General features: G+C 39.4%; 1 protein-coding gene across 1 annotated transcript; it reads right to left on the bottom strand.

Annotated features, from left to right (window-relative positions):
- Positions 1–8060: 8060 nt before the first annotated feature.
- On the bottom strand, positions 8061–43320 carry LOC149256636 (uncharacterized). The gene is made up of 3 exons (XM_089455423.1): positions 42693–43320; positions 9292–9360; positions 8061–8180 (listed from the first exon to the last, which is right to left on the bottom strand). Exons 1-3 carry the CDS (start codon positions 43194–43196, stop codon positions 8061–8063), a joined length of 693 nt encoding a protein of 230 aa, XP_089311549.1. The 5' UTR covers positions 43197–43320.
- Positions 43321–67320: the final 24000 nt, after the last annotated feature.

The following is a 67320-nucleotide window of genomic DNA, read 5'->3' as shown; positions in this document are numbered from 1 at the left end:
GTCAGAAAAGATATAATCCAAACTTCATCATAATGAACAGCAAGAATGGAACCATAATGATAGTCATCTATTATTGATAATCAACAAAGAAGAATACAACCATAGTTCTGACGTCGAATCCTCCTTTAGCTGGTGATCAGCTACATATGTCTTGCAAAGCTTGTTGGGATTGGGAACTAAGCCTCTCTCTCTTTGATTATGAATGCAAAGAAGACTCTTACAGCAATCTCTCAGACTTCTGATAGTATAATTCTCCCTATACTCCAAACTAGCTTGTCAAATGCAACAGACAAGCTTTTATAGATGGAGGAGGAGGAAGAGATACAATGAATCCAGACATCCATGGGATTAGCATTTCCTCGAAAACTATTATGGATAGAGATACGATGAATCTCGACATCCATGAGATTGGCATTATCCTTGAAAAGCCACTGAGTCGAAAGGAAAAAATTTTCGGGCGTGCGTTTGTTAAAAAGCTTTCCAAACTTGGTTGGCGCTGGTAAGACTCCGAGACAGAGCGCCAACTGGCGTGCCCTCTTTGGAGAAATTTCCCCCATTGGCGCGGTGATACACTGTGGATTCCGCGCTAATGGAAAAAGAGGAGACTTTTTAAGGATATTTCAGCAGGAGATGTCTTCAAGGCAATGAAGTCCATACTTAGGGAACATAATGCAAGTGTTTTCAAGTTATGTCACTACTTCTCACAGGTCCCGGAATCATCCCCAAAGTATGGGAAAGGGGTAACAGGGATTGACAAATGGTGACAAATTACTGTGTAACAACATATATCTAGGATTTCATAATCATGCACAAGCATATCAATATCCATTAGGTAAGCCCAAGACACAAATATCAATACATATTAAAGTTAGACATATAAAGATCTTGATTAGGCTAGGGTTTTGATCAGACAGACAAACATACACGCAGGATTCATTCCCAGGAGCTTACTCTCGATACATAAGGGTTTTACTCATAAACCCTAGTTTACCAAGACCTCAAGGTCTAGGAACACATTACCATCCAACCCTAAAGAACTAGGGTTTCCATAATAATACTAAAACTCCAAACATGACATTACCATCAAAACCCCAAATATCAAAAGAATAGTATTTTTCTAGATTTCATCAGTAACCCTAAGTAGACTAGGGTTTTTCACATTAGTATTGACATATCCTTAGGTTAGGGTTTTTCAGAGAACCTTTTAGGGTTCCACAAACATGATGTTTTTAATGAGGGTAGATTCAATCTAATGATTAATTACCCAAACAAGAATCTTTATGATTCAAAGGTCCTAGACATAACACTTGTTAGTAATGTCAAGCACATTTAAATGAATCTAAGTTGCACGAAACACCGAAACGTTTTGGAGTTTCCAAAATGGGTATGTTTAGAAACGTCACCTCCCAAAAATGGAAATGTTGGTCAAAACGTCATATATATATATATATAAGTGAATAACGCATTATCTTGCAAGAAAAAAGGGAATAAGACACATAGATGATAATTTAGAAGGAAAAACAAGTTTATATTAACTCTAATAGATGATTACATGATGGCCGAGTTTCAACTGAGTCTCAGCCAAGTTTCGGAGTTTTAGGTACTGGTACGGCCCGAAATGTCAGGTTCCTTCAAGTTTCGTGCAACATAGAAATGAATATACCTCTATCACGAAGAAAACAAAATTTATGATCTAAAACATACCTTTGAGTTGGTTTCTAGACAAACCTTATAGGACATCAATTTCAATGCTTTGTCTTGTGAGATCTTCTCCATAGCCCTTGAGCATATCAACAAGCTTTTCCTAAACAAGGAAAATATAAAAGGAAATGTTATTAGCATCTAGATAAGAAAAAGGAAAACCAAATATAAAAGATAATACGAGTAAGATACTTATCTTTGGAAAATTGGTGAGGGATCCCTCTTAATCCAATCTCGAGGTATACCTATAACTTTAAAAAAACAATTCAACAATGTTTTTCCAAAGCATGTTAAACCTATAAGTACTAAAAATCAAAATACAAAACAATTCAAAAACTTAGAGTAGAGGGACTTAGTAGTATAAGTCCTTTATTTTCGATTCTTTGGTTTTGTTCTTCTTTGGAGATCCTTCTTCGGCAACATTTGCTTGATCCCTATTTCTCTTTCTATTCCTCGGATTCTCAAGACAATCACTTCTATAGTGACCCATCTTGTGACAATTGTAGCATTTGATTTTGGATAGGTCTACCTTCCTTCTAGGCCCTTTAGACTTCTTGAAGGTTCCTTTGTTCTTGTGATGAGCGGAATAGGCATTTGAAACTTTCTCCTCTTCATTCTCTTTGTTGCTTACTAATGAAATTCTGACTTCTTCTTGACTACATGCATTCCATAATTGTTTGAATGTAGGAGTTTCCTTCCAACTATTGAGACCTAATGAAAAGGCACTCCAAGATGTTGGTAATCCTAGAAGTGCAATGATTACAAGCTCCTTTTCAGGTACTATCTCATCGATTGCCTAGAGTTCATCTCTTATTCTAGTTATTCTTACAAAGAAGGATGAAACAAAGTCTTCCTTTGTCACCTTTATAGTTCTTAGTTCATTCTTAAGACTTGCTACTTGACTAAGATTCTTGATTGTGAATAATTTGGATAATGCCTCATATATCTCTTGAGCAAAACCAATGTTGGATATATATGGGATAAGGTTATCCTTTATTCTATCCACCATTAGTTTCATGGCCAATATCTTTGTTTCTCTAAACTTTGCCTTTTCTGTATCACTTGACTCATTTGTAGGCTTCTTTACTTTTCCTTTGACTAGATCGAAGACTTTATTCTTCTCGAGGATGAGATCTATCCTCTTTTTCCATGCCCTGTAATTGGATGCTCCTTCTAATTTGTTTTCTCCCTTCATTGAGTTAGACATTGTTCTTGAAGGTGGTAGGCTTGACTTCTTATATGATCATTTTACTTGATAACTCTTTATTCGATCTTCTTAAAACTCCTTATTCTCCTTTTAATAGATCTTCAAGCTGCCTTTTTCCTTCTTCTTCACCTTAGCTCTAAAACCATGTTATAAAATCAGAAAGGCAAAAAGATTTTATTTATGTTGATAATTACTTGTGATATTCTTATGTTCCTTTTAACTTTCTTTTGTTCTTCTTTTACTTTAGTTCATCAAGCAATTACCAAAACAATAACATGAAGATCATAGACACCAGATGTAGGCAGGCAGCCAAGGAAAAACCCCTATCTAGGTGAAAACTTAGTCAACAACTCTTCCTTTAATAGTTCACGAGATAATCCAAGACTTCTTGACCTAGACACACACTTCCTCCAATCACCAAGTGAGCCTTTCCTTTCTTCTGCAAATGATAACCTTCCAGTAACTTCGACCTAGCACTTTGATCTTCAACTTCCCCAACAACAAAACTTCGACCTAGCAGAAAACTTTGACCCAGCAGAAACTTCGACCCAGCAGAATCTTCGACCCAGTAGAAACTTCGACCCAATAAAATCTTCGACCCAGTAGAAACTTGAACCCAACAGTAACTTCGACCTAGCAGAATCTTCGACCTAATAGAAACTTCAAACCAACAGTAACTTTGACCCAACAAAATCCAGAATTTCGACCTTCTGAGCAATAGAATTTTGACCCAGTAAATCCACATGTGTGAGAGAGAGACAACCCATAAAACTTCAATTTTTCCTTTTCCAAAAAATCTCCTCCTTCTGCAACTTTGCACTTTTTTTGCTTCCTCTTCTTGGATATCAAACTTGTCTGAGAGTATCTTCCAAATGAATCGAACTGCTTGTATATATACCCTTTTCCGAAGTTCAAATTACCCTCATGTAGGTCAACTTAGTGTGGAGGTGACAAATGAATTATTTCACCCAATATTAATTATTTTTACATGATTCAAAAGCCCAAGAAGGATCTCTTTAAATGGACAATGATCTAATGACTCAAGACGACCTAGAAGTCCTCAATGGGGACTTTGACCTAAAACATGATGACCCAAGCATGAAACCCATGCTTTAACAAGTCATAATAATAATAATAATTTCTTTTCTTCTTTTTTTCTTTCTTTTGATAAATACATTTCATTATGACTCAAATACAATTATGAAGACCAAACTTAGTTACATTCTTCAACAAGTTTGAGTCAAAACCATGTTCTTCGTGCTTTTAAGTTTTCTAGGTCTTTCTAAGACAAAGAATAATATTGGTCATGTGTCATAGTCCCATTTGGACTCATTGTAATAACAAAAGATATTTATTTTATCAAGAAAGCCATTTTGTATCCCAAGACCAAGTCGGCCTAAGAGAAGATCAAGTTGGCCTAAGGGAGAGCTATTCTGTTGTAAAATGTAACTAGGTTCGGTCTTCATAATGACATGTAATTATGATCTTTGTAATTGATGAAAAGAAGAGAATAAAATTATTTTTGTAATGCCTTGCTTCATGGGTTTCATGAGCAAGAGATTTTATTTGTTAGTGGCTCCCATTGAGAGCCTTAGGATTTATCATTAGAGTCATAGAATTAATGTTATGTATGAAGAGCTCTTCTTGAGCATGTATAAATTATATATAAGTCTATATAGCCCTCCAACGATGAGCACACAATCCTCTCTAACATGTTGGCTTCAAAGAGCAGCAACTAACTCATGTCGGCTTCTTGTTATGGAGACACACCGGTTCATATACTCATGTCAGCTTTTATATGACGGACATACCACTATAAATAGCAACCTCGGCCCAATTCACAAAGAAAGAAAATTCGAACATCACTCTCTGAGTTTTTCGAATGAATGTGATAGAAGACAAGTTCAGGTTATCTCTAATTCGCATAACCAATTCAATGAAGGCTAGAATTCGGTGAAGGCTACAGTTTAGTGAGAAGTAAGGGAATTTGGATCACTCTAAGATTCAAGTCACAGTGACAGCGAAGAGGTGCCAAGTTAGGATGTCAAGTTCGGATAGAAAAGGAAAGGACTGCGAAGAAGAAAGGAGGGGACAGTAAGGATGATCTCAGTCAATAGAAGCTCGGATCTCTTTCTGAGTTTCGAATGGATGCATCACAGTGACAAGAAGAGAAGCAACCTCAAATCACAGTGTCAAGGGTTCATTACTGTGACAAGAAAGAAAGGTCTTGATGAAGGGCAGTGACTTTGACTCGGTGTCACTACTGAAGAAGAAAGTTCGGTTTCCTTGACAAACACAGTGATCACAATTGGGTGTCATCACATATGGTGCGAAATCTGAAGTAGAAGGAACCAAGGAAGAGTAAATGAGAAGATGGAAGAGGACTTGTGTCTTGGTCTTGGAGAGGCTACTAGGTCAAGGGTCTTGGTCTTGGTATTTGTCAATTGGAATCTCTATAAGAAGAATTTGTGCGGGTTTTCCTCTTAAAGAGTGAGAGATTTTGGCCCTGGCTCATAGCCTACATGATGTGCCTCTTGTCTATTTATGTTTATGCATTGGTTATTGTTTGATGAAGTAGAACACTAATAATCTAACAAGAAGAAGATCATAATCTAAAGAAGTAAAAAGCATTCACAAGCAGCCACTAATGAACAAGAAATCATTTAATGCTAATGCCCTAGATTTCTCAACATATTCGACCCCTCAAGAAGGTTATAAATACAAGGAGCTCAACCTCATTTGAGTCACTCATCCAAGACAAGTTTGATCTGCAATAGCGAAGGAGAAGAAGAGCTAGAACAACGAGGAAAGGAAGGAAGAATTAAAGTTTCTTGGGCTAAATCTCTCTCTTTGTCCAGACGTGCGAAGTTACGGTTTCTGTGAAGCTGCAGTTGCAAGAGGTCAAAATTGCAAGGTTGGAATTCTAAGGAGTAGTTGTTGGGCCAAATTTTTAGGATGAAGTTGCAGTAGGTCGAAGATTGGAAGCTACCATAGAGAAGATCTTGCTAGGGGCTGACTTAGTGCTTGGTAGGGTTGTTGGCTTTGGTCTTTGGGTCTTGAAAGTCTCTTTGTAAGCGGATTCTATATAAGAAGACAAGCATTTTTCTAGGTTTTCCCCTTGGAGGGGTTTTGCCTTGGCTTAGAGCCTATATCTTATGTACTATGTCTTGTTGTGATCTTCGTTGTTTTGATAATTGTTTGATGAACAAAATCTAATAAAGTAATAAAAAGGCCAACACACATCACAAGTAATTATCAAGTTAAAGGAAAATCTCTATAACATCTAAGTCTCCTGATTTTCCAACAATCCTTTGCCTACAAAAATGACTAGCAAGAACTTGACTCACCTGGGTCGTTCCATTAGCCTTCAGTTCTCACACAAGCCTTATTTTACCCTTGTCGTAGCACCATTTCTTTCCTACTACAGGCTTTTGGCTGTGCATCGTCTGCTCCTTTAGACAACATCCAACAATTGGTCTTTATTGTTCAACCCTCAGTCACATAACAAACCGTTGTCAAACCCTTCTTTTGCCCTCGGCCCTCCTCCTTTTCTAGGCCAAGCTAACCTCGGCTAGGTCTATTCCTGCTGATCTAGGTTGTGGCTTCCCTTGGTCTACTCCCTATCTGGTTGTTCTCAGCCTCACTTAAGCCTTCCAGATTTCCTAGGCCTGTGGCCCCTTCACAACAGCCCACAGTCACCCTTATCTTAGCCTCGGCCCCTTCACAACAGCCCACGACCACCCTTATCTAAGCCTCAGCCCCTTCAAAACAGACTCATTTGGCCTCTTAACAAAGATGTGCAGCTACAACATCCATAACACACAACTTGGTTCGTTGCTTAGCTAGGCCTGCGGCCTTCTATGGCACATTCTAAACCCTACATCCAACCCTAATACACCATGACAAACCTTTTTCTAGCCTTAGCCAAGCCTTCTTCGACAGTTATTTACTTAAGCCAACCTCAACCCTCCACAAACAAACCTTTGAGGCTTGCCTACTCGACCCTTCTAGCTAACAAGGCTGAATTGGGTTCCTTGTCAAATGGACTTCAGCCTCCCTCCTAGTTGGTTGTGGCTTGCTAGTCCACTCGGCCCTCTTAAGACAGATCACACTTCTTGTTGCCTGCGGCTAGGGCAAACCAGCCCTTCCTAACTCGGCCTCCTACTAGCTATCCTTGCTGCAGCTATCCTCCAAGGTTTGTGGCTCTTCTAGGGCTCTCATTCTCCACACACGTAGTCCATCTCATTGTGTGATTAGGCCTCTCCTTTGGCCTATATTTATAGCTCTTGTCTAAGTGTCTTGGGGGTCTTCTTTGTCCTTCAAGAAACCCTCACTTTACCACTCAATAACAAATTAGAATATAATATTAATTTCTATGGGTACCAAGCCCATTGCTTTGGGTCCAAAACCCCAACCCTTGAGTATCTTACCCACAAGTTCACTTTTTGTGGGTTTTCATCTCTCAAAAATTCCTTCCAAGCTACCCAAATTTCAACAAATTCATGCTATTTGGTGGGTAACATGATTACAGATATATGTAATATAATGCTCTGTGATAAATACAATGATGCACTACACACTTTTATATAGAATTAGATCTAGGTTGATAAGGCCTAACGCCAAAATATATGATCACTCGAGTCACACATTAATAATACATGATAGTGACGTGAATGATATTAATAACATTAATGACCCATTGAGTCAAGATTATTTTTTAAACACTAACAATGTGCATGCATGTTTAACCCTGCATGTCAATATAAATTGTGTATTTGTTAACAATATTAGATAGTATTGAAAATGCATGTCAAATAAACATGCAAATAGGATTCAGTTGAATAGTCTCAGACCACCAACTAGATACATATATCAAGATATAAAATCATCCTATCATAGTGCTTGGGACATTCAATATAAATGTATAATTCAAATATGGCAGCATCCCTATAGCAAGTCATATTTGTGAGGAAATCATATTGATCATGTTGCTTTCTTATGCTTGTTTGTCTTCTTTCTCATTCGAGAGAATGTGTGGCAGGGGGTTGAAAGAAAGAAACATGTGGAAAGAAATGACATTTCATATAAAATCTAAAATACAATTTGAAAGACATGCCACACAAAGAAAAACATGAGCAAAACACTCTCCTTTTTATCTTACCAAAACAAGTTTTGTTGTCCTCAATTCCACACTCTGCTTGGAGCCTGTACTGGCTACTAAAACACCATCGATAAAGATAGATGCCCCTGTTGTGATCAAGCCAGACTCAACCTGTTACAATAACACAGAAAAATGGCACCTTATATGAATGCTTTGACATTTCCAACCAAAGTCAATCTTTGTCTCCCTACTGCAGCAACCTACAATAATATGAGAAGGCCAAGGGAGAGATCCACTGGCAGAGGTTACTACTATATTCACATACAATAAGAATATGAAAATAAAGAGATTCTGGCCACCTTAGATAAAAGCATAAAGATGCATAATAACTAACCACTGTAAAGACTTAAGATACAGAAGAGTCTCGGAGTGGGACAAAAGGGGGTACATATATTATAAATAGCAACAATAGAAGGTGTCCAAAGACATGCTGTGAAAACTTCTTGTTTGTAACACCACATTTCTAAGGGTGAATTTTGCTTTTCAAAACAATACAAAGATCCAGAAAAGTTAACATAGAACTGATTAATAGATTAATTGATGAATCTAAAACATGCAAGATAATTTTTGACCAATACTCTGCTTCATTGATGTTAAAGCATTTGCACATTTATCACATATTACTCTTGATGTATTTAACAGTTAATAAGATCATGAATTTATTACAGAAAATATCCATAGTCCATGGCAAGGAAAGCCTTTTGCACCCCAACCGATCTTGGCCATGGTTCACAAGTTTGTAGTTTCTTCCATAACTCGAGTCAAAAACATTTTTCAAGTTTGCACCTTCAACCAATCTGGCCAAGTATCTTTTCAGCACTGGGTCGCTAAAATTTCGCAGAGAACTATTACGGTATAGAACTAATTGGATAAAGTATATCACTGACTCCAAAGTTATATCTAATTACCCCAGAATACAATCTGATGGAGTAACAACCTCGGAAATGCTTAAACAAAAAGAACATCATGGATTGTAAGACTGAGTCAGTCAAATGTCAATTACTTCGACCTGCCAAGAAAGGAATTATATAGGTAATGAAAAAACATTTTTATATAATACACTCATAAATAAGTGAACTAGAAACGGAAACACTATTTCCAAATATATAATAATAGCCATCTAGATAGAGCCATAGTTAACACAGCTCAGGAAAATGAAAAGCACACAACCTCTAGGGAAGAGCATTATTTAAGTTTTATCAAGCAAGAAAAGAAAAAATACCTTGTCATATCCCTCAATATCAGAACCCATCACACACTGCAAATTTGAGAGACAGGACCCATCATTTACCTGAAAAAAGGCCACAATTTAGCAACAAAAGACCAAGGAAACGGGTCTCTTATTTAAAAAATAGAGAAATTCGAAATCCAACTTGATCCCAGATAAGAGAAAAGGACTCAAACATAAAATCAAGAGCACATCATTAGAGATATACAACATTTTTCTAAATGATATTTTAAATTGTTTAGGGGAAGCATCAATAACTCAGCTTTATATTGACTATTGCCAATATATATGTTATATTTCAGTACTTTGCAAATAAATGCTGAATAAACAGATTTTAGATTCAATTACACTGTTCCTACAAACTACTTCAGCACATTTCAAACAATCTTGGTTTTAATTGTAAGTGATTCCAGCTAGAATTCTTTTTCAAAAGCTACAACGATGTTATGGGCATGCGAGATAAAATATGCTTGCACAAGATGTACAGAATATATTTGAAAATTGCATAAACAATTAAACAATGCTTAAGGAGACATTGCAATTGAATAATGTGATGTCCTTAAATTAGTTGAAGAGGTAGGTCATGATCTTGGGAGTCAATTGACAATAGTTGATAATTTAATATAGTCTGCTATATTATATTACATGTGTAGTCATGCAAGTTTGGCAGCTATCTGCCGTAGATTGGATCACTGAACCATGTATCTGCCCAGAAGATGCACACTGTTTAACAAATTTGGTGATTGAGAGTTTTGCCCTATAGTTTAGGTCCTTTGCCCAATGTTGATTTTCAAATGACCATAATTTCTCATCCAGGAGGGAGTTTTTAAGAGTGTGATATACCCCATTGGAAAGGTCATGGCGAGGATTATCCAACCATACTATCCATAGGCTCATTAGGACATCATAACCTCGTCAAAAACTCAATAAACTTGAAACCTCTTTGGCATCATTTGATTCATGAATGACATTGTTGCTTCCTTAGGCATTACCTTTGACATTTTGGAATTTATTTCAGATAAATATTTTATGGGTTTTGTTTAAATTTTTGAAATAAAATAGATCAGAGCTGGTATAACAAATCTAACAGATCCTCATCATGCCTTTTAGTGGCCACATTCGAGTCTTTGCCACACGCCAAAACACATTCATATTCACAAACTATAGAAGCAAACAGATTCAATGCACTACATATCTCCAAAAGCACTCCAACTTACATTACTCTTGTTACCCACCACTTCGTGGGTGATATCCCCAAGAGAATTTTTTCTCCGTGATGAGCCTCAGTTGGCAGCCTCCTACTAGCTCATTGTGCCATTTCTCTGCCACCTGAGCCAGCCATGTGGTCCCTCGCCCACCTGTATTGATCGTATGTTTGAAGGTGGGCCTCCCGAATATAAAGGTATGTCTTGTCATTTGGTAATTGAGTATTGGGTTTACTTATCATGGATAGTTTTGTGTATGGATTGACAGGGGGATTTGGCGGAAAGGGTGGGCTTAGTTTGTGCTCTTGTCCCCTTGATCTCTTTTGGTTGCTACCCTTGGATTTTAGTCCTGTGGGATCTCCTTTATTAACAATTTGGTTTTAGGCTCATACTACTTGGGAAACCCTGACTTTGGGTGCGTGGTCCCTGTGAAAATTTCTAAATCTAACAAATAAAAAATCCTACTCCAGTAAACTGATTTGCATTACCTACTTGCGTTCTTCATTTTAACAAGATATTTTCAGAATTATTCAGAAAATATTAATGCAAATGCACTGCAGCCTACACCAATATACAGATCAAGTACTGAAAAATAAATGAGACAACCACACAAAGGACACACTTATTTTTGGACTAAACATCCCCAGAAAAACCCAATGCGGGAAAACCGGTGCAACAGATATGAGGATTTTATTATTAAGCAGATTTTTTAATACAACTAGGGTGCCAAATCTGGCTCACCCAACAAAGAATAAACCCAGCAGAAGTACCTCTATCCAGAGATAAAGATTTTGGTTGATCCAGCGACTGGATGAAAAACACCACAAGTGACTATGTTGTCCCCAGTGTTGTGCAGCGATGGTTGCTCCCAACTTTGCGCTAGAACTGCGTCACCTCCTCTAGGAACTGCGTCACCCTCCCAGTGAGCCTTCCCGGCTCAGAAATCAATCTACTAAACTGATGCCCAATCTGCCTCACAGAAACCCCAACATTGCATCTGTGTCACTGTGTCAGCCCTCCAACCTCTGTGTCACCCTCATGGAGTTACATTGTCTCTCCCTGGTGCTGTGTTGCCTCTCTGTTATGTATTCTCGACCTTGGACGGAAGTCCCACTATCGAACTACCCCTCTCTGCACTAGAAGCTTACTCTGAAATTCTCAGCAAACCACACCCCAGAATTTCGATCTAGCTCAAGTGTTGCTCTCACTATGTGTATCCTCCAACTGACCCCAAGCCTTCCTTTATACTTTTCCTGTTGAGAAATAAATGGTCGTGATCTACTCTCTAATCAACGGCTAAGATTAAATTAGACTTGATCCTCGTCACTTAGAAGCTTCTCACCAATATTTACATTAGTTCACTTTAATTATATTAATTTCCTAAGTTTTAACTTAGGCACCATTAAAAATAATTAATTATTTGAATAATATGCACTCTGGGTGGAATTTCTCCAAACGATTTATGGGTCTTGGAGATCTCGTGTGTTCTAGCCCCTCCACAAAATTTCGGAGCTAGAGCACATATGATGCTACCCAAAAATCAACACTCCCTCTTAGCGAGGAATGTGCTCTAGTAATACTTCCCAGCAGAAGTATCACATTGATCCATGGCATCGGTCCTCTGCACTGCTGATGCTCGGCCTGCTACCCTTCATCCACTGCGTTGTTGCAATCTATACTGCTGCCCATGACACTGCCATTGTCACTATTGCATCCGTACTGCAACTCCCTCTCAATATGTTGCATCATGTTGCCCATAGCACTGCCACTGCTAATTGTTGCACTGCAACTCAGTTGTTGAGAAGTAAGCAACTGAAATGCCACCCAAAAGCTGACATGTTGGTCAATCTAGATGCCCTTTGACATTGAAGCTACCTCTACTGCTAATTCGTGTTGCCCCTCTGATGCTACTGCATTGTTGTTGTATCTGCTTTGTGCCTTCCGCACTGCTACAACACTCCACTACGCTGGTTCAGACTTTGGCGCTCTAGCTTTGCCACTGTTGCTCCATCATCCCTCGCACCCACTAACTCCCGTCATTCTGCTACCGTCATTAAGGGCTCCCGTAGCCATATGTAATCCAAGAGTTTGGGCACCTCAAGGATCCTGCCCTTTTATGTAGTCCTCTCGACTGTAGCTCAATATCGCCCCACCTCTTCTCTAGAGGTGCATGAGCACTCATGGCGCAATCATCATTGTCCTCTTTGTCAGCTTGCGCTAGAGCAGCCTTCGAGTCAGACTTCTCTTCTTTGCCCTTCTTCCGAGGGCACTACGTGGTGAAATGACCCATTTCTCCACATCTGAAGCATCTAACTTTGGATATGTCCTCCTTTCATTTTTGTTGTCCTACTAATGCGAGAGTCGCGTCTTCCTCTTCCTCCTTCTTGATTCTGACCCCTTTGTTGTTGCTTCCTACCTTGGTCCATCGTTTGATCTCTTCCTGTCGAAGAGCTACCCACATCTCCTCCCAACTGGGAAGAGAAGCCTTGCCCAAGATGCTTTGGACAAAGGTTTCCTAGTCTTCAATGACTGCATTCAGGGCAGTCTTGACCATAAATTCAACATCTGGTGTAGCCCCCACGGAAGTTAGCTAGTCACAAATCCTTTGCAACCTGAGAAGGAAGGGATCGATTTCTTCTCCCTTCTACATCTGAAACTATCTCCGCTGACTCTCAAGCAACATCTTCCGCTGAACGGAAGTTCCCTCGTACAATGTGGTCAAGGCCTCCCACATTTCCCATGTTGTGTCTTTCTCAGCAATATGTGGGATCGCATGATTCTTAACTCCGTCCAAGATCATGCACTTTGCTTTTTCTTGAGCCTCCTCGTAATTCTTGAGAGGATCAGTATCAAGTGGAACAGCAACCGTCCTCAAGGCATAATCCTTGATGCAATTTTTATCCAAAACTACTAGGATCCTGGCCTTCCAGATGATGAAGTTGGATGCTCCATCCAACCTGTCCTGATCCCTCAGTCCGTTGACGGCCATCTCCGCTCAAAAGAATGTAGAACTGGTTCTCTTCTCCCTCTTTCCTTGCTGCCCCAGCAAAACTCGGAGCAGGATTTCTTTGGCGCTAGAAATCCTCTAAGGAACAAGCACCCTCTGAATTTCGATTTCCTTCATGGAAATCCTTCTGCCAACTACTGTCGAACCACCCTTCTCATCTCTCTTTGTTGTTGCTTAGCACTAGATCTAGATTTCTTGGCAAGAAATCTTCTAAGGAACTGATTCCCTCTACTTTGCTTCTGCCCCACTAGGTATTGTTCTGCACCAACAGAATCAGCACCCCACCAGCAACTCCAGATGAAATCTGTGCTGCACCTCTAGCCACGACAACCGAAAAAACGAGACTCAACAATCTCTGTGCTGGCCCAGTAACCACTGTGCTGCCCTCTACAACAACAACGGCACCCAATTAGGCTGACGCAGGCTCTGCGTGAGCCTCCCTTGGTGACTGCGTCACCCCTCCTCTGCTCTCTTGGCCTAAAATTCCATTGTCTCTCGAGACAGTTGTCTTCATGCACAGATTTTTCCTCTGTCCTTTCGTTGACGTCTTCAGTCCTCCTTGATCTGCAATCGCTCTAATACCATGTGAAAATTTATGAATCTAACAAATCAGAAATCCTACTGCAGTAAACTAATTTGCATTACCTACATGTGTTCTTCATTTTAACAAGTTATTTTCATAATTATACAAAAAATATTAATGCAAATACACTGCAGCCTACACCAATATACAGATCAAGTACTGAAAAATAAATGAGACAACCACACAAAGGACACATATTTTTGGACTAAACGTCCCTGAAAAACCCAATGTGGGAAAATCGGTGCAGCAGATATGAGGGTTTTATTATTAAGCAGATTTTTGAATACAACTAGGGTGCCAAATCCGGCTCACCCAACAGAGAATAAACCTAGCAAAAGTACCTCTATCCGCAGACACATATTTTGGCGAATCTAGCAACTGGATGAACAAACGCCATGAGTGACTGGGATGTCCCTAGTGTTGTGCAGCAATGGTTGCTCCCGGCACTGCACTAGAACTACGTCACCTCCTCTAGGAGCTACGTCACCCTCCCAGTAATTCTTCCCGAATCAAAAATCGATATGTTGAACTGATCCCCGATCTGCCTCACAGAAACCCCAGCGCTACCTCTGTGTGACTACGTCAGCCCTCCAGCGTCTGCGTCACCCTCCTGGAGCTGCGTTGTCTCTCCCTGGTGTTGTGCTACCTGTCTGTTATGTATTGTCGGCCTTGGACGAAAGTCCCACTGTCGAACTGCCCCTCTCTACACTAGAAGCTTACTCCAAAATTCTCAGCAAACCACACCCCAGAATTTCGATCTAGCTCAAGTGTCGCACTCACTGTGTGTATCCTCCAACTGAACCCAAGCCTTCCTTTATACTTTTCCTGTTGAGAAATCAACGGCAGTGATCTACTCTCTAATCAACGGCTAAGATTAAATTAGACTTGATCCTCATCACTTAGAAGCTTCTCACCCATATTTAAATTAATTCACTTTAATTATTTTAATTTCCTAAGTTTTAACTTAGGCACCATTAAAAATAATTAATTATTTGAATAATATGCACTCTGGGTGGAATTTCTCCAAACGATTTCTGGGTCTTGGAGACCTCATGTATTCTAGCCCCTCCACAAAATTTCGGAGCTAGAGCACATCCGGTGCTAACCAAAAATCAACAATCTCGTTCCTTTACCCGCATATATTACTCCCTTTCCACTCGCTATACCCCATTCATCATTTCTCCCACCTGGGTCCACATTTCCATTCTGGGTCCACATAGGGCTAGCCTCCCTATTCCCTTGCCCCCACCTTGGGTCAGGCCTGGAATGATGCCCCGAAGGTTGAAGCAGTTAAAAGATAAAGGCATAATTGACCACATTTAACAGGAAATTGTACCACAACATGCAAAAGATGGCCGGGACAAAATAATTAGCACGTGGGCAAAAGCCAATGCATCAGCTCTACCCTAATCCATGGCCATCACCCTAGTCCATAGGTCCTAGATGAGTCTCCTTGATCATTCAAAAACCCATGATTGTCCCAACACCTGGAGGGCAATAAACCGCCCTACCTAAAAGGGGTAATCACTACCATATCTTACACATAATGCTCTTTTCCTTTGAGCCCCGAGCAGTGAATTAAAGAAAATTCATAAAAGGCAAAAGGCATATAAAGAAGGGTGGAAAAATCAAGGCCAGGGCACCTCATGTACCACGATTGCTCCCTCCTACACATTACATACCCAGGTATGGGCTTCCCCTTATCTAGCTACCCCTATGCCCCAATATATCGCCCAGGATTGCCCCTCTCATTCCCTACTCCATTCCACTTATTTATCACTTGCTACCTCCATTAGAGGTATGTAGCTTGGGCACACTATCCCCTTTAAGGGCTGAAACCACCTAATAAGGTACTCGGTTAACCCCCTTTGGAGCTTGGAGACACTAGCACATGCCAAAGCCCACCACAGAAAGGCATGCCATTATGAAGTACCCACTTTGTTATCCATGATTTGTAAACTCTTTTACCCGCTTATTTTAATGACTGGTTGTACTAGAAGCCTAGGGAACGCATTGGATCTTATGCAGGATTTCAGGTGGTTTCCATTTGGGTTTAGTCTCCCTATACGGGATCTTAACCCAGAGGTCTACATTGGCACATATAGGGTCTGCATAGAGAGCCATTGGCCTCCACAGTAGCAGACAACACTCCATGGATCTTCATCGATGCTCAGAGACTACTAGCGATCTACTTTTGGGATGATGGTGATATGCTTGGTACATTATGCCCAGCAGGCCCCCATAGGAGCCCCACACTCTTGGCAGGTGTCACAAGACTTGTACGACGACATGGCAGCATTCATTCCACCACTCAAACCCTTTCAGAGGATCTACAGGCATCTCTGATTCATATGGAGACCCATGGAGTCGTTTATGTGCCCTCAGACCCACTGGGAGCACCACAGGTCTACTACTTGGAGAATAAGGGGTCACCCCCTTGTCCATCGTATTGTGAGGAATTTATTCCTCAGTGCACTTCAAGATATTATTAGGCTAATGGAGGGCCCCATGACATGTACATATTATTATTTGGCCCCTAGTGAGGCTTACTTTTCCACTTGTGAGCTAGTTTGGTGGGCTTGTCAACAATAGGGGTTTTATTTGCACATTATTTTATCATTAGGGGCTAATGTAGGCCCATAGGCTGATTCGAACTCCTTAGGAGGCTATATATTAATGTTAGATACATTCATTTGGATCATCACTTGACTTGGGATCTCTCTAATCATAGAGAACTTGGCATTTTTTTCCTTGGAGGATATTTTTTTGAGATGGATGAATTTTGACGTATGGATTTGGGCTATTTTTCTTGCCTTGGAGTTTTGTCTTGCAAACAAAATGTTGGTTTGACATATTCCAGAACATTGTAAGTAAATTTTGACGTCGTTATTCGTGTTGTTGCTTACTGCAAAAATTAGGGTTAGTTGTTGCATAATTGAAATGTGGAATTAAGCATGTTTTAGTTAATGTAATGTATGGGCTAATGTTATATGAATGAAATGTCTTAGAGATTATTTGTCTCGATAAGCTTTGCATAATTTGCTTTGAAGTATAAATGCTTGAAGGTCACGTTTCTTTTCTTTCTCTCAACATTGGATGACGCTGACTTTTTGGGCCTCCTTGATCAAGAAACCGAGTTCTTACTCATCATCTTCCTTGACTCCATATCCCCAAGTGAATTAGGCACTAATCCCTCAAAAAGGGTGATCATTTTAACCCTCTTTTTAGCCTTTTCCCCTTTTTCCCTAAGTCTAGCCCCATTAAATCACCTAGGGCATCAATTTCCCGGGAATTGACCCAAGGAAAAATTTTGATCTTCTACAGGCTACTGTGCAGGTGGGTCCCCTCCCTCTCCTCCAAATTTGAGGCAATTCTAAAGGTGGAATCTCTGGGAATTCCAAGCCCTACCTCTAAGATCGAATTTTGCCTAGGCATCCCCAAGGCTAGACCTCGACACGATCAACTCAACCTTTTGAATTAAATATTATTGTTTGGTCCTTTCCTTTCACCTTGTCCAGGATAGGGACATCATTGGTTGCTACATTCTATCCCCAAACCTGGAATGGGTCCACTTGGCCCCGTGTGGTCCCACTTCTCAATAAAGATTATTTTTCAAAGACCATTTGGGAATCCAAGTTTCCCAAGGATTATAGGGATTGAGAACCTCGTCTATAAGCCTATTCCTTATCCCTTAACCCTCCAATCCTCACCCCTTACCCCGGGAGGACCAAGTCCCTTACTTAAAGAGCAAGCAAGTTCCATTCTTCACTCCATCCTTGGGAAAGGGTTTCCAAGGTCACTTTCCACCTATCCATTGACATATACTTTACAAGTGATCCCTACACTATTAGGACTCCTCTCATCGGTAAAAGTCTGTAAAGGGCAAGGAGACTTCGTTGTGGTGACAATGGGTTAAGCCTCCACCATTGCCCTTAACCTAGCAATTGCCCTCTTAGGAACTCCTTTTAGGTCCCCTGCTGGTTTGAGTGGCAACAACTCCCATGTGACCAAATCTACAAGATGCCTCTCTTGGCCTATAAGGTCAATTTTAGCTTCAACTCTAACTCTGCCTCCATTTGTGGCTCATTTTACATGGATTACAAAGACAGGGTTGTTTATCTCCCACGACTATAGTGATTCTCACACATGTAGGGTTCAACCTCAATTTTCCAAGCCACAAGCTAGAACAAATAACCTTCCACTAGCTAACATGGTCTCTACTTCAAATCCTCACTACAAAAAACCTAGATTTTCCATGGGGTCCAAAATGGCTTTCACCAAACATTTGTAACTTGATTCCACTTGATTCCCTCAACACCCAACATGAAAATTTACTAGCGTACAACTCTTGAACCTATGTAAAATGCTCGAACATACAATCAACATGACTCTCAATAATGAAACTTGTCCATACCTATGATCTGTCATTCTACTAGATCATTATCCTCTAAGCATGCATCCTTTCTATAAAGCACAATGAAATTACCCAAGACCTAGGCACACACATCAATGCCAAGAACGCATTAACCCGATCTTCGACAATCCTTCATCATTTGGGCATTGGTCTAATCCATGGAAACTTCGACCAGGAGACAAGATCAATAACAAACCCACAAGCACCATGCTTTTGTGCAAGAGCAATAGGAACCACAGCATTCAATGTCAACATCACAACTTTCCAAAGCTTCGTGGAACCTAGAATATGCAACAAACTTCACATTGATTCCAGTTCCAAGGCGCTCCAAAATCATCTCCTTGGGTTCTCTCAAAACAAAATCATCGAGTGGATCCCCCTAACAGATCAATGCCTTTTAGCCCTTCATAGCCCATGTATTGCTCTAGAATTTCCAGCGACACTTTGCTCTTTAGCTATCAAGATTTAGATCTTATATTATATATACTTTTGAGTTTTATTATATAGGTGGACCTTGAAATTTGACAATGCATTAATACTCTTGTATTTAGCAATCAAATTAACCTTTTGTGATCATTTGTTGAGAATTAATAAATTTATCTTCTCTTATCTTATCTACATAAATCTAGTCACTTAGTAGATATATGCTCCATGTGACCATCCAGTTGTTGATTTGTGTAGCTTGGGAGGTACTCCAAGCCCTAGGGTTCAGGGTTTGGAGGGCAAAGCGCCACAAGGGTCACTTGTGGGCTTGGAACCCAAGGATGGGGTTTTGCACCCAATCATGTTTGGGGCAATTCCGGAAGCACATTTCTACATGTGATGGCATGAGACAATAGAGGGCAGAAAGGAGAATCCAACGCTTCGAGAATCGTCGAATTCCGAGTTGTAGAAGTGGAGAAATGAATTTTTGAAGTTGACAAATAATTATTGGTATTCAAGTCATGTAGGCTTGAAGTAAAATTGTCCAATAGATGTGTCTCTTCATGAATTCGTGGAGCCCCTTTATTGGTGTATAAATAAAGGGTGAATTGGAGTCATTAAGGCATCCATCCATGCAACGTTTTCTCTAGACAAGGATTCGGTGGAGAAGGGAGATCTCTTGCCCTAGCCGCAACACAAAGGAGGCAGAACAGTGAGGTATAGGAAGTTTGTTTCAGGGTTAAGACAGGGTCCAAAGTGTTGTGATGAAGGCCGAGGGTGTTGGCTATTAGGCCGAGTTCTTAAGGGACAAAACGTTGTTGTTTGGAGGATTGTTTGGGCACTGTTTTGAGGCTGGTTGCTACAGGAGGGTTGTTGTGCTAGGCCGCAGGCCATAGCACTACAGTTGGGCTTGCGTAGGAGGTGATCAAGGGTTGACACCTATCCCAAGTTGCAACGTAGCTTAGGAGGGGTTCTACTAAGGTGTGTCATAGGGTCGCAGCCCTTAAAGGGACTGTTTGCTGACTGTTGGGTGGATTTAGGGCTGTAGCAAGTGCCCTAACCAAGACTGTCACAAACAACGAAGTGCAAACATATTTACAACAGTGTTTTGGACGAGCATTGGGTCATGCATTGACCAGTTTGGATTAGTTTGATTGTGCAGCCTGTTGGTGCCGTATGCAGGAATATCCTAGGAGCAGAACCGATAGTGAGGTATTGGGTGCCATTGGTCTGATGGAGGGTAGCATGTTGGGTAGCCCTAGACTAGCAGTCTTGAAGTGACAAAGATAGTTGAAGATTGGGTTGCATCCTTATGAGTAGCTCTTTAATGGACAAAAGAGGCTACTAGAAGGTAGATTGAAGCTCGGGAATTGGCCAACCTAAAGAGTAGATTGATGAGCTCGTGTACATGCAGCAGAAGTGACATGCAGTTGTGTTATGCGGTAGCCCTTCTGGAGTCTCGATGTGTAGTGGCCTTGATAGACTAAGGCACAACTAGTGAGCAATACGGAAGCAAAGGACCGGCAGGACGATATATGACATCGAGTTTGACATTGTATCTTGTATACCATAGATGGTTGCATTAGATGGTTGCATTATTCAAATTTGGTTTAATATAATGAAGATTGGTGATTGTACAATTTTGTTAAAAAGTGTGTATATTTGTGCATATGTGATTTGTTGCTTTATATTTCTGTTGTGCAAAGTAGTTTATGATTGAGATTCTTGTCTTGGTAGCGTCAGTGATTTTAAGACTCTAACCTAGACCCAAGGTCGTGGAAATTCAACATGGTATCAGAGCATGTCTGAGCTACTTTGGAAGTAAGTAAATCAGAGTTGTGCACAGTGAAGTACAATGTGAGAGGGAGTTGGTCACATTGTAAGTGACGGGCTCACTACAATGTCAAAGTTGTAGGCAGGTCTCCGGTATGAGGACAGATTAGAATGGTTGTATACCATAGATGGTTGCATTATTCAAATTTGGTTTAATATAATGAAGATTGGTGATTGTACAATTTTGTTAAAAAGTGTGTATATTTGTGCATATGTGATTTGTTGCTTTATATTTCTGTTGTGCAAAGTAGTTTATGATTGAGATTCTTGTCTTGGTAGCGTCAGTGATTTTAAGACTCTAACCTAGACCCAAGGTCGTGGAAATTCAACATGGTATCAGAGCATGTCTGAGCTACTTTGGAAGTAAGTAAATCAGAGTTGTGCACAGTGAAGTACAATGTGAGAGGGAGTTGGTCACATTGTAAGTGACGGGCTCACTACAATGTCAAAGTTGTAGGCAGGTCTCTGGTATGAGGACAGATTAGAAGCGTTGTCCAACTATAGTCCTTGGAAGGAAAGGATCAAGTTGGTCTTGCAGGTCAACCGGATCTGGTAGTTCGCCGAAAAAGGGATCAAGAAGCCAATCGACCCTATGGAGTTGGAAATATATGAAGATTTGGATATGAGGGTGAGATTGATCATCCTAGATGGTGTGAAGGATGCCCTCATACCTCCTTTGTCCTGGAAGAACAATGCACATGAGATGTGGATGTCTCTTCAGAATTTGTTCCAGAATAAGAACAAGAATCGGGTACTGGTATTGGAGGATAAGTTGAAGTCCACCAAGATGATAAAGGGTGAAAGCGTGACCTCATATCTGACGAGATTGTCTCAGGTCAAATATGAGCTTGCTGCCATCAGTGTGACTATCTCAGATGGAGATATGGTAAGGATTGCCTTGAAAGGGTTCACTAAGGAATGGAAGCCCTTCATCAAAGGGATCGTTGCCAGGGAGAAGCTGTCAGACTGGGATAGGCTATGGGATGAGTTCATTCAAGAAGAGTTGCAAGACAAGGATCTTCATCCAAAGAAGAAGTCTTTCGATGATAACGTGGCACTTGCAGTGCGAATGAAGGGTAAGCAAAAGGAGTACTTGAGTAAAGTCAAGAGTTTCAACTATGGCGAGATGGGTCATTATTTGTCAAGATGTTCGATGAAGAAGAAGGGAGATGATGAGAAGAGGAAAGGAAAGCAGCTTGTCGATGTTGCCACTTTAGCTGAGATAGATGATCTCACGGAGAGATTGGAAGAGGAGGACTTTGCTATGATTTCTCATTTCTCACAGGTTACTATCAATGAGGATGGATGGTACGTGGACAGTGGTGTGACGAAGCATATGACAGGGTCACGGGAGGTTTTTGAGACTCTACTTGAATGGGACTCGAAGTTGCACATAGTGTTGGGTGACAAGAGTTAGTTGGGATCCAAGGATCGGGAGTTGTGCCATTCAGGATGGAGACAAGACGTGTGATGCAGGTCTAGGATGTACTATTTGTACCAGGACTCAGATATAGCGTGATTTCCGTCTCGATGATCAAGAGGAAGGGGTTTGAGGTCCTGTTCCAAGATGGGAAGGCAAGACTCAGGCCCAGAGGTTCTAAGTTCGATGGGATTGTACTCGGAGTTAGAGAGCATCGTCTCTACAGGTTCATGGGCAAGCTTGTATATCATGGAAAGAAGCAGGTGGAGCAGGTGCAAGTTCTAGAGAAGCAGGAGCTGGTGCAGGTACAGGTGTAGGCTTCAGAGGAGCAGATACAAGTTCCCAAGAAGAAGGTACACCTTCTCGAGAAGGTCCAGGTTCCAGAGACAAGGAGGGAGTCTAGTTCAAGAGGGAGCTTGCAGATTCAAAGGGAGACTCTACAATCAAAGAAGAGCGTGTGGTCAGTAGGGAGCAATAGTGCTCCTACACAATTGCCAAGAAGGCATCATGGAGAGAGTGGAAGACGCTACAGGATAAGAATAAGAAGCGGGGTGCTTCCAACAATGACAGCGACACTTTCGAGAAGGGCGTAGTTCACCATACATGGATTGCTACGATTGTGAGCGCCAGGAGTTAGGCAAGTGTTGAGAGCAGTGATGATGATGATGAGATACTTCCTAGTCTTGGAAGTACCTCCCTCGCTAAGAGGGAGTGTTGATTTTTGTAGCTTGGGAGGTAATCCAAGCCCTAGGGTTCAGGGTTTAGAGGGAAAAGCGCCACAAGGGTCACTTGTGGGCTTGGAACCCAAGGATGGGGTTTTGCACCCAATCGTGTTTGGGGCAATTCCAGAAGCACATTTCTACATGTGATGGCATGAGACGATAGAGGGCAAAAAGGAGAATCCAACGCTTTGAGAATCGTCGAAATCTGAGTTGTAGAAGTGGAGAAATGAAATTTTTAAGTTGACAAATAATTATTGGTATTCAAGTCATGTAGGCTTGAAGTAAAATTGTCCAATAGATGTGTCTCTTCATGAATTCATGAAACCCCTTTATTGGTGTATAAATAAAGGGTGAATTGGAGTCATTAAGGCATCCATCCATGCAAAATTTTCTCTAGACAAGGATTCGCTGGAGAAGGGAGATCTCTTGCCCTAGCTACAACACAATAGAGGCAGAACAACGAGGTATAGGAAGTATGTTTTAGGGTTAAGACAGGGTCCGAAGTGCTGTGATGAAGGCCAAGGGTGTTGGTTGTTAGGCCAAGTTCTGAAGGGACAAAACGTTGTTTGGAGGATTGTTTGGGCACCATTTTGAGGCCAGTTGCTACAGGAGGATGGTTGTGCTAGGCCACAAGTCATAGCACTAGAGCTAGGCTTGCGTAGGAGGTGATCAAGGGTTGACACCTATCCCAGGTTGCAGCGTAGCTAAGGAGGGGTTCTACTAAGGTGTGTCGCAACCCTTAAAGGAACTGTTTGTTGATTGTTGGGTGGATTTAGGGCTGCAGCAAGTGCCCTAACCAAGACAATCACAAACAACAAAGTGCAAACATATTTACAGCAGTGTTTTGGAGGAGCATGGGGTCATGCATTGACCAATTTGGATCAGTTTGATTGTGCGACTTGTTGGTGTCGTGTGGAGGACTTTCCGAGGAGGCGAAGAGTCCATCCTAGGAGCAGAACCAACAGTGAAGTATTGGGTGTCATTGGTCTGGTGGAGGGCAGCGTGTTGGCTACCCAAAGTAGCCCTAGACTAGCTATCTTGAAGTGATGAAGATAGCTGAATATTGGGTGAAGTTTGTAGCCTTATGAATAGCTCTTTGGTGGACAAAAGAGGCTATTAGAAGGAAGATTGAAGCTCGGGAATTGGCCAACCTAAAGAGTAGATTGATGAGCCTGTGTACATGCAGCAAAGGTGACATGCAGCAGTGTTAGGTGGCAGCCCTCCTGGAGTCTCAATGTGTAGTGGCCTTGATGGACTAAGGCACAACTAGTGAGCAGTACGGAAGCGAAGGACCGGCAGGACAAGATACGACATCAAGTTTGTACCATAGACTGTTGTATTATTCAGATTTGGTTTAATATAATGAAGATTGGTGATTGTACAATTTTGTTAAAAAGTGTGTATATTTTTGCATATGTGATTTACTGCTTTATATTTCCACTGTGCAAAGTAGTTTATGGTTGAGATTCTTGGTTTGGTAGTGTCAGTGATTTTAAGACTCTAACTTAGACCTAAGGTCGTGGAAATTCAACACCAGCCACAGTTTACACCCAATCACATGGATTTCTCTCACAACGATTTTTATGTACCAAATACTTAAAATAGAATAATAAACCAAATCACGTACAATGTACACAAGATGTGAACGTGAAGCACCACTCCAAAAGTGATTATACAGATGAGTGACACAATGTCTCCTTAAAGAATAGAAAAACCTCTTCCAAATACCCCAAAGCATTCATATATCCAAATCATATATTTATGTCCCAATCATGACCTTGACCTTTCTATATGCCTATTCTCACTCATTGCATTTGTGGGCCCTTTAATAGGTCAGCCCCTATTTACGTATATGTTTACACCATTACATATACATTTAACCTCATATATGCCCCCATTGGGGTCTAATACCACATGTTATGTACCAAACCCTCAAAATAGCATTATAAACTAGAGTACACACAACACAAGATGTGAACATGGAGCACCACTCCAAAAGTGATAATAGAGATAAATTATACAGTAACTCCTTTAAGAATAGTCAATTGGGTTTAGCCTGGGTGGTTGGGAGGAATAGTTATTACCTTCCCTGCTGAGGTTCAAATCCCATAAAGTGTCATGTTAATCTCTTGGAAAGAGTAATCAATGTGGTGCACTTAAATGAGTATATAATGCGGTGTTGGCATGGTACCAACAACCTCACTAATACCTTCAAGCTGAGAGAGAAACAGATTTCTTTCCCTAGACAATCCGCAATGCCCAATTTTTTTCCTCTAGAAAACTCCTTTACGAATAAGAGAACGTCCTCTAAATAACCCAATAAATGGATATCTAGAAATCATATTTTCATGTCCCAATAATGACTATAATGAGCTTTGTATATACTATATATACATTCCCACTTATTGCATGTGTGGGCCTTTTATTAGGTTACCCCTTATTACATTACATTACCCCATTACATATACATTTAACCTCATACATGCCCCCACTGGGATTATATCAACTATTACATGGACTAGCATCCACCACCTTCCCATCAAAGTCAACTCTAAATACAAGCAATGAGATTCTTCAAACAAGTACACACACAAACCTCGAGACACTACTTTGTAAGTCGATCACAAAGAACAATCGAACACCCTTAGCATCACCCACCTTTCTTGCACTTCCTCTCAAGCTAAGCTTCTCAACCTTGTTCACATTAATACTTCCATGTTAGGTTAGATCAATCAAAGGGATCCAATTTTTATCAAGATGTGTCATGTGCCCATTCTAGATGGACCTTTCTTGACCTTGACTTCATTTTTTGACACTACACCATGCCTCACACACAAAAAAACCTCCTCTCTCATCTACATAAAGCAATTTATCTAGCCCTGACTTCTAAGGAGCACTCTCCTCAAGGACAACAAGCTTCTTTGTCTACCACATGCCATGTTATAGGCAACAATGTCCATGCTTAGAACCCAAATGAAAACCAATTAATGCTTAAACACATCCACCCCCAAACCAAGGCATGTGATTTAACTAGAAATCAATCACGTTATAGATTAAATGCCCACACACACAGCGATCATCGTGATCACACTTCTCGTCATGTCTCATGGCCTCAAACCACTCTCGCAATAGAATCTAGGTCAACCTACCTCTAATTCCATGTTGGAATCCTACATAGAGAGATACAAATTGAACAACAAGCACAAACTAAACATCAATGGCTACCCTACAAACCCTTAACCAATTAAACTAGCATCGAAGATATATTTATAACTTTCTCAGTCTAGCCAAGTTACCCACTTCAAGCATTGTACAATGGACAAAAAAAGCCACTTAAATAGGCTTCCTTCACATGAATACCATGGATTAAAATTGTGTGCCACCATATACCACCTACGATAAAACCATCCTTGACCAAGTCAAGATTAACCCTCCCTTGACATTGTACATTTGTTTAAAAAGGTCTACAAATCACTCCTAAGCTACTTGTAAAATTGTGTATAACCAATAATGGTCACCAATTTGACAAGATGGTCTTGCTCTTATCATGGGCATTGAAATCTCATCATACACTTTGTTGAGCACAAAGTTCATATTATACATATATCAATGTTTATAATTGATATGACAATGTTCAATAACCCTAACAATGTACAAGCCTTTTAGTCCCCTCACCCTCAACCATTAGAACTAGAAGGCTTTAACATCCTTTCTTTCGCACACACATCACAGATCTCCACTCTTTGGCCCTCTTACTATATCACTGCATTTCCACTATCTTATCTTTTTACTAGACTACTGGTTGCATCAAGGGTAGTAAGTTGCACCTACAACCCAATATGATAAAGAAGTTGTCAAGTTTACCACATGGGTAACTGTTAATTTTAGGCCACAATGGTATGTTCTATGCTTTAGAGCAATTTTACTTCAATTTCTTTAGAGCCCAATATCAATATCCAGTTTAGCAATCGCATAACATGATAGTAAAATGCAGATAGAACATAAACATAAACATAAATAGTAGAAGACAAGCCAAGACAAGAGGACAAAAGATGTGGCACCAGCCAGGGACAAACCCCAATGTGGGGAAACCCTTGATCAATTATTCTTATAGTCTTCAATAGTTCAACAGAGAGAGTTAGTACAATTTACAAATCTGATAATTTATAACAACAGCAAAAGAGCCCTCACCAGAAAAGTCAACGTTGGTCAACGGGGCAGATTTGACCCTCAAAAAATTGGTCAACTTTAGTCAACTTCGGCCTCTAAACAACAAGATGAATCAGTGCTCAAAATAGCCCGAAACCAGCCCAGTCAAAATATGGTCAAACAGTGAACCTGCAGTCAGCCCTAACTGCAGTCAACGCTGGTCAAAGTCAACGGATTGCCTCGATCTCTGTGCCCATAAATGCGACATGTTGGGACAGAATTTCTCCACCAAAAATCACAATCAAAGAGGTCAACGTTGTTGGTCAGCGCTTGGTCAAATTGTCCAAGAATTTCGGTCAACGCAGTCAACATTCAAAACAGAAAATTCATCCTTTCCTTCGCACGTGTGGAGAGAGATGCTGCCCCGAAATGTGTACTCAATCAATGAGGAGAGAGAGAGATGTGTGAAGATGAGTGTGTCCAAATGAGACCAAGGCATCATGTATTTATAGTCAAACGTTGAGGATAAATAGACATGATTGTTGGGCTTTTGAGCCTACATGAGTTTGTTGGCCGACCTTGACAATTTGTCCATAATCAAGATAAATTCATAACTTCATTTGTACATGTCGAAATCAGATGATCTCTAAATCAATTCTATACCTCTCGGAGAGAGGAAGCCAAGAGAAATATCAGTTGTCATAAATAAGATGACCCATGTGGAGTTTGGCCCTAGTTGCCAATTTTAACATTCCCTCTCAACTAGGGAGAACTCCATCTGCTAATCCATCTGCCAATTTGTACTATCTCTACCATCAATGCACTGCTTTCCACTGCTCTACTCTACTCTGAAGAAGAAGAAGAAGTGATCGAGAATGAATCATACCATTCTCTATTGACCCGAAGTCAGTCCCAATCAAAAGAGAGTGTCTCATACCACTCTTACTAACCTGAAGTCAGTTCCAATCAAAAGAGAGTGTCTCATACCACTCTTACTGACCCGGAGTCAGTTCCCATTGATCCCAGATCAATATCGGTCATCCTAGCATAAGGAGTATGGTAGTACACAATGCGTCCATCGGTAGTACTATGGCCCCTATCCTCATTTCCCTCCTCATTGGCCAGATGAGAGGTACTTCCCGTGAATCCCAGATTGCATGGGTAGGATGTCTCAGCAGGAGAAGGATGAACCACTCATCCTGCCTACATGTCGCCAAGCCGTATCACAAGGGAAGGATGAACCGCTCACCTTGTACACAACAAACCACTAGGGGAAGGTTGAACCACTCACCCTATGGTTGCTCACCGCTCCAAGAAGTACCCCAAGCCCCCCGAAGCTCCTAGTCGTTCTTGGAAGGCCAAGAATTTGACCTTCCCCAAGGGCTTTGTTAGAATATTAGCGACCTGCTCATCAGTCCCAATGTGATGGACCCTTATTGCTCCTCGTTGTACCATATCCCGGATAAAGTGGTACCTAATATCTATATGCTTGGAGCGATCATGAGACACAGGATTCTCTGATAATCGGATCCCACCTGGTTGTCACAAAAGATCACGGTGGTATCCAACACGTGTACAAACAACTCACTGAAGAGCTTCCTCAACCAGACAACTTCCCAGGAGGCCATACTAGCAGCCATGTATTCGGCCTCAGCGGTGCTCAAGGCATTCGATTTCTGCTTCTTGCTTATCCAGGATATTGAAGCAGAACCCAAAGAAAAACAGCATCCAGAAGTGCTCTTGCAATCCACCACACTACCAGCCCAATCAGCGTCAGAATAACCATGCAGCCTCACATATCCAACAGTGTATCTCAGTCCATTAATGATTGTGCCCCAAAGATATCTCAGAAGATTCTTGGAGGCAATCTAATGTATATGATGAGGCTCAACCCTGTATTGGCTCAATGTGTTAACTGCAAAACATATGTCCGGACGGGAGTTCACCAAGAACATTAGTGCTCCTATGAGTTGACGATACTCAAAAGCATTTCCCAATTTAGGTCCAGCAGCACTACCACATAACTTCTTAAAGTTAAGTTCCATCGAAGTAGTCACAGGCTTGCAGTCCACCATCCCAAATCTTTCCAATATCTTCACAACATATTTTCCTTAAGAGAGGAAAATTTCACCTGGCTTTTGCCAGACCTCCAACCCTAGGAAGTAGTGCATCGGTCCTAGATCTTTCATCTCAAATTTAGAATCCAACTCCCTCTTACATTTGTGAATGAGAGGGTCTACACCTGTCAGAAAGAGATTGTCCACATAAAGTACCAGAATGAGAGGTTTATCATTTTCAACCTTAAAGTAAAGTTTCAAATCAGCTTCACTTCTAGTGAATCACAGCTTCATCAAATAGTTATCGATCCTCTCAAACCAAGCCCCGCGTGCTTGCTTCAACCCATAGAGAGCTTTCTTCAACCTGCATACATGAGATTCTCGATCATGAACCTCAAACCCCTCGGGCTGTTCCACATAGACTTCCTCTTTGATTGAACCATGAAAGAAGGTGGTCTTGACATCCATTTGATGTAGCTTCCATCCTTGCGAGGCAACAAGGGCTATGATCGAGAGGATGGTGGTGTATCGAGCAACAGGTGCAAATATCTCATTGTAATCTACACCTTTCTTTTGAGAGAAGCCTTGAGCAACAATGCGAGCCTTGAACTTTTCTGCACTTCCATCAGCTCCATGCTTGATTTTTAGAGCCACTTAGAGGTGGCAATCGATTTGTCCTAGGGTCTAGGGATCACATCCCAGACATCATTCTTCATAATTGACTTGTATTCTTCATTCATAGCATCCTTCCATACTTGTTGCTTCACGGCTCCTTCGAATGATGAAGGCTCATTTTGAATGATAGTGCACATGGCAGTCAAATATCCTTGATACATGTTTGGCGTCTTGCTTTCACGGAAAGTCCCCCTTGGTGCAATGTGCCTCTCAGCATCTTCGAGAGTCTCCCTAAGCCATGAGTGTCTCCTTTTGGACGAGGAGGGCTCGTGAGGAGGAGGATCAATAGGATCCATAGGTTCATCAACATCAAGCATCATTTTGTCCTCTTTTTCACCCTGATTTCTGGTGTCAGCTTCTTTGTCCTTTCTTAGAATAGGAAGGTTGTTGATCTTCCTGAGGACCATAGCTTCGTCAAAGGTGACATCATGACTTATCTCAACTTCCTTTTGACAAGCCACATAAATTCTATATCCCTTAGAATTTTCACTATATCCCACAAAGATTCCTTTCTTCCCAGATGCACCCAATTTGCTTATTTTCTCTTTCGGCACATGAAAATATATAGGGCTTCCAAAAATTCTAAAATGAGAGACATTGAGTTTATTACCAATGAACATTTCTTCAGGAGTCTTGGAGTCCAATGCTTGATGAGGGCATTGGTTTTGAACATACACGGCAATATTGGCAACTTCAGCCCATAGAAACTTCAGAAGGCCTTGATCATGAAGCATGGCACGAACAGCTTCTACAATCGAACGATTCTTCCTTTCAACCACACCATTCTGCTTGGGAGTGTATAGCATTGTAGTTTGCCTCTTAATGCCAGATTCTCTAAAATAATCTTGGAATTCATTGGATTCGTACTCAGCCCCATTATCAGTCCTCAATATCTTGATTTTCTTCTCGAATTGGTTTTCGATCAAGGCTTTGAAGTGTCGGAACCAGGTGAACACTTCATCCTTCTTCTTCAAGAAGTAGATCCAGGTCTTGCGAGAATAATCATCCACAAAGGTGAGATAATATAAGTATCCTCCTAAGGAGTTTACAGGCATCATACCATATATGTCGAAGTGGATCAATTGCAATATGTTTGTGGTCTTACTATCACGTGAGGGGAATGGTCCCCTTGTAAGTTTTCCTTCAGCACATCCCAGACATACACCTTCATGCTCTACTTTGAACTCGGGCATACCTATCACCATCTGTCTCACATCGAGTAGGGCCTTATAATGAAGATGGGCAAACCTCCGGTGCCATAGTTCAGATTGTAGAGATGTGTCGCAAGACATGGCTCCCAATGGACTTCCTCCAACTTTATATAAAGTGTCAACCCTAAACCCAAGAGTAAAAGCATCTTTAAAATTTCTTTTCAAAACATGTACCTTTCCATCGATAAATGCCACCTTGAATCCTTTATATTCCATTATTGAAATGGACACCAAGTTCTTCTTGAGATCGGGTACATATAGTACTTCTTGCAAATGAATAGTGTTACCTTGATTCAATTGAAGGGTAACATTCCCTACTCCCTTCACAGGATAGGTGGCATCGTCTCCAAGGATGATCTCCAAGTTTGTCTCCTTTTCTATCAGATTAGAGAGGGCTTCCTTGTATCCGGTGAAGTGCCTTGAGGCACCACTATCAATCAGCGAATTTCCCAAAGTTTCCGGAGGAGAGGCTGTGGAGAGGGCCGATATAAGATAGTACTCTTTTTGCTTATTGTTAACAATATTTGATTCTTCATACCTGGAGTTCCTTGATTTCTTGGAGGGTCGACCATTTCCTTGATGTCCCGCATTCCTTTTTCCTTTGCCATTGGACCTGCCATTCCTTTGATCGTTGTTGTTGTTGTTGAAGTTGCCCCTAGAGTTGTTATGATAGTCATCATCTCAAGGTGTATCCCTTGTATTAGAACACTCCCTTGCATAGTGGCCAAACTTATTGCAAACAAAGCACATGCCCTTCTTTCCTCCCTTAGATCCAGGGTTTCCATGGAAATGACCTTTAGACCCTGCATTATTCCTCCTTTTGGCATGAGCGGAGAATGCAGTGGGGTTGCTTCTATTAGAAGGCATTTCTTGCTCCACCATTCTTGTTTCTTCTTGAATCTTGACATCAATTCTTCAAACCCTCGAATCCGATCATTGTTGAGTATAGTGGTTCTAAACACATACCACTCAGCTGGGAGTCCTCCAAGGATGGTGAGAGTAAGTTCCCTGTTAGGAATGACTTCTCCAATCGAGAGTAGATCATTCTTGATCTCAGTAATCCTCAAGAAATAGGATTGAATGTCCTTGTCCTTGCCCTTCTTAATATTCTTCAACTTATTCTTGAGAAATAGAATTTGATTAGCATTACTAACCTTGAACATGCCGACCAACCTGTCGTATATCTCCTTGGAGGTCTTCAATTCAATAATATAGGCCACCAAATGCTCGTCAATGGAATCCCTGATAATCTTCTTCACTTTAATTTTAGCCTTATTGTACTTGGTCTTCGCAGCAGCCGGTGCATTTGAAAGAGGTTCAGGGATTTTACCATGCACATAATCCATCACTTCCTTCTCTTCCAAGGTCAAATCAAGAGATATCTTCCATCCATGATAGTCAGATTTATCATGGAGCTTGTATTCAGCCAGGAAGTAGGATGAGGAACCCATTGAGTCTTTTTTCCTTGTCCAACTATCTTTGGTGATTGATCTTTCACTCTTGCTTGGGCTTTGTCTTCACCTCAGGTCTGATACCATGTTAATTTTAGGCAAGAATGGTATGTTCTATATGCTTTAGAGCAATTTTACTTCAATTTCTTTAGAACCCAATATCCATATCCAGTTTAGCAATCACATCAACATGATAGTAAAATGCAGATAGAACATAAACATAAATAGTAGAAGACAAGCCAAGACAAGAGGACACAAGATGTGGCACCAGCTAGGGACAAACCCCAATGTGGGGAAACCCTTGATCAATTCTTCTTATAGTCTTCAATACTTCAGCAGAGAGAGTTAATACAATTTACAAATATGATAATTTATAACAGCAGCAAAAGAGATCTAACCAAAAAAGTCAACGCTGGTCAATAGGGCAGATTTGACCCTCAGCAAATTGGTCAACTTCAATCAACTTAGGCCTCCAAACAACAAGATGAATCAGCCCGAAATCAGCCCAGTCAAAATCTAGTCAAATAGTGAACCTGCGGTCAGCCCTAACTGCACTCAACGCTGGTCAAAGTCAACGAATTGCCTCGATTTTTGTGCCCAAAAATGTGCCCTGTTGGGATAGAATTTCTCCACCAAAAATCGTAGTCAAAGAGGTCAACGCTTGGTCAAACTGTCCCAAAATTTCGATCAATGTCCAAAACAGAAAATTCGTTCGCCTTTCCTTCGCATGTGTGGAGAGAGATGTTGCCCAGAAATGTGTACCCAATCAATGAGAAGAGAGAGAGATGTGTCAAGATGAGTGTGTCCAAATGAGGCTAAAGCATCATGTATTTATAGTTAAACGTTGTGGATGAATAGACATGATTGTTGGGCTTCTGACCCTACATGAATTTGTTGGCTGACCTTGACAATTTGTCCATAATCAAAATAAATTCATAACTTCATTTGTACATGTCGGAATCAGATGATCTCTAGATCAATCCTATACCTCTCAGAGAGAGGAATTCAAGAAAAATATGAGTTGTCATAAATAAGATGACCCATGTGGAGTTTGGCCCTAGTTGCCAATTTTAACAGTAACACTTCATGTCGGCTTTAAAAAATATATAATAAAGTCAATATTAAAATTATATCTTAGTCAAAAATAGAAACAAACAACAATAAAATTATCTCTATACATATGAAAGAGAGAGATTTGAAGCCCCGAGGGTTAGCAACTTGGCTCAATTGGTTGAGTTCCCATTGCTAAAGTACCGTGCCATTGCGAGGTCACTGGGTCAATTCTCCTCGACACCCTCGGAGTTAGGCTCTACTAGTTTGGCCAAGGGGGTGTGATCCATTCAGGTTCATCTACCAAATTTTTTCTCGAAAATAAAAAATTAAAATAAGTAAAAGAGGGAGAGAAAGATTTGATATGTAAACCTGATTTAAAAATTTCTATAAAGATGTTAGAAATCCACACACCCCGGGCTTGGTATATGCCTTAGCTAGGAAACATAAACACACTGAAGATGCCTAGCTTTAAAACAATTTGCACGGCGGAAATATAACAGCAATTAGAACAATGATAGTACACAAGAATTAATGTCCAAAACTTGTTCTTTATTAGTCCTTTAATAAAAATCCCACAGGGCTCTCGTACTAGGGATCATGGCCCTTTAGAATTCATAATACAATGCCAAAATACAAGCCAATCCTTTGACCAATAACCCAGGGCCGAGGCCTTATCCCTTTGACTCTCATCTACCCAAAAAATATAATAAGTATGCAACTGTACTTTTTGTTGCTATCCTTGGTAAGCGGTCCTTCTACAGTCCTTTGTACAGTTGTCAACAATAGCACTACTGCAACCCTTTCCTTAGGCCATTACTGTTAATTTTAGGTATGTTCTATTTTATTTCAATTTTCACAGTTAGCTCAATATCTTTTCCAGATTAGCAATCACATCAGCATTAAAGTAAATTGCAGATAGAACATAAACGTAGATCGCAGAAGAAAAGCCAAGACAAGAGGACACAAGATGTGGCACTAGCCAAGGACAAACCCCAATGTGGGGAAACCCTTGATCAATTCTTCTTATATGTTCTTCAATAGTTCAGCAAAGAGAGAGAGAGATAGTACATTTACAACAGAAGTCAACACTTTGACTTATCTAAATAAGAACATAGATCATATCTAAGAAGATAATACATGAGATGGCTGAACTCAGTTGAAGACAAGTTGCTTCAACTGATTCTCCAAGGTGATTCCTTCACATATCATTGTGTTGCATCTCGTCATCATGTTGCACCTCACCCTGTTGCACCCATCATCACTATGTTGGACCTCATGACCATGTTGCACACATCATATTGTTGCACCTTATGCTGCCACTGTTGTCCCATGTGCCATTGTTGCACCATGCTAACACAATTGTTCCATGTGCCATTGTTGCACCATGCTAGCCACTGCTGTCCCATTTGCTTGCTCCACCAAGCATCATAGCCTTATTGTCCCATTTGCTTGCTCCACCAAGCATCATAGCCTTGTTGTCCCATTTGTATTGTTGTTGTCCCATCACAGCTTGTTATCCCAATTGTGCCATCATTGCACTATGCCATTGCTGCTAACATTGTTGTCCCACTATTGTTGCTATTCCATGTTTGCCATACTGTTGTCCATGGGCAGAGTTCTGGTCACTGGTTAGGGCATCCTCCTGTAACCTACAGCAGCCCAATGATCATGCCAAAACCCACCTTAAATTATGCGGCCTTCCTTTCTTTGCAAGGTAAGTGACCTCGCTGTTTGAGGAGGCACCTACAGCTCCATGTGTAGGGTTGTTTGACCCCCAAAACAACACTCACAGGCCTGCGGCTTAAGATCCCTTACTCGGCCTATCTCAGGGAGGATTCTCCTTGGTTTTCTAGCCCAAAACAGCCTTCTATGAGGGCGGCCTTCACACAAACCTTGTTGTCTCTTCAAACAATCCTCAAGGAGCAAATCCGAGCTCCTTTCCTTTGCGGCCAGCATCAAGGTAACCTTATTGTCCCCTTTCCTTTGATGAAGTAGTCTCGGTATTGTGGCCTTCTAGCCCAACGCCTCAGCCCTCCTAACAGCAGCTCTGTCATCCTAAAAATGACCCTGAAACAGTCCTTCTTTAACACGTTGTTCCTGCCTCCATATGTTGTGGCTAGGGCATGTCATAACCCTCCTTGACTGCAGCTAGGTAGCTACGTCTAGGGCTGGTTATAACCCTCCTTCTTGACTGCGTCCTCTAGGTTACTAGGGTTGTGCTAGGACTGTGTCTAGGGCCTATTTAGGACAACGTCTAGGGCTTGTGTAGGACAGCGTTAGGGCTGCTTTAGGACTGTGGCTAGGGCTTGTTAAGGCCTCCTCCATAGCTGCGTTAAACTTCTTCCATGAGCTCCTTTAGGTCAACGTAGATCCCTTCCATAGCTTTGTTGACCTGTCTTCTTTGTTGCGGCTAGGGCAGCCTCCTTTCCTCCAACGTCTAGGGCTTCTTCCTCCTAGATGTCTCTCACACTAAAACCCAAGAAAAGTGGAGAGAAATCAAGTGAGAAGTGTGTGCGAAATGACTCTCAAGTCATCTCCTTTTATACTAAAACATTGAGCACATGTGGGGGTTATTTGGTCGCTGGCCGACCTTGACGAATTGTCTTATAACACAAATAAATTCATAACTCCATGAATACTTATCGGAATCGGATGATCTTTAGATCAATCCTACACCTCTCGATGAGAGGGATCCAAGAAAAATATCAGCTGCCATAAATAAGATGACCCACATTAAGTTTGGCCCTAGTTGCCAATTTTAACACTCCCTCTCAACTAGGGAGAACTCCATCCGATGATCCATCTGTCCGGCTGTACTATCTCTACCATCAGTGCCCTGCACTACTCTGCTCTGCTGAACCATGAAGAAGAAGAATTGATCGAGAATGTCTCATACCATTCTCTACGGACCCGAAGTCAGTTCCATATGAAGAGAGTGTGTCATACCACTCTTACTGATCCCATATCAATTCCAAGAGAGTGAGTTATATCACTCTTACTGACCCGAAGTCAGTTTCATTGATCCCAGATCAATATCACAAGAGAGTGTCTCAAACCACTCATATTGATCCCTGGACAGTTTCATTGATCCCAGATCAATGGAGATCATCCTAGCATAGGGAGTACTGTAGATACAACGATGCGTCCATCGATAGTACTACAATGGTCCCTAACCCCATTTCCCAACTCATTAGCCAGATGAGAGGTACTTCCCATGAGTCCCAGACTGCATGGGTAGGATGCCTCGACAGGAAAACCACTCATCCTGTCCCTAAGTCGCCACGGGGTATCACAGGGGAAGGTTGAACCATTCACCCTGTACACAGTGCACCATTAGGGGAGGGTGAGTTGCCCTATGGTTGCTTGTTGCTCCAAGAAATACCCCAAGCCCCCCAGAGCTCCTAGAGCTCAATGCATGCATCATGCAAGACCCTCATAAGAGGGTCTCTCAACAACTCCAAGTCGTTCAGGAAAGTCACAAATTTGACCTTTCCCCGGGGCTTCGACAGAATGTCTACGACCTGTACATCAGTCTCAATGCGATGGAGCCTCCTCGCTCATCGATGTACCATATCCCAGATAAGGTAGTATTTGATGTCTATATGCTGGAGAAATCATAGAATACGAGATTCCTCAACAATCAAATCCCCCCTGGTTGACACAGAAGATCACGGTGGTATCCATCATGTGTACAAACAACTCACTAAAGAGCTTCTGCAACCAGGCAACTTCACACGAGGTCATACTCGTAGCTATGTATTCGGTCTCAGTGGTGCTCAAAGCAATCGTCTTATGCTTCCTGCTCATCCAGGATATCGAGCAGAACCCAAAGAGAATCAGCACTCATAAGTGCTCTTGAGATCCTCCACACTACCTGCTCTGTCAACATTTGAATAATCATGCAGCTTCACATTTCCGGCAGTGTATCTCAATCCATGAGAGATTGTGCCCCGAAGATATCTCAGAAGATTCTTGGCACCAATCCAATGAGGCTCAACCAAATATGAGCCCAACATGCTAACTGCAAAACATATATCCGGACGGAAGTTCACCAAGAACATCAAAGCGAATGAGTTTATGAAACTCAGAGGCATTTCCCAAATCTGGTCCGACATCACTACCACATAACTTTTGAAAGTTAAGCTCCATCGAGGTAGTCACGGGCTTGCAATTCACCATTCCAAATCCAGAATCCAACTCCCTCTTACTTCTGCAAATGAGAGGGTCTGCACCTATCAAAAAGAGGCCGTCCTCATAAGGTGCCAGTATGAGAGGTCTATCATCCACAACCTTCAAGCAATGGTTTGGATCGGCTTCACTCCTAGTGAATCTCAACTTCATCAGACAGTGACCAATCCTCTCAAACTAAACTCGGGGTGTTTTGCCTCAAGCCATAAAGGACTTTCTTCCACCTGCATACATGAGATTCTCGATTATGAATCTCAAACCCCTCGGGTTGTTCCAAACCTATGGACCTGCTACATGAGCGGAATGGTCCCCTTGTAGGATTTTCCTTCGGTACATCTCGGAGATGTACCTTCTTGCTCTTCTTGAATTCAGGCATCCCTGACACTATCTGACTCACATCGGGTAGGGACCCACAATAAGCAGACCTCCGGTGCTATAGATGAGATGTGTCAACTGACATGGTCCCCAATGGACCATCCTGCAACTTGATACAAATTGCGAACCCTGAACCCATGAGTAAAAGCATCTTTGAAAATTCTATTTTCAAACACGTACCTTTCCATCGACGAATGCCACCCTGAAACCTTTGACTTCCATTGCCGAAATGGACACCAGGTTCTTCCTGCGATCAGGTTAATAAAAGAGATTCTGTAAATGAATCGAGTTACCCTCATCCAACCTCATCCAATTGAGGGTAACATTCCCTACACCCTTTCTGTGATAGGTGGCATCGATTCCAAGTATAATCCCACGATTGTTTCCATCTCTACCAAATTAGAGAGAGCACCCTTCTATCCGATGAAGTGCCTTGAAGCACTACAATCAATAAGCCAGATTCCCAAAGAGTCTAAAGGAGAGGGCCAATACAAGACAACACTTCTTTATCTTATCAGAAACAACATTTGATTCTTCATACTTGGGGTTCCTTCCTTTCCTGAAGAGTCGGTCATTTCCTTGATGACCTACATTACATGTCATTCCTCTGATCATTGAAGATGTCCCTGTAATGATTGTTATCATCATCAAGTGATGTGTCCCTACCATTCGGACACTCCTTTGCATAATGGTTGAACTTGTTACAAACAAGGCATTTGCCTTTCCTTCCACCCTTAGATCCGGACTTCCCATTGAAGTGATCTTTAGGTAGGCCATCAGAAGCTTCCACTGCACCATTCTGATAATATTCTCTGCTTCAATTTCACCCTCGGTGAATTTGAAGAGGGATAAGGAATCCATTGATCCTTTTGTCCTTTCCCAACTGTCTTCGGTGATTTCTCTTTTACTCTTGCTTGGGGTTTGTCTTCACCTCAGCTCTGATACCATGTTAATTTTAGGTATGTTCTATGCTTAGAGCAATTTATTTCAAATTTCATAGTTAGCTCAATATCTTTTCCAGATTAGCAATCACATCAGCATTAAAGTAAATTGCAGATAGAACATAAACATAGATCGCAAAAGATAAGCCAAGACATGAGGACACAAGATGTGGCGCTAGCCAAGGACAAACCCCAATGTGGGGAAACCCTTGATCAATTCTCCTTATATGTTCTTCAATAGTTCAGCAGAGAGAGCAAGAGAGATAGTACATTTACAACAGAAGTCAACACTTTGACTTATCTAAATAAGCGCATAGATCATCTCTAAGAAGATGATACATGAGATGGCTGAACTCAGTTGAAGACATGTTGCTTCAACTGATTCTCCAAGGTGACTCCTTCACCTATCATTGTGTCGCATCTCGTCATCATGCTGCACCTGATCGTGCTGCACCCATCATCACTATGTTGGAACTCATGACCATGTTGCACACATCATACTGTTGAACCTTATGCTGCCATTGTTGTCCCATGTGCCATTGTTGCACCATGCTACCACAGTTGTTCCATGTGCCATTGTTGCACCATGCTAGCCACTGTTGTCCCATTTGCTTGCTCCATCAAGCATCATAGCTTTGCTGTCCCATTTGTATTGTCGTTGTCCCATCACAGCTTGTTATCCCAATTGTGCCATCATTGCACTATGCCATTGTTGCTAGCACTGTTGTCCCACTGTTGTTGCTATTCCATGTTTGCCATACTGTTGTGCATGGGCAGAGTTCTGGTCATGGGTTAGGGCATCCTCTTGTATCCTACAGCAGCCCAATGATCATGCCAAAACCCACCTTAAATTATGTGGCCTTTCTTTCTTTGTAAGATAAGTGACCTCGTTGTTTGAGGAGGGACCTATAACTCCATGTGTAGGGTTGTTGACCCACAAAACAAAACTCACAGGCCTGCAGCTTAAGATCCCTTACTCAGCCTATCTCAGGGAGGATTCTCCTTGCTTTTCTAGCCCAGAACAGCCTTCTATGAGGGCGGCCTACACACAGACCTTGCTGCCTCTTCAAACAGTCCTCAAGGAGCAAATCCGAGCTCCTTTCCTTTGCGGCCAACAACAAGGTAACTTCGCTATGCCATCAGTCACAAAGGTGACCTTATCGTCCCCTCTCCTTTGCTGAAGTAGTCTCGGTATTGCGGCCTTCTAGCCTAGCTTCTTGGCCCTCCTAACAGCAACTCTGTCATCCTAAAAATGACCCTAAAACAGTCCTCCTTTAACACGTTTCTGCCTCCATATGCTGCAGCTAGGGCATGGCATAACCCTCCTTGACTGCATCTAGGTAGTTGCATCTAGGGCTGGTTATAACCCTCCTTCTTGACTGCATCCCCTAGGTTACTAGGGTTGTGCTAGGACTGCGTCTAGGGCTTGTTTAGGACAGTGTCTAGGGCTTGTTTTGGACAGCGTTAGGGCTACTTTAGGATTGCGGCTAGGGCTTGTTAAGGCCTCCTCCATAGCTGCGTTAAACTTCTTCCATGAGCTCCTTTAGGTCAACGTAGATCCCTTCCATAGCTTCGCTGGCCTGTCTTCTTTGTTGCGGCTAGGGCAGCCTCCTTTCCTCCAACGTCTAGGGCTTCTTCCTCCTAGATTTCTCTCACACTAAAACCCAAAACAAGTGGAGAGAAATCAAGAGAGAAGTGTGTGAAATGACTCTCAAGTCATCTCCTTTTATACTAAAACGTTGAGCACATGTGGGGGTTATTTGGTTGCTGGCCGACCTTGACGAATTGTCTTATAACACAAATAAATTCATAACTCCATGAATACTTATCGGAATCGGATGATCTTTAGATCAATCTTACACCTCTCAATGAGAGGGATCCAAGAAAAATATCAACTACCATAAATAAGATGACCCACATGGAGTTTTCCTTTGACCAATAACCCAAGGCCAAGGCCTTATCCCTTTGACTCTCATCTGCCCAAAAAATACAATAAGTATACAATTGTACTTGTTGTTGCTATCCTTGGTAATCGGTCCTTCTACACTCCTTTGTTACAGTTGTCAACAATAATACTACTGCAACCCTTTCCTTTAGGCCATTATCAATCCTTCTGCAATCTCTGTTACATAACCCTACTCCTTGCTTTCCATAGCCAACAGCATATTGCTTGCACAAGGCCTACTCACCCTCGACCTGTCCCATAGCCTTCAACCTTCCTGTCCACACCAGGCCCCTCTTTTATGTCTATAGCAGGCCCGGCAGCCTACTGCCCTGCAGGTAGACTCCTTAACTTAGCCTCCTTTGCTCACAGAACTCCTTGTTGTGACTTATAGCCTTTACTCAGCCTCTCTCTAGCTTGTTGTGGCTCTTTTAGAGCTATTTTTTTCCTTACACAAGTGTATGCCTTTCCACACCTCATGACCTAGCCTATCCTTTGGCTACTTATAGTTGTCCATAGGTCACTTAGGGAACCCGTTGGTCCATTAAGGTGTTGCCAACTCAACCTTATCATTAAATTAGCATATTAAATTGCTTCCTTGGGTTCCAAGCCTACCCACTTTGGGTGCCTCACCCACAAACTTGTCTTTCTGTGGGTTTTCTCCTCACAAGCCTAGCACCAAGGGCTTGTGGGAGTACCTCCCAAGGCTACCTAATTTCAACAAAAGAGATACAAAAAGAGAGATTTTCAGTAGGGTCTAGCCTTAGTGGTTATGGGATGAAATGTTATCCTCCCCACCCAAGCTCTATTCCTATAAGTGGCATGTTGATCTCATAATGAGTATATTATTGTAAGTTTTAACAACATTGAGCCCTATTGTTGACCTAGACTTGTGCCCGAAAGAATGTAGAGTTTACCTTAGGCACCATCCTCAAAATGAGGGGAAGAACCCAGATTTTTCCCTAGGCATTGTAACCTAGAAAAAAATTATATATATATATATAGGGAGAGAGAGATATACACATAAATTTAAAAACTATAACTATGATATTTACATAAAAATATTGTTGCACCTCTCTCTTCATATATGTCTATATCCATCTTAACTAAAGGAAAAAGATTTACACTTCGAGAGGTTTGATCCCTCTCGATGCTTGATAGATTCAGAGATACGATGGATGTATGCTGATTTAAAGCTCTTACCTAGAGACTTATTAGTTCCAGTTTTTTCTTCTTCTTTTTTCTCCTTTAGAATGGATCTTGGAGTTGCTTTCACACTCCCACATTGTATTTACTCTCTGGGTGTATCGGTGTATCTGTTAGCGCCATAACCATTGACCTGCTTTTGTGGTAATTTGCAGCACATTAATGAAATTATAGTTTTTTATTTATCTGGAGCCAAAGTGGGGGAGGGGATCCATCAGCACTTCATGTCTATAGGTTTAAATGCATGTAATGGTACATTAAATTTAGACAGTGCATTGGGTGTATTGAATATGGACACTAACACAGACCCATATATGCCTGCATTTAAAACAGTGCATCAGCTGCCTTGAATATAACCACTAACACAAACCCATCTATGTCCGAATTTAAAACATTGCATTGGCTGTACTGAATATAACCACCAACACAGACCCAACTATGTCCGAATTTGATATGCACGTGAAGCTTGCATTGTTTGAGGTTTTTCTGTAGTTGATTATTGGAGTTTTCATTAGGCATGAAAACAGAGAATAAGAGTACCTCTATGAATGTAACGGACTTCTGAGCTCTACATGTTCGAACCCATCCTCGTACAGAGAAGCTCTGCCCAACGCGGTCCAACCCTTGGTCTGGCCCGCCCTTAATGTCGGCAATACGAAGCCTTCTCTTGAATTTTCCCACAGTTCCCGACGACGCCGGTGACCACCCGCATTGCTGCTCTTCAGTAACCTGGACACTGCCATCGGCCCGGGCACAGGCTCTTCTGCGACAAATAAATGTGGGATTCAATCCCTTGTGCTCGATGCCAGAAGCACCACGCAGGGAGAAAGCGCTGGAAAAGTGTGCTAATTTTAGTGACGCAGGGGAGCTCGCATGCAAGGGGCGACGGTGCAAAAAATGGAGATGGGCAATGGTTCCATAAAAGGAGACGGTGTTAAATTTAGAGGCGCCGAGGCGTGAAGAAGAGGAAGCTGCTGCGAGGCAAATGGTGGAGGTGAAGCCTGCCATTGCCATTGTCATTCCCATCCCCCTTACGATTACCATGCGCTACTCACCTGCCTCTAGTCCGCAATCCCTTATCTTGTTTGGTTGTTACAACTCTCGTAGCAACCCATCTATGATTCATATCATGCCTGGCCTCCGTCGTTGCATATCATAAAACATTAATATAATCCCATTTGTATTTTCTTCGTCTTTACAATATTTACATTGTCACCGGTGGCATGCCTCTCGAGTTGTAGATTTGTTTGGGGAAGCGCTATGATTTGAATTTTTATGAGGTTAACAGTACTATTATTATCTTTATTAGGGTTTAAGTCTGGTTTATTTAATTCTACATTATGGACTTATGTTCTCTTAGAATATGTAATTGAATGTGAGGCATGGATTTGCTTGTTAATATAAAGATTTTAACGTTATTTGTATGTTTTTTCAACATTAAAATATTTTAATGATATATCAGTGTTTTTTAAAAGGATAGACTTCTCCGCACTATCCGTAGCTCCTCAGGTCTGTGAAAGACCCTATTGACCCTAAGGACATGAAGGGCGTCTATGTCATTCCCTGTTCCTGTGGGACCCCTTATATTGGTGAGACTGGTCGCTCTATCAATCAACGGATTAGCGAGCATTCGGCTGACTTAAGACATGGTAGGACCAAGTCCTCAGCCCTGGCTGAGCATGCGGGGAAGACTATGCATCATGTTTGTATAGAAGATGCTCAAGTCATTGCCAAAGTTGCGCAGTTTCACCATCGCAAATTTAGAGAGGCCCTGGAGATTGAGAAAAGGCCGAACAATCTTAATAGGGACGATGGCTGGAAGATTAGCAGTTGCTGGGTCCCAGCCTTGTCTTCCTAGCCTCCTCATTCCCCTTTTGTTAGGTCTCATGGTTTCTTTCTTCCCTCTCCTCCAGTTCTGTTTTTGGCGGGTTTTGGAGTGCAGGAGTTAGTAATTTGTTATTAAATAATTTCGGGCTAATTATGGTATTAACCTTATCCCAGGGGTAATTTAAAATTAGATTAGATTCTTTGCTTTGATTTTTAATTCTTCTACACCTTGTTATTTCCTTTAACTGATTTCCTATATATTGAATTAATAAAGACCCTCTTCTTGAACCTTATAAGTAATATCATAAGTAAATTTTTTATAAAATTTAGTAATAAACACTGATTGTTTAATGGATATAAATTTCTAAATTAATTATAAGAGATTTTAATGATAAACAAGAAATTATTAGAAATATATGATATAATATTGAATTAATGGATATGCTATTAGTATGGTATTTACATAATAATGATTCAATTAGAAGACTATTTATAATATTAGAATTATAAATTAATAGGTTAATATAGGTTATTAATAAACATAAATTATTGTATGAACTTATTATTTTAATTTCGAATGGGCCTTACATTTAAATAATTAATATAAATGATTTGTTTTAGAGATGATCTAGTTTACCTTTGGACCCTTAAATTTAAATAATTATTATTAAATAAATACTCAATTACCTATTGTAACTATATTATAAGAATAATAGTAATTTAATACTATTTATTGTATTTAAATAATTTGGGAATAATAATAAAAATATAGGTTAGATGAAGATATGATTTATTAATGACCATTATATTTAGTTTACCATAATTTATTAATGACCATTATATCTAGTTTACCATTGGACCCTTTGATTTAAACATTTATTATTAAATAAATACACAGTTACCTATTGTTACAAAATTCCAAGAATAATAGTAATTTAATACTATTTATTTGTATTTAAATAATTTAGGTTATGTAATAAATATAAAGACATAATGACCATTGTATTCAAACAATAAATTTATTATATTATTAGATTAACTAATAATAATGAATTATATGCTTCTATTAATAATATAATTAGGGGTTTGACTTTGATCCTCTGGTCAAAATTAGCCGTTGCAATATAGCCGTTGGAATATCTGCACACTCTATTTAATCAAGCTAAGCTAGATTAGTTCTTCAACTTGTCCTAACGATGAACCACACTGGTTGGTTCGAAACGCGTCAACAAAAGATTGATTATGTGATTTTGCCGAATATTATCTTGACAAGGATAAAGTAAGTATAAAATTATATTTTTTTAATAAATAAGTATATAAAAAATGAAGATTAATGGTAAATGTTAATTTAATTAATTCATAAATTTAAACATAATAGTAAGTAATTAATTTAGTGAGTGTTATCACCTTTAGTTTAATTTAACTCTTTTTATGACATGTTATGTATAAATTTTTAGACTAATCAACCAACATGGCTCAAGCAAAGAACTAATGGCTTATCAAGTTGGTCAAAGTGAGTAATTAATGTAGCTCCATTGAGATTCAAGTAGTACCTGGCATGCTCATGCATGTGCTTGTGTTTGTGGATGCACATAACTCGAAGAACAACAATGATAAACTACACAGATAATCAACAATGGCTTGTCAAGTAGGTGACAAAATGTATTTAATATAACCCCTGTTAAGGTTCAATTCCTATCCAGTGACATGCTTATGCATGTGCATGCATTTGTGGATGCATAATAGCACATGCAACAACGATTGGGGTTAAGTGCAAGTCCTAAGCAACTTTGATGGAATAGATACCCCCTACTCACAACATCTAAGCCACAGGCAACCAAATTGAATGGTGTTAATGGTTCCCTTGGAGTGTTAAATCCAAGCATGTTAACCTCATTGTGATAAGAGGAAGCTAGTTCAAGTAAATAAAAATAAACTAGACAACTATGTTTGCATTGCACAACAACTTATCTTTATCTTGAGGTTGTGGGCCACCCATCCATCATAGGCTCTATGTTGGTAACAATGGCCTCCCACAAATTGATCTAGAAATTGTTATGGATATTCCACTAGACAATTTGTTCCAACAAATCTAATTAAAATAGATTGAAATCTGAAATCTATACTATGTGGGTTAATTTTCCTTATATTTATGGATTTATTATTTTTATTATTTTTTTTGCTTTGTAAGCAATAGATAAATTGCAGAAAATAGAGAAAAATGAAATACAAATACACACTAAACACCACGGACACCAAGATAAGATTTGGGAAACCCTTTCGAAGAAAACCTCACTCGTAGGTGAGGTTTCTCTGCTCTTTTTTGTTTATAATGAAATTGATGCAGATACGAAGGAGGAGGCACTTTTTATGGAGTTGCCTGAGACCTGTGGCAGTGGGCTACTACAAATTAGAAACCCCCTCTATTATGCTCTCCCTCTATCCACACTTAGCTACTCTACTCTAGTATGGAACAAAATGCAAGAAAAATAGAATGGAACCTTATTTCCTCATAATGGTTTGGTTATCACACAACTTGATAGCCAACTTGGGGTTAAATTTGACCTATTCAACCCTCAAAATGAGTTACAATTCGACCATTCTAAAGTCTTCTTCTTCATCCCCACATAGCTAGTCCCTTTTCCATGACTAACTAGGGCTAATGTGGTATCCAAATTATGGTGGTCAATCACAATATTTCAACTTTCGAGAAACATACATTTTGCATCCAAATTCTGATTGACGTCTCTTTTAGACCATTGGAAAGGTATCTATATGTAGAGTAGCGTTACGGGGGTGCTACATTAAACTACTGAAGTTCTACCCCTAAAAAATCATCATTTAAGGCCTTAAACTAACTGCAAAAGGTTTCCAAACCTAGTTCTCCAAACTAAGTACCACGGCAAAAACTACTATTGTTTGTTGATTTCTCTTATTTTTCCACCCTGAAAGCATCTAGATGAATGGAAAATAATATAATGATCTAATTTAGATCACCCATATTTACTTTCTCTTGCCAAAGAATATTGTAAGCCTTTGATATAGCTAATTCAAGCCATATGCACTTGTTTCCTTGAGGTGAAGGTGGTGGAGGTTAAGAATGATGCCTTTCACTTTGCTCACAAATAATGTGGTCAACATAGTGGTGATGTATCCTTTCCTATCATCATGATTAATGAAATCAATCAAGGGGGTAAGGCAATTGGTAAGAGCTTCTCTACTCACCCTACTCATTGGGTAAAGAGACCACTCCCCCCCCTCTCCCCGCCCCGCCCTCCACCCCTAAACTCACCCAAAAATAAAAAGGAATTCCAACAATTGGCATAGGTATTCCATGTACATCTCTATGATCTATAATTAGGTTATAATCTACAAAAAGTCAAGGTTTGTAGATATGAGTGAGTTGCCACACCATGTAAAGCATTAACTATGTTGAACTTTCTTTAACATAGTTTCATTCATTCATTTTTTAATAAAGGAGAGGATTTACTTTCTAATGTTGAAATGTTGCATTGAACTTGACAATCCAATGAGGTTTGTCTCTTGAGAGGGTCACTTCATAAGGGATGGATAAAGGGATAAATTGGCTACAAAACATATATACGTAATCCCAAGCAAATTTAGCAAACTTGTGAAACCAAAAAATATGTTTTAAAGTTAAATTTCTCCCACAAATGGGACAGTTCATTGGGGCACCCCCACTACATGACCCTATATCCTTTTTTTATATGTAACCAAACAACTTCCTTTACATCCAGTGATGTTATCTTATTCTTCATGGTTCATCGCTTCAACAACAATTGGCTCATGAAGAGAAAAATATGTCACGTGTAAGATTTGAACATGGGTGGGGAGGATAACATTTTTTCTCCCCCGACCACCCCAACTAGACCTAGTTAAAACATGAGCCTCTATCCTTCAACTATCCTCCACAAAAGTAATGACATGACAAAGAAATCCTTCATCCATTTAAAGGTTTTTGCAAATTTGAAAGCCTAAACATTTAAGTTTTTTGCTTCAATTGAGCCTCCATATCATATTTAATACAACATTCAGGACAAGGTTTGACATTGCCATTTAAATCTATCAATGAACTACATTTTCAATGCCTTTGTTTTGCACATTAAAGCTTGAACTACTTCGATTGAGCCTCTATAACATATTTAATACAACATTCAAGACAAGGCTTGGCATTGCCATTTATATTTGTCAAAGACTTACATTTTCAAAGCCTTTGTTTTGTCTTATTAAAGCTTGAAACTATAAGGTTTTCAAGATAATTAGAGAATTCGCATTATGACCTCATGTAACCTCTTAGAACTTCAACCCCTCCAGTAATCTGTAGGGAAATTGAGGAAGGTGAGAGGGAAAAGCGGAGATTCATAGAAAATGCAAAGGCAGTGGAGTATATTGGCAACTAGGTTATGGATAATGGCAACTAGGTTATGGATACTGGCAACACGAAAATGCGACATACCAAATATGTGCAAATGATTGACATTTATTAGCACCTTAAAACCATAATGGGAAAAATATTGGTAGAATGTTCAAAGAGTAGCAGGAAATATTGTTGTGCTTTGATGAAGTTTAAAAATAGATCAAAAAGTTAGACAACAAAATGATAACAATCGAAAAGATGTTTGTTGAATTGGAATTCACAAACTCAAACAGGGAGAGAGGAGCACCAATAATGATCCAAGTGGACTCTTCTATTGAATATAAGTTGTCCATGGAAACTGTATCATGTTTGTTCATCGTGTTTTTTTAAAAAATGATTATCAAGAAGGCACTCAAGCCTTCGAAATAAGAAGTAGCTTGTTTAGCAAATAATATATAACAAGATTTATTATTAGTTTCAAACATTTTACTTGGACAAAAGCAGTAATGTCATGCTACTGATCTGGTTTCCCTTGTGGTACACTAGTAGGCATAGCAAGATAATCATATGTTCTATTTTTCTATCTCATATAATATAAATCATCTACCCAACTTACCAAAATAAAAAATCTTAGAAATTTAAATAAGTGCTTGCTAACCACAAAGAGGATTCCCTACGCAATCAAGAAGATAATTCCAGGATTTAGGGACTCAAGAATGCCACTAAAGTATGTTAATTGTTTGTTGTAAATTGAAATATCAGAGCTGCAAAATACTAAAAAAAAAACTAATCAATTTACATATACACATGGATTTATGCCTCAGGAAATGTGAGAATTTGTTGTTAGAACATGGAAATATGCCTTAAAAATGACACCTTTACATGTAAGAATGTGAAATGTAGCAATTTTAAGGCTAAAAATTATAAATTGGGATTGTGGTGCCTTGAATTTTATGGGTTATGGAGTAAGAAAATCAATTAAGAGAGAGTGGTTCTTGATGTTAACCAATGCATGGATTGAAGTAAGGTTGGAAACATAATCAATCACTAAGATATAGTAACCAAAATGATGCTAAGTTCTATTTAAAAAGTTGTAAATATAAAGTTTGGGGGAATATTATCTCTATATACAAGAACTCCAGGTGATGTCAAACCTTTTTTTGCAACATCTTCTCACACCTAGTTTAGGGATGAATTTCAAGCAAAAATCAAACTTCTCAAAATGGAGTGAAATTTGACAAGCATGCTATACACCATGCCTGCCCTCTAAAAATAATGTAAAATCCATAAATAAGTAAAAAAAACACACAATTCTAAAAGTATACGAAAATTTCACTCTCATATTGTACTCAAAACTAGGTCTTTGAAAATGTGATCATCTTTAAAATCTAAAACTTTCTATTTCTAGGCCTTAACATTGATCATATTTGAATACCTTTCACTAAAGATTAAAACATGTAGAAACTTCATCAAAGCAAAACTCCAAGCTCATCTCTTCAATGGATATATTAATCCACTTTTAAATTTTGAGAAAGATGAAACTTCTAAAAATAATAACTTTCCAAGATTGTGAATCATGAAAATATGAAAGTAGTCATTTGAAGAATTTAATAATGGGAAGCCAAAAATATCATTCATACTAAAAAGGCTCATTTTTTTTTTAAACTAGTGGAATCAAGAATTTGGAAGTGTCCATCTTTCATCCCTCATGCATCATCCACATATTGTGGATATTAATTCAATGCATCAAGAAAACAATTAAGAATAGAATGTTAGAAACATAAATTGAAAATGTGCTAAACATGGCATAAGATGTTCTACTTATATAAAACATGAATCCCTAAATACTCCCCAAAATTCAGACATTACAACCTTGGAACAAGTTAGTGCTAGAAAAAAGCTCTATAATAATGTGTTGATGTGGCTAAGGTACTCATAAATCATCGATGTTGATTAATGGACTATATAATATGAGTCCATCCCATATTTTGTTCATGAAATATTGATGTTAAATGGCAAACTCAGGTGTTGAGCTCACCCATTGTAATATCCATGAATATATGATTGAAATGAACACTCAAATTCATGTAGGTCGATCTAGTTATACATAGGTGGGCACCCGTCTCTTCCACAAAGTCAATGGTTTCTATCTTCTTAGCAGTTTTTCTATGGCTTTTCGGGTCCCAAGCTTCTGAGGTCATTTTGAGGCCTTAAATGATGTTTTTTGGCTATTTAAGGGGTGGTGTGTTACCATGGCATACCTTGGTCCCACCTAAAAGTTGTGGCCATTAGATAGTTCCTTCCAACAAGCTATTATTCATCCTAGACAAATATTGTATGCAAAAGTTGCACCCTCGAGAAATTGATTTAATAACTCACCACCTCAAGGCCCACAAACCTTTTGGTGCTTCATCTTCTAGGGTTAGGATTTTAGACCTTTAGGGTTATTTTTATATGTTAAAAGACCATTCTTTCATCCTCTTGTAATAGCTAATTGTGAATGTGTGTACCTGTCATATCCCTCTCTTCAAAGATAGTGATCTGAAAATGGAGGAGGAGGTCAATTTCCTCTTCCAGAAAACAAGGATCGTTCTCTGACACTTTGTAAGGAAAAAAATGCGTCTTAACACAAAACAAGTTTTCCAAAAGGTCTCTTCAAGATATGAGTTAGTTTTCACATGTAAACTTAAGCATAAGCAACACAACATCACATAAATCATACAGGAATTCATGAAGAGTAGAACAAAGGATTTGATGATGAAGTTCAGCCCTCCTGAGCTACATCTCTGGGCTTGCCAACATAGCTAGACCACTCCATATATTCAGTGGAAAATGAGTACATAAAGTTTGTTGATAAAACATGTGGCTATTTCCCCTTCAAAGAAATATTATCCTATAAATAACTCTCACATAAACATCATTTCAACCTACAGTCAGTCATGAAAACATCAAAAAACAAGGTGTATACTATAAAGACCCTATACCCCATCTTAGAATGAGCATACATGAGCATTTAAGCACTTTAAGTCCACATTGAAAGACAAATAAAAAGATTTCCTCAACAAAACATAATGAGAAAAGAATAAATGAGCCGAACCCTGCAAGTAACAGCTCCTACAGTAAACATTCGAAGGTAAGAAAACTCCTACAAGGCCTTCTCCATGCTCAAACACCTTCAAGAATTGTTCCAAAGCACTAACTGATCCATAAACTTGTGGACTTGAACCTGTAAAAAGTTCCTTTAGATGTGATCAAATCAGCAAATAGAGGTCACCATTAGATCCAAGATGTCCAAAAACCCCTAGGTGGACTCTTCTTGAGCTTCAAAAGGCCAAAAACTCACAAAGATATGGCTCCACAAGCTCTCCATGTAGTTTTGTTGTTATCTGTCCTACAAATCAGACCAACAGTCTAATTGTCCTATAAATCCACTCTATTTTCGGTAGCGGGGGCGACAAAATCACCCCCTGAAAGTGCAATTTGTTGCATACTTAAATTTCCCAATAACCCTTATGTAGAATAATCTAGCCACATGGGCCATGCGGTCGGGGGTCGGGTTAACTGCTTAGCCCCGCCAGCCTAGCCCCTAAACTCTCGGGTCATGGTCATATTAACCTCCACGGGGTCGAGGACCAGGCCAACGACCCACCCTTTCCACCGAAGCTCCCTCGCTTAAACTGTTGCGGTCATGTGGGTGGCCATATGGCTTGGAGTTGGTCCCCTTACAGAGCTCCCTCCGTCGAGTGCCTTCGCCATGGTTCTGTGTAGGTGCATGCGACTAGGGCCTAGGGCTAGTGGTAAGCCCCCTCATTGTTGGCACTCATTCTGGTTAGCCAACTGTTGTGTGGGAACATTGTGACCATGGGATGGGCTAAGGTCCCGAGCCCCCTCCTCCTTGCGCCATGGTTGTGTGATGTTGCAGGTGACTGGGGATAGGGCTGACCACTCGACCCCTCCTCCCATATATGCGCCATGTAAACCTTAGATAACCTTTGTGGCCATAGTGGTTAAGAACCACCATGTTGAGGAGTTGGTAGAGCGCGATGTTGGTAAGCTTGAGGTCAGGGGTTTGATCCCGGCCGGGCCTCTGGTCGACCAAACAAGATTTTTCACTACTTGGGGGTGCCATATGGCACCCTTCCATTAGTCCACATCACAACCCCTAAACTAATAAAATTTGACCACCTGCACGAACCAAAGCTTGACACCTGGAAGCACCCTATTGGTCCGTAGCTACATAGTCACCCTACATGATATTAATTGTACAGAAGGCCATTTAGCTGCCCAATCCGCAAACCTGCTCATTTTTTAGTTGTTAGGCCAAACGATCAGAATGCAATAACTTGAGCATAAAATGTCAGATTGAGTGAAACAAACGTCGTTGGATTCAGGAACAACGAGCACTTCGACTTGATTCTAGTTTTAAGACTATATGGACACTTTAATTTTTGAGCTAAAATTTGATCACCTGGTCATAGCTCCCCACTAGGAACTTTTGGACTCCAAAATTTTACTTCTCCTAGTAAATAAAATGAGGTTGAAACTCAAAATTATCCAAAAATTAAATTCGTATGATATATTTTCAATTGGTGCACTTCAAGCTCCAATCAAGGCACTTCACCTATCTTCTTCGTGAAGACCTATTGTGTTGTTAAGAATCGAGCCAAAAATTCTTATCGTTGACACAGAAACAAAAACACTGATAAGTGGAATTTGAACATTCTCTTTAATCTCATATTTGCATGACTCAACACAACTTCATCTTGAAATTTAACTTTTGAAGACAAACTTGAATCCATCTTGGAAATCATAAGCAATATAAACTTGCTTTACCATCCTGAAACTAAGCTTGTACACAAAAGCACATTGTTGCAAAAATTCAATGACGTAATTGGCTTTTCCTACAAAAACATAATCATCTTGTATAATCTTAATTACAAATTCTATTCACAACAAGTTTCATCTTGAATACTTGCATTGGTGAGTACATGACAAACTTGTAGACAAACTTGGATGACAACTTGTACATTCCAAAAGTCTTTACACATATGGACTTTTAAACAAGCCAATAACATAACACCAATGAAACATACTTGTTGCATGATGACTATTATTGTTCACTTTACAAAAGTACCCAAATAGGTAAACAACAACAAGTAATTGCAAATTTACAAACAAACTACCTAATCTCTTCCTCTCTTGGGCTTATGGGTTCTCTTTTTGCATCAACTTTGCGTTGAAGGTTTCTTTAGGATTGTTGCGAGTCCTCTTTGCCACCTCTTGCTTCCCTTGCAATAGGTTGCACAATCTATTTTTCCTTCTTAGAACGAAGCTCTAGGTGTAATTTCCAACATCGTTCATTTCCATTCCCATGCATCTTGCAATGGGTACAAAAGAAATTTCTCTTGCTTGCCAACAAGGAAGTCCTCTCATGCAAAGGAGATTCATCATGCTTGATGCTTGGAATCTAATCCATACTTTTAACCATTACCATGTGTTACTCACAAATAACCACACAATGGTCAAATGCATCACAAAAAGAACAAGGAACATATTCAACAAATAGTCAAAGTTTCCAGCATTTGCAAATCTCCCATGAGATTTATACCTGTCCTTGGAGCTGCAACGTTGACGACGTGGACTGGACGATGACATGCAAGGTCCTTTCAAGCATTCATCTCTCTTACGAGACAAATGAACATTGTCACCGTCATCTTGGTGTGACATATCATCCTCAGATGATTGTTGTGCCTCAAACCGTTTAAAGCATTCTCCAAGCTCACTTTAACCATATCCCAATCCTTGATACTTTGGTCTCTCTTGTACCATGATTGGATTGGTGATCTGTTGGCCATTGATGGCGAGGCCTCCTCCTTTGTAACCCATTTTAGAAAGAAACTTCATACCAATGCCTTTGGTATGTTGCTCAAATGCTGCAAAATAGGTGTTATGAACATAAACAGAAGGAATTGTACTTGAAATGCTTATTACCTCCTTGAACTTGTCATTCATCTTTTCAACTTCTGATGATGATGACGACATTGCAAATGACTCTAGCCACCCACTTTTACCAACTGGCATATGGTGAGAATCTTGGAGATGCTTGCAAAATGCACATGCATCATTTTCCTCACATGGTCCATAACTATTGTGTGAATCTGTTGTAGTGCAAACTCAACACCCCCATTTTTTACTTATTTATTTCAAATAATGGGGACCATTTCCATAAATTTTTAACTAAATCACCTTTTTAATGTTTTCTTTTGGTTAAGTGTCCTACAATTTTGTCATTTTTTTTGTTTTGTCAGGCCAGGTGAACTCCAGAAATTAATGAGCGCAAGAAAGAACTAATAATTTTATTCATTAGCCAACTATTATTTATACATACACAAAACGGATCAGTTCATCTTCTAGATGACTGTCCAGCTTCACCTCATCCGTTTCGGATTAGGTGTCAACATTCCCCCCCTTAATCTGAAGGGATGTTGGTGAGTCCAAGCATCGTTCTGAATCTTTCAAGCTTTTCTCTTCCAAGCGCTTTGGTGAAGATGTCTGCAATTTGCTCGTTTGTGGAACAATGACGGAGATGGATTGTTTTGGCCTCAACATGATGTCGGATCAGATGATATTTAGTATTGATGTGCTTAGTACGATCATGGAACTTTGGGTTCTTGGCCAACTTTATTGCAGAGGTGTTATCAATCATGAGTGGAGTTGATTGTATTTGTTTTACCTGCAAATCTTCAAGAATTTTCCTGAGCCACACAATTTCTTTCGTTGCTTCAGCTGCTGCCACATATTCTGCTTCTGTTGTGGAATCTGCTGGTACTGATTGTTTGCGTGATCTCCAGGAGACAGCTCCTGATCCAAGACTCATAGCATATCCTGAAGTAGATACCCCAGTTTCTTTGTCTCCATCGAAGTCTGAATCAGAGTATCCAATCAAGTTGAAGTCGTCCACCTGTGTATACTTGATTCCAAGGTCTTGAGTTCCCTTCAAGTACCTTAGAACTCTTTTTGCAGCAGACCAATGTCCCTCACAAGGCTTTTGCATAAACCTGGAGAGGATTCCAACAACAAATGAAATGTCTGGTCTGGTAGTAGTGAGGTAGATGAGACTTCCTACAAGCTGTCTATACTTTGTTGCATCCTCAAATTCCTTTCCTTCAATAGATGTGAGCTTCAAGTTTTGTTCCATTGGAGTAGAAAGGGGATTGCACTCTGTCATGCCAAATCTGTTTAACAAATCTCCAATGTATTTCTTTTGAGAAAGAATTATGGACTTTGGGTGTTGGGTTACTTCAATGCCAAGATAGTAATGAACATAGCCCAAATCAGTCATTTCAAAAAAATTTCCTAATTCTTTCTTTATGGATGCAATATAGCTTTCATTGTTCCCTGTCTTTAAAAGATCATCTACATATACCACAAGATATACAACTGTTTTGCCAACTTTCTTGACAAATAAAGTTGCATCATCAAGATCAAAATGATTGAAGTTGAGTTTCAGAAGATGCTCAGTTAGTTTTTTATACCAGGCTCGTGGTGCTTGTTTGAGGCCATACAAGGACTTCACAAGTTTGCATACTTTGTGTTCATGTCCTTTCACAACAAATCCTTCAGGCTGGGACATAAAAACATTCTCTTTTAGATCTCCATTCAAGAATGCAGTTTTTACATCCATTTGATGGACTTTCCAACCGTTCTGAGCAGCTAGTGCAAAGAGTGTCTGGATGGTGGCCCATTTTGCTGTGGGAGCAAAAGTTTCCTCATAATCGACCCCTTCCTTCTGTGCAAAACCTTTTGCCACAAGCCTAGCTTTGTGCTTGTCAAGTGAGCCATCAGCTTTGTACTTGTTCTTGTAGACCCACTTGCAACCAATTGGTTTGGTTCCAAAGGGAGGATCAACCAGCTTCCAAGTGCCATTCTTTATGAGGGCATCATATTCTTTCTGCATCGCTTCTTTCCATTTATCATGAGAAGCAACTTCTTTGAAGGAAGTTGGTTCAAAATCTGTAGACAAGTTCAATTCACAATCATAAGTAACATCCATATCAACAGGTGAATTAGAGTTATCTACATCACCTCCATCTTGTCGGTTTGTATTTCTGGTTCCTGTTTTTCCAATTTCATCAGGATGAACACTTTCAAGTGTCTTTGTCAGCCACTTTGGGGGACCTTTCTGAGATGGTCCAGGCTGTTCTGTTGATTGAGTTGGGACTGAATCAAGATTAAGTCTCCCAATTCTATCAATTACATCACTTAAAGCATCATCCGTTGTTGGAGTGTCATGCAGGGGAGATTGTTCTTCAGAAGGAGATTCCACATGTTGATCTAGTATAGGAATACCCCCTTCAAGATGTGGAATCTGATTATCAAACTCTTGGAATGATTTCGGTTTTGTGAATCTATCCAAGCGATCAAGTTGCCGCTCAACAACACTGTCAGATTTGGATGATTCAAGAAAAATGACATCTCTAGATAAAACAAACTTCTTATTTACTTCATCATAAAGGCGGTATGCTTTAGATGTGTTTGAATACCCCAGGAAGATACACTTACGACTTCTAGCACCAAGTTTGTTTCTATGTACCTTTGGTATTAAAGCATAACAGGTGGAACCAAATATCCTGAGATGTTTTACCGAAGGAACATGTCCATACCCCAATTCATAAGGAGTATTGTTTCTTATAGCACTAGATGGACATCTATTCTTTATATATGCAGCACATAGAACAACATCAGCCCAAAACATTGTCTTTACATTTTTGAAGAAAAGCATGGATCGTACCATATTCAAAATTGTTCTGTTCATTCTTTCAGCTACACCATTCCGTTGAGGATTATAAGGCACAGTTGTTTGATGTTTAATCCCATGTTGGTGAAGATAGTGTTCATATTCATTTGATGTATATTCTTTTCCATTATCAGTGCGAATAGACCCAATATGAGATTGTGCATCATTTTCAATCCATTTATGAAAATTCTTGAATGTTTGAAAAGCATCAGATTTGTTCTTCAATAAGTAAACCCAACACATTCTGGTGTAATCATCAATAAATGTCATGATATACTTATTTCCATTTGCAGAAGGAACAGGCATTGGACCATATAAATCTGAATGAATAAGTTCAAGTTTCCTATGTGCTCTTGAATGTGAATCATGAAAAGACTGTTTGCTATGCTTTCCTAGAATGCAAGCATCACATTGTTTATGTTTTCTAGGAATTGTAGGCAAACCAGCAACACCATTTTTCTTCAACAAGCGGAGACTATCATACTTTAAATGTCCAAATCTAGCATGCCATAATAAACTTGATGGAAGTGTACCTTCATCATGATGAGAAATATATAAAAAATGCTGTGCATGAGCAGAGGTTCCTTGCAGTTTAAGAAGTCTTTCTTCTTCTATACCCCTCATGACAAGTGAATGGTCAGATGCCTTTCTTACCTCAAGCTTTCCATCAAACATATGAATGGAGTGACCTTGCTGGCGGATGTGGACCAGGGACAACAAGTTTCTCTTGAGCTGTGGGAGATATAGAACATGATCCAGAAGGAAGTCTGGAAGACCAGGCAGTTTAAGCCTGACTGTGCCAGCCCTGATGGCTTGATTTTTGACTGATCTGCAAAGTATACTGCTCCATCAACATTATCAGTGAAATCTTCAAAAAAATCTTTCCTATGAGTCATATGGCAGGTTGCTCCTGAATCAAGCAACCAGTCATTTTTCGAAGAAGTAAGTGAAGCATTAAACAGATCTTCATTTACTCCAATGTTACATTGTGCCTCAATATAGTGAGCGGATTCAGGTTCTTTACCTTTGTCCGTGTCATCAGTTTTACCTTTCTGCTGATTTCTTCTCTGCTCAATCTTTTCCCATGGTAGCTTGCATGTAGAAGCATCATGAGATCCATTTTGTTTGCAGCGAATGCAATGTAAGTCTGCCTTTTCTTCTTGAGGGTGTCTGCCCCCCCTGCCTCTGAAATATCTTCTTCTTTCTCTTGAATGCATACTGTAACAAAATATCTCTGCTGATAAAAAACTTTCCTTTCAAATCCCTTTAATGTGTGACAGAAGGCATCAGAATTTCATTGAAATATTATAACACTTTGTGCTTCAATACAGCATAAAAACAAACTGTGCAAATGTTCTGACTGATATGACTTTGAATGCTTTTGAAACTGCTTATATAACCCCTTTTGAAAAACTGTTTACAATACAAAAACTGCCATCATAAATACATATCAACGGCACACATTATACTGCCATTAAAATCATTTCTCTTGTCATTCTCAAATTTTTTGAGATGAATCAGGTTTAAAGTCATATACATAAACAAACTGCGCAAGTCATTTGGTTATATGCATAGTCAAACTGCGCAAATCATTTACCATAATCAAACAGAGGTGCAAAAGGCTCTCATTTCCAAACTTCGGCAGCTTGTAAAGGAATTTTCTGAGTCCCAATAACTTCATAAAACAACATATCACAAGCATACCATGTAGGAACGCATCAACAGGAACGCATCAAGCACAAGCAGCAGTTCAAATGGAACGCATCAGAGGAACTCATCAACACTTCAACACTTGAATATACTTCTGTCGTAGGAACGCATCAGAGGAACGAGGTCTTCAAAACGATTCCAAGAGCTCGGCTTCGTATGAGCAACGTCCAACGACCAAATCAGGGGAGTCCACAAATGTTTCCCATCGAATATTTCCCATCGCCCAAAAAACCAGTTTGATTCAGCATATACCAATTAAAATTAGCCAGATGAAATTGTGAAATTCGAAGACGCTGTGAAGCGAAAAGGCGGATAAACAACTCAGAAAATCTTACGCAGTTGTATGAAAGTTAGCTGAATCTCTCTTATGTGCAAACCCAACATCCGAGGGATACACTGAACGTGGACTCTATATATAGAAAACCTCGGAGCCGTGTACGAGTATAGACTGGTAATCTATTTGCAGCAGCAATCAGGATTGGCCTCGCTAATTTGAATTTGGGAAATTTGACGTGGTCTCAATGAAACGAAAACTCGCTATACTGCTACTGCTTCTAAATCGACTGAGGATTTTTACTTTGAACGAGTTTAATATTCCTTTAAAATCTGATTCGAATAATTCAAATACATTCAGAATGCCACACAGGTATGGACATGCTACAGGGTGTATAATCATGTAAATGGGAGCAACGTATAACAATTAAAATTGGGAGCGGATACCACCAATGTATGAGGGGACCGATGCTGGAGTGTATATGGGAGAGCAGCGTATAACCAGAAGCAACTGAGAAAAGAAAATGGTAAACCACGTATCACAGATTTGGTTGGGCAGCTAAATAACAAGAGAAGTCGGATATGCCATCATAAACAGTGGTCCAAAAGAAGATGCTACAGAAAATGGAGCTTCAACGCAGCGTTCCAGGGAATACATGAACGCATCAACGCTCAGGTAAAAAACGCACATCAATTACTCATGGTCTGAGGGCGCAGTCTCCAGAGGCGCTCAGGACAGAGGGCACAGTCTTCATCAGTGTCAGGGAATCGCTCAGGATGATGCAGCGCTCAGCAGGAGTTACACTATTTTGGGACCTGTGCTCTGATACCATGTCAGGCCAGGTGAACTCCAGAAATTAATGAGCGCAAGAAAGAACTGATAATTTTATTCATTAGCCAACTATTATTTATACATACACAAAACAGATCAGTTCATCTTCTAGATGACTATCCAGCTTCACCTCATCCGTTTCGGATTAGGTGTCAACATGTTTCCATCGGATTTCTATTTTTACTGCTTCATTGTATTCGACTTTTCGCTAGCTTTCCATTGGTACTTGTTTCATCTCATTTGGTCAGACGATTTGCAAATGGTGCTCATCTGAAGTTTGATCATTTTTATCGCCTCACTTAAAAAATGTATATTATTATTAATTTTTGTAAATAAATTAGTAATTTATTGTAATATTAATTTATAGTTAATTTTTACTAATTATTTCATTTTCACTAATGGTCCTAAAAAATCGCCCAGCCAAATTGTAGAACAATTAAAATTATTTGTTTTCGGGATCTCGATAATTTATTCCAATTCTCATTTTTAAAAGAAATTACAATGCCTGGAATATTAAAATTGCAAAATGGTTGTAATTCATTTTGTAGGATTTTTAATTACCAAAGTGGTTGTAGTCTATAATGGATGAGTCTCACTCCAAGTGGGCCCTGTTAGCCACCACCTTGTGGGTGATATTCATAGGAGAAATTTTTCTCCATCATGAGCCTCAGCTGGCAGCCAATAGCCCCTTGATGCCTCCTACTAGCTCGTTGTGTCATTTCTCCGCCACCTGAGCCAGCCATGTGGTCCCTCACCCACCTGTATTGATCATATGTTTGAAGGTGGGCCTTCCGAATCTAAATGTATGTCTTGCCATTTGGTAATTGAGTATTAGGTTTACTTATCATAGATACTTTTGGGTATGGATTGATGGGGGGATTTGGCGGAAAGTGTTAAGTCCCTATAATACTAGTGATTTCCCTATTACTATTGTCATTGTAGCCCTTAGTGTTATTGTTGTGCCCCATAGAAGTCCACTATTGTGATTGTTGTGCCCTTATATTATTATTTTTAGGTCGGCTTTGATTATATTGTGACCCCTTAGAATCCTATATTTAGAAAGGAGGTTTTGTCATTTGTATCATCCAAGAATTGTTCATTTGTGTAATGTAAAAGAAGTTTCCCCCTCGAAGAGGCTGAATTCTAAGGCGTTTATATTTCTTTTTTATCTTTTTGTGAGCTAGTTTCATAACATTTGGTATCAAAGCTTTGGATTCTAGGGTTTCACTGTTCCAAATAGGTCATCGTGGAATTTTTGCTATAACTTTTTTCTGTGACGTTTCAGAAGCTTAAAAAAAACCATTTGAGCCGAAATCATTTTGAACCTCGGGTTCGAATTTTAGATTTTGTATCACTATATTTTCGGAGATATGATATGAGGAAGTTAGGGTTTTGTAGACTCCTGAATTACATTTCAAATAGGTGACCTTGGGAAAATCATCATAACTTTCTCTCTGAGCATCAATTTGAAATTTTGTAAGAAGTTACAGAAAAAGGATAGGCTATAGTTTTCTGTGTATCTTTTTTCAGATCTGAAGGTCGAAACAGTGACATGTGGCACATCGTACAAGTTCATTCTACTAAAAATTTATATAATCAAGTCATCGTGGGAGATTGGGCATAACTCTTTATTGGAGAATCCAATTTTGATCAGACTAGTGGCATTGGAAAGAGAACTCACAGGGCTACCAGAGGAAGCAATTTCAGACATTGGAGATTCGTAATTACAGAGATACAACAGATTCAATATCGAACTTCTACAAAGCAAAAAAAAAGTGTGTAGTCTTTTTAAAATTTTGCATAAGTTTGGGTTGAAAAATTAGGTTGAAGTTCAAAGGGAATAGTGAAGCATAATTATCATTAATTGATGCCCCGAAGAAAGAAAATGGAAACACTTAGTAAGAAACCTGAAAGCTCTAGCATGACTCATGAAAAAGAGGAAAAAATGCAACATGATATATCAAAATTACGAGACCAATTGCAACAAATTTCACTCTCACAAAAGTTAACCGAAGCTAAGATGAATGGCGTGGAAGCTAATATGAATGGTGTGCAAGTTAAGATGGATGGCATGGAAGCTAAAATGGATGGCATGGAAGCTAAGATGAATGGCATGGACGCTAAGATGAAAGATTTGAAGATAGATTTGAATACGCTGCTACAAAAAATGCTTACTAATGGTGAAAGGGTAGTAAAGGACACTCATGATGAGAACAAAAGAAATGTTAACCATGATTTCATAGACTCTAATGTTGGATTGAAGACCCACCATGTTCCAAAGATCGATATGAGGAATTTTGATGGCAAGGATCCCGTAACATGGATACTACAGATGGAGAAATTTTTCGATCTTCATAATGTGAAAAACACACAAAAGGTATGCATTGCAACTTTATATTTGGAACAAAATCAATTTGTATGGTATCGATGGCTTTGCTCTTGTAAACAAATTGTCACTTGGACAATTTTTACGGAAGAAATGATAGCACATTATGAGGATACAAAAAGCAAAACTTTTTTTAGCCAATTGATAAACCTCAAATAAAAGGGTTCAATGATGGAGCACATTGAGGACTTCCAAAAATTGAATATAAGGGTAGAAGATATTCCAAAGGAGCATAGGATTGATGTGTTCATAGGGACTTTAAAGGATAACATCCGACATGAGGTTCGCCTTTGGGAACCTAACCATTAGAGAAGGCATTCAGGTTGGCAAGAAAAATGGAAAACAACATTATGGCAACAAGGAAGCCTACCACTCACAACTATAAAGATGGAAGTGTTATTTCCCCTAGCCTTCCACAACCTACAAGGTTGACACCCCAACAATTGGTAGAAAAAAGAGCAAAAGGGCTTTGTTACAGTTGTGATACCAAATACACTAAAGGTCATAAGTGTGCTGAGAAGAAATTATTTTACATAGATTGTGAAGAGGAGGAAGAAAAGGAACAAGAAACATCAAAAGAATAGGATATACACCAGGAACAAACCCTAGAGAAAAAAGAAATCAATCCAACCATATCTTCTAATGCATTGGCCAGAATTACCACTCCTCAAACTATCAAGATAAAAGGACATATCAAGAAGAAAAAGGTAATAGTGTTGATTGATTCCGACAGTACCCATAATTTTATTCATTGTAAGATAGCCAAGGAATTGAATTGCTTGCCATATCCAACACCAAAGTGTCAAGTGATGGTTGCAAGTGGAGGAACCATAAATTGCTCTCGAAAGTGCCATAATATCAAGCTATCCATGGGAGAATATGTATTGAATAGCCCAATCCCAAGCTTGGTTATTTGCCTCCTGAACCCTTTCTTGGGATTGGACTAGCGGAGTTCATACTAACTTTGACTGGGGGGCTTTCCTGCCAGGAGGGAACTAAGCTCGTGATAAGGAAAGAAACCTAAAATATTTACATTACACAAGCTACGGAGTAACAACATCATCCCTAGGTGGTTAGCCATATTTTGAGATCGAGATCCTGAAGCATTCATCAAACAAGAAGAATCAGACGAGTTTTATCCTTCCCCACGAGTTCAGCGATCGCCCCATCCCCACAGGAATTTGAACGACCACCCCCACCTGACTTACCCTCATTCCTAGCTTAATCTCTTGGAACTCATTCTCTTTATTGTTTGCTTTCGAGTTTTTTGAGAAACAATAATGATCCTCATCAAATCAGCTAAACTAGGGAGTCCCTGAACTTTTTAATCTATTTCTTAAGCATTGCTTTGATTGGAAAATTTTCAAAATGTTTTTATGTAGTTTTTGCTTTGAAACAAGAAAATTTGTAGCACACAAAGACTTTTCATTTGGGCTAAATTTTATTTCATGATTGTTATTTCCTTTACGGTTTGGAAGCTTAATTTCTTATAACTATGCAAGATAAAATTTATTAAAATCTCAACATAAAATGTACGTTCACATGATTATCTAATTTTACTTATTTTGTTGAGACATTTGTACAAGCAATCTTGTTGGGGCTTATCTTTTAAAATTTGAGATTTTTCTTTCAGCTCTCACTTTCTTCATTTTTACATTTTTTTTTGTTTGTTGATTTCTTTTTCACTTCAAATTGGAATTCTTTTTCCCTTTTTCTATTGGTTTTGGCTTGATTTGATGACTCTGCCATGATTTACGTGGAAGGCCTTTTCCTCACCTAACAATGGTTGGCATAATGGGAAATATTTACTCTGTCGATTTCATGAACTTCATTTATCATTAAAGGTATATCTTTATGAAATCCTAAAGCCTTCTTTCTTTAAAAATCTTTGCCATGGAGAAACACACATCCTTTCTAAGTAATATGGTTCACCTTTTCAAGGAAAGAACTGGTTTGAGTTTAACTCAATGAATCCCTCCCACCCCTCCATTTTGTAAAAGCCTTTGATTGATAGTTGAGGGAAAAGAGTTTGGAATCTACATTATAAAAGTATTATCTCCATTAACATAAGTTTTTATTACCATCCCACCTCTTTCACTCATGTACACCATAAACTAAAAACTTGCAAATGCGTTTATCAAAAGGGTGATTAAAAGAGGAAGCATGAGAAATACAAGTAAATCTGTTGGGGCTATGGACGCTCACTGGCTACGAGACTAGGCTTGTATGGCATAAAAGACAACTTCGCCAAGGTACTGTTCAAGCTCGCTGGCAACGAAGCGATGTCAAAGACCATTCATAACAATAGATATATGCTTTATCAAAAACTCCTATCTGTACCTTCTTCTATTTCTCATACGAGGTAATATTAAAATATATTTTTTTCCCAAAATTTGGATTCATGATTTTTACTCAAGTCTAGTTGAGTACTTATATTTTTGAACTCATATTGCTTAATCTATTTTAGGTGGGACTCATGGAAATGCCTTATTGTTTGACGATCAATGGACTCCATTATTTTTAACCTTTAGGTAAATTAAAGTTCATTATCTTTAACCAGAGATAATTGGTTCTTCCCCGTGTGTCGCCAGTGTTGTAATGAAAACTCAACACCCCCATTTTTGACTTATTTATTTCAAATAATGGGGACCCTTTCCATAAATTTTTGGCTATATCACATTTTTAATATTTTCTTTTGATTAAGTGTCCTACAATTTTGCTCTTTTTTTTTTTGGATTTCTATTTTGATTGCTTCATCGAATTCGACTTTTCGCTAGCTTTCCATCAGTACATGGTTTACAAATGGTGCTCATCCAAAGTACAAAATCACCCAGCCAAATTGTAATTAAAATTATGTGTTTTCGGGATCTCAATAATTTATTACAATTCAAATTTTAAAAGAAATTACGAAGCATGAAATCTCAAAATTGCAAAGTGGTTGTAGTTTATTTTGTAAATTTTTTAATTACCAAAGTGGTTGTAGTTTATGTGATTGTAGTTTATAATGAGTGAGTCTCACTCCAAGGGGGCTCCACTTCACCTCACCTCTTTCCTTGCTCTTTTATAAAAGTCCCGATAAAAAAGTCCCTTGATACAAAAATTCCGATAAGTTAAAACCTAATATAAAAATCCCAATATTTTTAAAAAGTGCCCATATAAAAAAAATCTGATATTTTAAAGTCCCAATATTCATATCACACATTTTTTTTTGGGGCCCTCGCATCAAAATGGTCATGTTAAAAACTTTTGATATTTGTAATTCTCTGATATCTGATACTCTCCTTATACCTCGCATGTGCCTCTGTCATGCTTACGTCCCTCACCTCACACCTCCCGTACACACTCCACCTCACAAAAAGCTCCTCTCCTTATGCCTTTTTATCCATTTAAAATGGATCCAAAGTCACTTACGTAAAGTTTTTAAAATAATTTTAAAATTATAATTTTATTATATTTTAATTTTAAATAATTAGTTTGTAATTAATTTAATTTGATTTTGTAATTATAATTAATTTTTTATTAATTAAGTAATATTTGTTAATTTAATTTATGATTCAATTTTAATTAAAATCTCCTATTTTTGGCCTAGGCAATGATTTTTCTAGAATTCTCACATTTTTTATACTTCAACTTTGAAAGCTCATAAGTTGAGTTTTACTTAGCCAAATCTGGCCAGGATGGCTCGTTAGATAGATAAAATCATGAAGAATATTTTTGAAGTAGATGCATGACCAGATTCGATCATTTAATGAATCTAAAATTTAGCAGAAATTCAATCTCCGAATTTGTAAACAAAATTAATTTTATGAGCTTAATTTTTTGCATTTTCATTTGTTTATAGCCTTTGTTGATTGATGATCCATTCATTTATGTTCTCTTTGACCAATAAGATATTTACAAGGATCAATGGAAAACTCATATTTCCTTTTATTTATTAGATTAATTGGGTTTTGATTGGAGAAATTTTGTTTTCCAGATTTGATATATATATATGTTTTTTTTAGTTTGCATTTTAATTTTGATTGGTTTTGGTAGGAGAACAGTTGAGGAGATGAGGAAGAGAAGATTTCAATCAATGTTATTACTCTAGCAAGAAGGAAAAAGAATCTGGACCAATAAAAATTGTTGGAGCAGATTTGTTCTTCAAACAACTCTTCTATTAGGAATTCATTTTGTAATTATAAATAAGGGTTTGTAGAATGAGCCAAAGAAAGCTTCTCTCTTCTGTAACTTTGTAATTCTTATAGAACTACTGTGATAGGGGTTTACAGTTGTAGAGGAGACGCAGATCTGAGGGATAATTTTGGGGTTTTTCTTTTTCATTCTAGACTGTATTTGGGGAGCCGAGTTTGCACTAGTGCAACTCGGTTTTTGTAGCAGAGTTCAAACATTGTAAAGAACTGTTGAAAATAAGAGCTAGAGAAGAAGGTTCAATAGATTGGTATTTACAATACTATTATTTTTTATACTAATTTCATTTTATAATGGCAAAAATGTGTCATTTTCATTCATATTTGTGTACCTTTGTCGATGTGAGTAATCTGCCTTAGTAATTTGCCATTATTTATCTCTGCTCTTGTGTGATGAACTCTGATTTCTGAGTAACTATTTAATCATAAATCAGCCTTTTAATTCTGATTTAACAAACCGTAATATTTTGTGAACTATTTCCTTATATTATTGTTTAACCAATTGAGTTACTTATTTAATAGTCATCATCATTTTATAAACTACTTCCTTAAATGTTGTTGATTAATTATTCACCATTAATAAATCTCTAAACATGATATGTTTCGCCATTAATATTAACCGTTAAATGAACTACTTCATTAGCTGCATATTCATCTTAAGTCAAACATGCTTAAAATCCCAATCATTTAATTACTTTGCTATCGTTGGGTTAGATCTACATCTTCCTAATCAAGATAGGCTTAGGATTTCTTTCCTTTTGCTTGTATTCTAGGA

Source organism: Pinus tabuliformis, chromosome 7 (assembly GCF_031772625.1).
Source record: "Pinus tabuliformis cultivar Carrire ecotype Pingquan chromosome 7, CPIR1, whole genome shotgun sequence".
Lineage (NCBI taxonomy): Eukaryota > Viridiplantae > Streptophyta > Pinopsida > Pinales > Pinaceae > Pinus > Pinus tabuliformis.
Note: the sequence above shows the minus strand (reverse complement) of the source record. Positions and strands in the feature narration are given on the sequence as shown.

Bases quoted from the DNA above. Each gene is read 5' to 3' on its own strand.
- LOC149256636 (XM_089455423.1), bottom strand. From the start codon at position 43,196: ATGGTAATCGTAAGGGGGATGGGAATGACAATGGCAATGGCAGGCTTC. The intron at 9,361-42,692 runs GTACTCTTATTC...GCCTTTTTTCAG, and splicing joins AGTCCGTTACATTCATAGAG to GTAAATGATGGGTCCTGTCT. The intron at 8,181-9,291 runs GTATTTTTTCTT...TTATTGTAACAG, and splicing joins ATATTGAGGGATATGACAAG to GTTGAGTCTGGCTTGATCAC.